Source organism: Aegilops tauschii, chromosome 5 (assembly GCF_002575655.3).
Source record: "Aegilops tauschii subsp. strangulata cultivar AL8/78 chromosome 5, Aet v6.0, whole genome shotgun sequence".
NCBI lineage: Eukaryota > Viridiplantae > Streptophyta > Magnoliopsida > Poales > Poaceae > Aegilops > Aegilops tauschii.
In genome coordinates, this window is record NC_053039.3 from 62,147,833 (window position 1) to 62,219,921 (window position 72,089).

The 72,089-nt window shown below is 44.7% G+C and overlaps 3 protein-coding genes across 4 annotated transcripts; all 3 read left to right on the forward strand.

The window, feature by feature from the left end:
- Positions 1 to 38,677: 38,677 nt before the first annotated feature.
- LOC109738790 (uncharacterized) lies at positions 38,678 to 42,197 on the forward strand. The gene is made up of 2 exons (XM_020297896.4): positions 38,678 to 40,615; positions 42,028 to 42,197. Exon 1 carries the CDS (start codon positions 38,712 to 38,714, stop codon positions 40,344 to 40,346), a length of 1,635 nt encoding a protein of 544 aa, XP_020153485.1. The 5' UTR covers positions 38,678 to 38,711; the 3' UTR covers positions 40,347 to 40,615; positions 42,028 to 42,197.
- A 261-nt stretch (positions 42,198 to 42,458) lies between these two features.
- Positions 42,459 to 45,156, forward strand: LOC109738776 (L-type lectin-domain containing receptor kinase IX.1). Of its 2 annotated transcripts, XM_020297877.4 has the most exons (3): positions 42,459 to 42,757; positions 42,887 to 43,683; positions 43,772 to 45,156. In XM_020297877.4, exons 1-3 carry the CDS (start codon positions 42,729 to 42,731, stop codon positions 45,067 to 45,069), a joined length of 2,124 nt encoding a protein of 707 aa, XP_020153466.1. In that variant the 5' UTR covers positions 42,459 to 42,728; the 3' UTR covers positions 45,070 to 45,156. The 2 variants fall into 2 exon arrangements, with proteins under 2 accessions (XP_020153466.1, XP_073355934.1); XM_073499833.1 differs by lacking the exon at positions 42,459 to 42,757 and having other exon boundaries at positions 42,876 to 43,683.
- On the forward strand, positions 44,858 to 49,185 carry LOC109738766 (glutathione S-transferase zeta class). Its single transcript, XM_020297867.4, has 9 exons — positions 44,858 to 46,897; positions 46,993 to 47,049; positions 47,156 to 47,241; positions 47,342 to 47,413; positions 47,833 to 47,886; positions 48,097 to 48,172; positions 48,418 to 48,479; positions 48,760 to 48,819; positions 48,908 to 49,185. Exons 1-9 carry the CDS (start codon positions 46,801 to 46,803, stop codon positions 49,010 to 49,012), a joined length of 669 nt encoding a protein of 222 aa, XP_020153456.1. The 5' UTR covers positions 44,858 to 46,800; the 3' UTR covers positions 49,013 to 49,185.
- Positions 49,186 to 72,089: the final 22,904 nt, after the last annotated feature.

Here is a 72,089-nt window from a genome sequence, read left to right on the forward strand (position 1 = left end):
TGGGCTGCCGTCAGACCAAACACACTGAACCCATCCGTGCTGATGCCGACTCGAGGATGCCTCGGATCTGCCGCTTTGTCAGCATGTAATTCATCAAACTTTTTTCACGCAACACCATCTGATGTGTGTACGATCATCAGATTCCCATTTGCATCTAGTTCGGTTCTTTTGCCCGTTTTGTGCCATGTCATCTGTCTGGCTGTCTCTTCGACCATGAAAAGACGTTGAAGTCTTGGTACGATTGGCATATACCGAAGAACACTAACGGGGATTTTGGTCTGTATCTTCTCACCCATACCGTTGTCTACCACAACATACCTGGAAGACTTGCAAATGGGACAATAGTTCAAGTCCGCATAGTCAAGCCTAAATAAGACACATCCTTTCTCACAGGCATGTATCTTCTCATAGGGCATCTTCAGTGCACGGAGGATTTTGTCCGACTGGTACAGGTTTGCAGGCATTACACGGCCTTTGGGTAGAAAGCGTCCAAATACTGTCATCATTGCGTCGTAGCATTCTCTGCCCAAGTTGAACTGAGCCTTCAGAGCCATTACTTGTGAGATGGCATCCAACTGACAAAGCTCAGTGTGCTCGTGGAGCGGACGTTTTGAAGACTCCAACATTTCATTGAAGGCCTTTGCAGATTCCTCCATCTCCTCGTCCGAATCCCGAGCATCATCGAAGTCTTGCACCATGTTTTCCATCCTGGTACCATGCTCGTCGGTGCAACGACGATCCACCTCAGCTCGGTCACGTTGGGCAGACTCACCATGATATGTCCACACCGCATAATCGGGCGTAAAACCACTCTTCTGCAGGTGTTTGCCCATTTCAGCCTCTGTCCTCTTTTCCCAATTACCGCACCGTAAACAGGGGCACCAGGTTTTCCTCTGGCCATTTGCAAATGCGGCTTGCACTAACCCCTTGGTTTTTTTGAACCATTCAGTGCTCCATTTGTTCTGACCAGTGTGACCGGTGTACATCCATGCACGATCACTCATCTTGACTTTCAGAGCTACTGGACACACAACAAACACACACACACACACACATATATATATATATATATATAATTCACCATGTATATATTCATCAGTTGATCTACTTTGTCAATTTTATTACGTCCATGCAACCTACACTCTAATAGGTAATGATAGGTCCTAATCCCACCCGAGTATGTGTAGATTGGGTTCATTTTCCCATGCTATGCTCCGGATCCGACGCAAAATTTTGGCAGCACCTCCCCGCTGTTCTCCTGATACACGTCTCTGCAATAAACAGAGAGGATGTGTACCTAGAGAACAACAGGGGAGGCACTGACGAAATTTATGCGTCGGATCCGGAGCAAAGCATATGGGAAAACGAACCCAATCTACACATACTCGGGCTGTCCATGGATAGCGTTGGACAATTCAAAAGAATCACGGTTACAAATATGCAAATGCATGCATATTTATAACTATAACGCTTTCAAACGGGAGACACATATTGGTTACGCATACTGATGATTCAAGACAGATATATAGCTAGCTATCAAGTTTCATCGGCACGAACACGGGAACAGAGCAAATAATTAAGGGGGGAGGAGGACATGTCATTTGTGCTCACCCATGAACGAAGGGGCAGAGCTCGTCAAACGCACGGGGAGGTCGTCGAACACCAAACCTCGCAGCGATGAAACAACTGCACATTTAAATCTACCCGATCAACACAATTATATATGATGTTTTTCATAACAAAATCGTAAAATATATGACCTAACTCATAATTCACAAATATATGACCCCGTCGGCCTCTGGTGTCGTGGGTGTCGTGTCGGGGTCGGGGTGCCGTGTCGGGGTCGGGGTGCTGTTTCGGGGTCGGGGTGTCGGGGTGGTCGGGGTCGGGGTCGGGGTGTGGTGTCAGGGTGTCGAGGGTCGGGGGTCGGGGTGTCGTGCCGGGGTGTCGGGGTGGCGTGTCGGGTTCGGGGTGTCGGGGTCGGGGTCGGGGTGTGGGTCCGGGTGTGGTGTCAGGCTGTCGGGGTGTCGGGGTCGGGGTGTCAGGGTGTCGGGGTCGGGGTGTCGGGGTGTCAGGGTATCTTTTTCTTCTTCTTCTTCTTCTTTTTTCCTGTTTTTTCCTTTTCTTCTTCTCTTCTTCTTCTTCTTTTCTTCTTCTTCTTCTTTTCTTCTTCTTCTTCTTTTCTTCTTCTTCTTCTTCTTCTTCTTCCTCTTCTCCTTTTTCCTCTTCTTCTTCTTTTCTTCTCCTTTTCTTCTTCTTCTTCTTCTCCTCCTCTTCCTCCCTCCTCCTCTTCCTCTTCCTCTTCTTTCTTCCTCTTCCTCTTCTTCTTCTTCTTCTTCTTCTTCATCATCTTCTTCTTCTTCTTTCTTCTTCTTCTTTTCTTTCTTCTTCTCCCTCCACCTCTTCCTCCCTCCTCCTCCTCCTTCTACTCTTCTTATTCTTCTAAACTAAAACTAAAACTAATCTAAAATAAACTAAACTAAAACTAAATTGAAACTAAAACTAAAGTAAAACTATAACTAAAACAGAAACTAAATTAACTAAAAGTAACTAAAAGAAACTAAACTAAAACAAACTAAACTAAAAAAAGGGGGAAGATCACTCACCTGCAGGGGATCGCCGGTGGAGGGGGAGGCGGCGGCCCGGTGGAGGGGGAGGCCGCGGCAGGTGGGGGCGGCGGCGGCCCGGTGGAGGGGAGTCCGCGGTGGGTGGGGGCAGCGGCGGCCTGGTGGAGGGGGAGGTCGTGGCGGGTGGGGGCGGTGGCGGCCCGGTGGAGGGGGAGGCCGCGGCGGGATGGGGCGGGGACGGCAACGCAGGGGAGGGGAGGGGGCGGCTGGCCGGCCGCGGCGTGGAAGGGGCGCCGCAGGGGAGGGGTGCGGGGCGACGGGGCGAGGGGGCGGTGGGTGGTCGGGGCGACAGGCGGTGGGTGAGCGGGTGGCGGCGGCGGGTGGCTAGTGGCGGGGGCGGCGGCGGGTGGCGGTGGTCTCGTCGGTGTGGGGAGGACAGAAAGAGAGAGAGAGAGAGAGAGAGAGAGAGAGAGAGAGAGAGAGAGGGAGCGGGGTGGGGACCCTGTCGTTAGTTAGGTTATCTCTTTGTCGTCCGCCCCCCTTTGCCGTCCGCTTTTTTGCTCTTTGTTGTCTGCTAGCAAACGGCAACGAGGGGGGCCGTTAGGTTTTTTCTAAGCAGCTCGTTAGTGGGGCCCACCTCTCTCTTTGCCGTCCGCCAGCTGCCGGCAAAGATTCTTTGCCGTCCGCTAGCAGACGGCAAAGAAATGGCTGATGGCAAAGACATTCTTTGCCATCAGCCATTTCTTTGCCGTCCGTTTTTTTCAAGCTGACGGCAAAGACCTTCTTTGCCGTCCGCCAGCAGACGGCAAAGAATAGGCAGACGTCAAATAAGCAAATTCCAGTAGTGTGGATTGATACCTTGGTTTTCAAAAACTGAGGGAAATACTTACACTACTTTACTGCATCACCCTTTCCTCTTCAAGGGAAAACCAACGCAGTGCTCAAGAGGTAGCAGTGGGTAGAGGCAGAGCCGGTCAGTAAGTGTGATGCAGCAACGGCGGTTCAATTCATGAAGAAGGTGATATTCCGTTTTGGCTTTCCACATAGCATTATAACAGACAATGGCACTAATCTCTCCAATGGTGCTATGAAAGAATTTTGTCAACGTGAGCATATCCGGCTTGATGTGTCGTCAGTGACTCACCCCCAATCTAATGGTCAAGCTGAGAGAGCTAATCAAGAGATCCTGAGAGGCATCAAGCCCCGGCTTATGGTTCCTTTACAGAGGACGCCGGGTTGTTGGGTGGAGGAGTTACCTTCCGTGTTATGGAGCATTAATACCACCCCCAACAGGTCTACGGGTTACACGCCTTACTTCATGGTTTACGGAGTAGAGGCAGTTCTCCCTAGTGACATCCGTCATGACTCACCTCGGGTGGCGGCTTATGTTGAAGCGGACAACGAACAAGTGCTACCTCTTGAGCACTGCGTTGGTTTTCCCTTGAAGATGAAATGGTGATGCAGCAAAGTAGCGTAAGTATTTCCCTCAGTTTTTGAGAACCAAGGTATCAATCCAGTAGGAGGCTATGCGCGAGTCCCTCGCACCTACACAAACAAATAAATCCTCGCAACCAACGCGATAAGGGGTTGTCAATCCCTACACAGTCACTTACGAGAGTGAGATCTGATAGATATGATAGGATAGTATTTTTGGTATTTTTATGATAAAGATGCAAAGTAAAATAAAAGCAACGGAAATAACTAAGTGTTGGAAGATTAATATGATGGAAAATAGACCCGGGGGCCATAGGTTTCACTAGTGGCTTCTCTCAAGAGCATAAGTATTTTACGGTGGGTGAACAAATTACTGTTGAGCAATTGACAGAATTGGGCATAGTTATGAGAATATCTAGGTATGATCATGTATATAGGCATCACGTCCGAGACAAGTAGACCGACTCCTGCCTGCATCTACTACCATTACTCCACACATCGACCGCTATCCAGCATGCATCTAGAGTATTAAGTTCATAAGAACAGAGTAACGCTTTAAGCAAGATGACATGATGTAGAGGGATAAATTCATGCAATATGATAAAAAAACATCTTGTTATCCTCGATGGCAACAATACAATACGTGCCTTGCTGCCCCTACTGTCACTGGGAAAGGACACCGCAAGATTGAACCCAAAGCTAAGCACTTCTCCCATTGCAAGAAAGACCAATCTAGTAGGCCAAACCAAACCGATAATTCGAAGAGACTTGCAAAGATAACCAATCATACATAAAAGAATTCAGAAGATTCAAATATTGTTCATAGATAAACTTGATCATAAACCCACAATTCATCGATCTCAACAAACACACCGCAAAATAAGATTACATCGAATAGATCTCCACAAGAGAGGGGGAGAACATTGTATTGAGATCCAAAAAGAGAGAGGAAGCCATCTAGCTAATAACTATGGACCCGAAGGTCTGAGGTAAACTACTCACACTTCATCGGAGAGGCTATGGTGTTGATGTAGAAGCCCTCCGTGATCGATGCCCCCTCCGGCGGAGCTCCGGAACAGGCCCCAAGATGGGATCTCGTGGGTACAGAAGGTTGCGGTGGTGTAATTAGGTTTTTGGCTCCGTATCTGATGGTTTAGTCATGCTCTATTTTCGTCACACAAGAATGCTCTCATCATGCACAACCCCGATGACAAGCCAAGCAATTGTTTCATACTTTAGTAATCTCAAACTTTTTCAACCTTCACGCAATACATGAGCGTGAGCCATGGACATAGCACTATGGGTGGAATAGAATATGATGATGGGGGTTATGTGGAGAAAACAAAAAAAGGAGAAAGTCTCACATCAACGAGGCTAATCAATGAGCTATGGAGATGCCCATCGATCGATGTTAATGCAAGGAGCAGGGATTGCCATGCAACGGATGCACTAGAGCTATAAATATATGAAAGCTCAACAAAAGAAACTAAGTGGGTGTGCATCCAACTTGCTTGCTCACGAAGACCTAGGGCACTTGAGGAGGCCCATTTTTGGAATATACAAGCCAAGTTCTATAATGAAAAATTCCCACTAGTATATGAAAGTGACATAACAAGAGACTCTCTATTATGAAGATTGTTGGGGAACGTAGCAATAATTCAAAATTTTCCTACGTGTCACCAAGATCAATCTAGGAGATGCTAGCAACGAGAGAGAGGGAGTGCATCTTCATACCCTTGAAGATCGCTAAGCGGAAGCGTTACAAGAATGCGGTTGATGGAGTCGTACTCACGGTGATTCAAATCGCGGAAGATCCGATCTAGCGCCGAACGGACAGCGCCTCCGCGTTCAACACACGTACAGCCCGGGGACGTCTCCTCCTTCTTGATCCAGCAAGGGGAGAGGAGAAGTTGAGGGAGAACTCCAGCAGCACGACGGCGTGGTGGCAATGGAGCTCGTGGTTCTCCGGCAGAGCTTCGCTAAGCACTACGGAGGAGGAGGTGTATGAGGAGGGAGGGCTGCGCCAGGGAAGAGGTGCGGCTGCCCTCCCACCCCTCCACTATATATAGGGGCAAGGGGAGAGGGGGAGGCGCCCTAGGGTTTCCCCTAGGGGGCAGCGGCCAAGAAGATTGGATCTCCCTAGGGAAACTCCTAGGGAGACTTGCCCCCCACGCCAAGCAGGTGGAGGCTTGCCTCCCAAGCCAGGTGGAGGCGCCCCACCTCCCCAAGTAACGTGGGAAAGGGTGTGGGGGGAGCACCACCCCTTAGTGGGCTGGTTTGCACCTTCCCCTTTGGCCCATGAGGCCCTCCAACACTTGCCGGGGCTCCCAAAACACCTTTCGGTCATGCTGGCCATAGCCTGGTATCCCCAGAACACTTCCGGACTCCAATACCCTTCGTCCAATATATCGATCTTCACCGCCGGACCATTCCGGAACTCCTTGTGATGTCCGGTATCTCATCGGGGATTCCGAACAACCTTCGGTAACCACATACTATTTCCCATAACAACTCTACCGTCACCGAACCTTAAGTGTGTAGACCCTATGGGTTCGGGTACCATGCAGACATGACCAGGACACCTCTCCGGCCAATAACCAATAGCGGGATCTGGATACCCATATTGGCTCCCACATGTTGCACGATGATCTCATCGGATGAACCACGATGTCGGGGATTCAATCAATCCCGTATACAATTCCCTTTGTCAATCGGTATGTTACTTGCCCGAGATTCGATCGTCGGTATCCCAATACCTCGTTCAATCTCGTTACCGGCAAGTCTCTTTACTCGTTCTGTAACGCATGATCCCGTGGCTAACTCATTAGTCACGTTGAGCTCATTATGATGATGCATTACCGAGTGGGCCCAGAGATACCTCTCCGTCATACGGAGTGACAAATCCCAGTCTCGATTCGTGCCAACCCAACAGACACTTTCAGAGATACCTGTAGTGCACCTTTATAGCCACCCAGTTACGTTGTGACGTTTGATACACCCAAAGCATTCCTACGGTATCTGGGAGTTGCACAATCTCATGGTCTAAGGAAATGATACTTGACATTAGAAAAGCTCTAGCAAACGAACTACACGATCTTGTGCTATGCTTAGGATTGGGTCTTGTCCATCACATCATTCTCCTAATGATGTGATCCCGTTATCAATGACATCCAATGTCCATAGTCAGGAAACCATGACTATCTGTTGATCAACGAGCTAGTCAACTAGAGGCTCACTAGGGACATGTTGTGGTCTATGTATTCACACATGTATTACGGTTTCCAGTTAATACAATTATAGCATGAACAACAGACAATTATCATGAACAAGGAAATACAATAATAACCATTTTATTATTGCCTCTAGGGCATATTTCCAACAGTCTCCCACTTGCACTAGAGTCAATAATCTAGTTCACATCGCCATGTGATTAACACTCAAAGTTCACATCGCCATGTGACTAATACCCAAGAGTTTACTAGAGTCAATAATCTAGTCCACATCACCATGTGATTAACACTCAATGAGTTCTAGGGTTTGATCATGTTATGCTTACAAGAGAGGTTTTAGTCAACGGGTCTGCAACATTCAGATCCGTGTGTGCTTTACAAATCTCTATGTCATCTTGTAGATGTAGCTACCACGCGCCACTTGGAACTATTCCAAATAACTGCTCTACTATACGAATCCGGTTTACTACTCAGAGTCATCCGGACTAGTGTCAAAGTTTGCATCGACGTAACCCCTTACGACGAACTCTTTTACCACCTCCATAATCGAGAAAATTCCTTAGTCCACTAGATACTAAGGATAAGTTTGACCGCTCTCATGTGATCCATTCCTGGATCACTCTTGTACCCCTTGACTGACTCATGGCAAGGTACACTTCAGGTGCGGTACACTGCATAGCATACTGTAGAGCCTACGTCTAAAGCATAGGGGACGACCTTCGTCCTTTCTCTCTCTTCTGCCGTGGTCAGGTCTTGAGTCTTACTCAATACTCACACCTTGTAACACAGCCAAGAACTCCTTCTTTGCTGATCTATTTTGAACTCCTTCAAAATCTTGTCACGGTATGTATTCATTTGAAAGTACTATTAAGCATTTTTGATCTATCCTTATAGATCTTGATGCTCAATGTTCAAGTAGCTTAATCTAGGTTTTCCATTGAAAAACACTTTTCAAATAACCTTGTATGCTTTCCAGAAATTCTACATCATTTCTGATCAACAATATGTTAACAACATATACTCAGCAAAAATTCTGTAGTGCTCCCACTCACTTCTTTGGAAATACAAGTTTCTCATAAACCCAAAATCTTTGATCATCTCATCAAAGCATACACTCCAACTCCGAGATGCTTACTCCAGTCCTTAGAAGGATTGCTGGATCTTTGCATACTTGTTAGCATCTTTCAGGATTGACAAAACCTTCTGGTTGTATCACATACAACCTTTCCTCAAGAAAATCGTCGAGGAAACAATGGTTTTTGACATCCTATCTGCAAGATTTCATAAATAATGCAGTAACTGCTAATATAATTCCAACAGACTCTTAGCATCGCTACGAGTGAGAAAATCTCATCGTAGTCAACTCCTTGAACTTGTCGGAAAACATCTTAACGACAAGTCGAGCTTTCTTAATGGTGACACTTACCATCATTGTCCGTCTTCCTTTTAAAATCCATCTGCACCCAACAGCCTTACGACCATCAAGTAGTTCTTCCAAAGTCTATACTACTTTGTTTTATACATGGATCCTCTCTCGGATTTTATGGCCTCGAGCCATTCGTCGGAATCTGGGCCCACCATCATTTCTCCATAGCTCATAGGTTCATTGTTGTCTAGCAACATGACTTCCAAGACAGGATTACGTACCACTCTGAAGTAGTACGCATCCTTGTCGTCCTACGAGGTTTGGTAGTGACTTGATCCGAAGTTTCATGATCAATATCATAAGCTTCCACTTCAATTGGTGTAGGTGCCATAGGAACAACTTCTTGTGCCCTGCTACACACTAGTTGAAGTGACGTTGCAATAACCTCATCAAGTCTCCACCATCCTCCCACTCAATTCTTTCGAGAGAAACTTTTTCTCGAGAAAGGACCCGTTTCTAGAAACAATCACTTTTGCTTCCAGATCTGAAATAGGAGGTATACCCAACTGTTTTGGGTATTCTATGAAGATGCATTTATCCGCTTTGGGTTCGAGCTTATCAGCCTGAAACTTTTTCACATAAGCGTCGCAGCCCCAAACTTTTAAGAAACGACAGCTTAGGTTTCTCTAAACCATAGTTCATACGGTGTCGTCTCAACGGAATTGCGTGGTGCCCTATTCAAAGTGAATGCGGTTGTCTCTAATGCCTAACCCATAAACGATAGTGTAATTCGATAAGAGACATCATGGTATGCACTATATCCAATGGGGTGCAGTTATGATGTTCGGACACACCATCACACTATAGTGTTCCAGGCGGTATTAGTCGTGAAACAATTTCCACAATTTCTTAATTGTGTGCCAAACTCGTAACTCAGATATTCATCTCTGTGATCATATCACAGACATTTTATCCTCTTGTCACGACGATCTTCAACTTCACTCTGAAATTACTTGAACCTTTCAATAATTCAGACTTGTGTTTCATCAAGTAAATATACTCAACATCTACTCAAATCATCTGTGAAGTAAGAACATAACGATATCCACTGCATGCCTCAGCACTCATTGGACTGCGCACATCAAAATGTATTACTTCCAACAAGTTGCTTTCTTGTTCCATCTTACTGAAAACGAGGCCTTTCAGTCATCTTGCCCATGTGGTATGATTTGCATGTCTCAAGTGATTCAAAATCAAGTGAGTCCAAACGATCCATCTGTATGGACTTTCTTCATGCATATATACTAATAGACATGGTTCGCATGTCTCAATCTTTTCAAAAACGAGTGAGTCCAAAGATCCATCAACATGGAGCTTCTTCATGCGTTTTATACCAATATGACTCAAGTGGCAGTGCCACAAGTATGTGGTACTATCATTACTATCTTATATCTTTTGGCATGAACATGTGTATCACTACGATCGAGATTCAATAAACCATTCATTTTAGGTGCAAGACCATTGAAGGTATTATTCAAATAGACAGAGTAACCATTATTCTCCTTAAATGAATAACCGTATTGCAATAAACATAATCCAATCATGTCTATGCTCAACGCAAACACCAAATAACAATTATTTAGGTTTAACACCAATCTCGATGGTAGAGGGAGCATGCGATGCTTGATCACATCAACCTTGGAAACACTTCCAACACATATAGTCATCTCACCTTTAGCTAGTCTCAGTTTATTCCATAGCCTTTTATTTCGAGTTACCAACACTTAGCAACCGAATCGGTATCTAATACCCTGGTGCTACTAGGAGTACTAGTAAAGTACACATTAATATAATGTATATCCAATATACTTCTGTCGACCTTGCCTATCTTCTCATCTACCAAGTATCTAGGGTAGTTCTGCTTCAGTGACCGTTCCCCTCATTACAGAAGCACTTAGTCTCGGGTTTGGGTTCAACCTTGGGTTTCTTCACTAGAGCAGCAACTGATTTGCCGTTTCATGAAGTATCCCTTCTTTCCCTTGCCCTTCTTGAAACTAGTGGTTTTACTAACCATCAACAATTGATGCTCCTACTTGATTTCTACTTTCGCGGTGTCAAACATCGCGAGTTGCTCAAGGATCATCATGTCTATCCCTGATATGTTATAGTTCATCACGAAGCTCTAATAGCTTGGTGGCAGTGACTATGGAGAACCATCACTATCTCATCTGGAAGATTAACTCCCACTCGATTCAAGTGATTGCAGTACTCAGACAATCTGAGCACATGCTCAACGATTGAGCTTTTCTCCCTTAGTTTGCAGGCTTAAGAAACTTGCCAGAGGTCTCATACCTCTTGACGTGGGCACTAGTCTGAAATCCCAATTTCAGTCTTTGGAACATCTCATATGTTCTGCGATGTTTCAAAACCGTCTTTGGTGCCACAATTTTAAACCGTTAGCATCACACACTGAACTATCACGTAGTCATCAAAACGTGTATGTCAGATGTTTCATAACATCTACAGACGATGCTCGAGGTTCAGCACACCGAGCGGTGCATTAAGGACATAAGCCTTCTGTGCAGCAATGAGGACAATCCTCAGTTTACGGACCCAGTCCGCATAATTGCTACTATCAACTTTCAACTAAATTTTCTCTAGGAACATATCTTAGTAGAACTAAAGCGTAAGCTACGACATTATTTGCAAAGACCTTTTGACTATGTTCATGATAATTAAGTTCATCTAATCAAATTATTTAATGAACTCCCACTCAGATAGACATCCCTCTAGTCATCTAAGTGATACATGATCCGAGTCAACTAGGCCGTGTCCGATCATCACGTGAGACGGACTATCATCATCGGTGAACATCTCCATGTTGATCGTATCTACTATACGACTCATGTTCGACCTTTCGGTCTCTTGTGTTCCGAGGCCATGTCTGTACATGCTAGGCTCGTCAAGTCAACCTAAGTGTTTCGCATGTGTAAATCTGGCTTACACCCATTGTATGCGAACGTTAGAATCTATCACACCCGATCATCACGTGGTGCTTCAAAACAACGAACCTTCGCAACGGTGCACAGTTAGGGGGAACACATCTCTTGAAATTTTAGTGAGGGATCATCTTATTTATGCTACCGTCATTCTAAGCAAATAAGATGTAAACATGACAAACATCACATGCAAATCATAAAGTGACATGATATGGCCAATATCATCTTGCGCCTTTTGATCTCCATCTTCGAGGCGCGGCATGATCACCTTCGTCACCGGCATGACACCATGATCTCCATCATCATGATCTCCATCATCATGATCTCCATCATCGTGTCTTCATGAAGTTGTCTCGCCAACTATTACTTCTACTACCATGGCTAACGGTTAGCAATAAAGTAAAGTAATTACATGGCGTTTTTCATTGACACGCAGGTCATACAATAAATTAAGACAACTCCTATGGCTCCTGCCGGTTGTCATAATCATCGACATGCAAGTCGTGATTCCTATTACAAGAACATGATCAATCTCATATATCACATATATATAATTCATCACATCCTTTTGGCCATATCACATCACATAGCATACCCTGCAAAAAACAAGTTAGACGTCCTCTAATTGTTGTTGCATGTTTTACGTGGCTGCTATGGGTTTCTAGCAAGAACGTTTCTTACCTACGCAAAAGCCACAACGGTGATATGTCAATTGCTATTTACCCTTCATAAGGACCCTTTTCATCGAATCTGATTCAACTAAAGTGGGAGAGACAGACACCCGCTAGCCACCTTATGCATCAAGTGCATGTCAGTCGGTGGAACCTGTCTCACGTAAGAGTATGTGTAAGGTCGGTCCGGGCCGCTTCATCCCACAATGCCGCCGAATCAAGATAAGACTAGTAACGGCAAGAAAATTGAACAAATCATCGCCCACAACTACTTTGTGTTCTACTCGTGCATAGAATCTACGCATAGACCTGGCTCTGATGCCACTGTTGGGAACGTAGCAATAATTCAAAATTTTCCTACATGTCACCAAGATCAATCTAGGAGATGCTAGCAACGAGAGAGAGGGAGTGCATCTTCATACCCTTGAAGATCGCTAAGCGGAAGCGTTACAAGAACACGGTTGATGGAGTCGTACTCACGGCGATTCAAATCGCGGAAGATCCGATCTAGCGCCGAACGGACGGCGCCTCCGCGTTCAACACACGTACAGCCCGGGGACGTCTCCTCCTTCTTGATCCAGCAAGGGGAGAGGAGAAGTTGAGGGAGAACTCCAGCAGCACGACGGCGTGGTGGCAATGGAGCTCGTGGTTCTCCGGCAGAGCTTCGCTAAGCACTACGGAGGAGGAGGAGGTGTATGAGGAGGGAGGGTTGCGCCAGGGAAGAGGTGCGGCTGCCCTCCCACCCCTCCACTATATATAGGGGCAAGGGGAGAGGGGGAGGCGCCCTAGGGTTTCCCCTAGGGGGCGGCGGCCAAGCAGATTGGATCTCCCTAGGGAAACTCCTAGGGAGACTTGCCCCCCAAGCCAAGCAGGTGGAGGCTTGCCTCCCAAGCCAGGTGGAGGCGCCCCACCTCCCCAAGTAACGTGGGAAAGGGTGTGGGGGCGCACCACCCCTTAGTGGGCTGGTTTGCCCCTTCCCCTTTGGCCCATGAGGCCCTCCAACACTTGCTGGGGCTCCCGAAACACCTTTCGGTCATGCTGGCCATAGCCTGGTATCCCCGGAACACTTCCGGACTCCAATACCCTTCGTCCAATATATCGATCTTCACCGCCGGACCATTCCGGAACTCCTCGTGATGTCCGGGATCTCATCCGGGATTCCGAACAACCTTCGATAACCACATACTATTTCCCATAACAACTCTAGCATCACCGAACCTTAAGTGTGTAGACCCTACGGGTTCGGGAACCATGCAGACATGACCAGGACACCTCTCCGGCCAATAACCAATAGCGGGATCTGGATACCCATATTGGCTCCCACATGTTCCACGATGATCTCATCGGATGAACCACGATGTCGGGGATTCAATCAATCCCGTATACAATTCCCTTTGTCAATCGGTATGTTACTTTCCCGAGATTCGATCGTCGGTATCCCAATACCTCATTCAATCTCGTTACCGGCAAGTCTCTTTACTTGTTCTGTAACGCATGATCCCGTGGCTAACTCATTAGTCACATTGAGCTCATTATGATGATGCATTACCGAGTGGGCCCAGAGATACCTCTCCGTCATACGGAGTGACAAATCCCAGTCTCGATTCGTGCCAACTCAACAGACACTTTCAGAGATACCTGTAGTGCACCTTTATAGCCACCCAGTTACGTTGTGACGTTTGATACACCCAAAGCATTCCTACGGTATCTGGGAGTTGCACAATCTCATGGTCTAAGGAAATGATACTTGACATTAGAAAAGCTCTAGCAAACGAACTACACGATCTTGTGCTATGCTTAGGATTGGGTCTTGTCCATCACATCATTCTCCTAATGATGTGATCCCGTTATCAATGACATCCAATGTCCATAGTCAGGAAACCATGACTATCTGTTGATCAACGAGCTAGTCAACTAGAGGCTCACTAGGGACATGTTGTGGTCTATGTATTCACACATGTATTACGGTTTCCAGTTAATACAATTATAGCATGAACAACAGACAATTATCATGAACAAGCAAATACAATAATAACCATTTTATTATTGCCTCTAGGGCATATTTCCAACAAAGATCATGGTGCTACTTTGAAGCACAAGTGTGGTAAAAGGATAGTAACATTGTCCCTTCTCTCTTTTTCTCTCTTTTTTTGGGCCTTCTCTTTTTTTATGGCCTTTCTCTCTCTTTTTTTATTCCTCACTTGGGACAATGCTCTAGAAAATGATGATCATCATACTTCTATTTATTTACAACTCAATGATTACAACTCGATACTAGAACAAAGTATGACTCTATATGAATGCCTCCGGCGGTATACCGGGATATGCAATGGACCAAGAGTGACATGTATGAAAGAACTATGAACGGTGGCTTTGCCACAAATACTATGTCAACTACATGATCATGCAAAGCAATATGACAATGATGAACGTGTCATGATAAACGGAATGGTGGAAAGTTGCATGGCAATATATCTCGGAATGGCTATGGAAATGCCATAATAGGTAGGTATGGTGTCTGTTTTGAGGAAGATATAAGGAGGTTTATGTGTGAAAGAGCGTATCATATCATATCACGGGGTTTGGATGCACCAGCGAAGTTTGCACCAACCCTCAATGTGAGAAAGGGCAATGCACGGTACCGAAGAGGCTAGCAATGATGGAAAGGTGAGAGTGCGTATAATCCATGGACTCAACATTAGTCATAAAGAACTCACATACTTATTGCAAAAATCTACCAGTCATCAAAAACCAAGCACTACGCGCATGCTCTGATACGTCTCCAACGTATCTATAATTTTTGATTGCTCCATGCTATATTATCTTCTGTTTTGGACATTATTGGGCTTTATTATTCACTTCTATATTATTTTTGGGACTAACCTATTAACCGGAGGCCAAGCCCAGAATTTCTGTTTTTGCCTATTTCAGAGTTTCACAGAAAAAGAATATCAAACGGAGTCCAAACAGAATGAAACCTTCGGGAACGTGATTTTCGGAACGAACATGATCCAGAGGACTTGGACCCTACATCAAGAAAGCTAACAGGAAGCCACGAGGTAGGGGTTGCTAGAAACCTTTGGCGCCTACCCCCCCCCCCAGGCATGCCCTCCACCCTCATGGGCCCCATGTTGCTCCACCGACGTACCCCTTCCTCCTATATATACCTACGTACCCCCAAACGATCAGATACGGAGCCAAAAACCTAATTCCACAGCCGCAACCTTCTATACCCACGAGATCCCATCTTGGGGCCTGTTCCGGAGCTCCGCCGGAAGGGGCATCGATCACGGAGGGCTTCTACATCAACACCATAGCCTCTCCGATGAAGTGTGAGTAGTTTACCTCAGACCTTCGGATCCATAGTTATTAGCTAGATGGCTTCTTCTCTCTTTTTGGGTCTCAATACAATGTTCTCCCCCTCTCTCGTGGAGATCTATTCGATGTAATCTTCTTTTGCGGTGTGTTTGTTGAGACCGATGAATTGTGGGTTTATGATCAAGTTTATCTATGAACAATATTTGATTCTTCTCTGAATTCTTTTATGTATGATTGGTTATCTTTGCAAGTCTCTTCGAATTATCAGTTTGGTTTGGCCTACTAGATTGATCTTTCTTGCAATGGGAGAAGTGCTTAGCTTTGGGTTCAATCTTGCGGTGTCCTTTCCCAGTGACAGTAGGGGCAGCAAGGCACGTATTGTATTGTTGCCATCGAGGATAACAAGATGGGTTTTTTATCATATTGCATGAATTTATCCCTCTACATCATGTCATCTTGCTTAAAGCGTTACTCTGTTCTTATGAACTTAATACTCTAGATGCATGCTGGATAGCGGTCGATGTGTGGAGTAATAGTAGTAGATGCAGGCAGGAGTCGGTCTACTTGTCTCGGACGTGATGCCTATATACATGATCATACCTAGATATTCTCATAACTATGCTCAATTCTATCAATTGCTCAACAGTAATTTGTTCACCCACCATAAAATACTTATGCTCTTGAGAGAAGCCACTAGTGAAACCTATGGCCCCCGGGTCTATTTTCCATCATATTAATCTTCCAACACTTAGTTATTTCCGTTGCTTTTATTTTACTTTGCATCTTTATCATAAAAATATCAAAAATATTATCTTATCATATCTATCAGATCTCACTCTCGTAAGTGACCGTGTAGGGATTGACAACCCCTTATCACGTTGGTTGCAAGGATTTATTTGTTTGTGTAGGTGCGAGGGACTCGCGCGTCGCCTCCTACTGGATTGATACCTTGGTTCTCAAAAACTGAGGGAAATACTTACGCCACTTTGCTGCATCACCCTTTCCTCTTCAAGGGAAAACCAACGCAGTGCTCAAGAGATAGCAAGAAGGATTTCTGGCGCCGTTGCCGGGGAGGTCTACGCAAAAGTCAACATACCAAGTACCCATCACAAACCCTTATCTCCCGCATTACATTATTTGCCATTGCCTCTCGTTTTCCTCTCCCCCACTTCACCCTTGCCTTTTTATTTGCCCTCTCTTTTTTGTTCGTCCTTTTGTTTGCTCGTGTTGCCATGTGCCTTCTATATGCTTGCATCTTCGCTTGCTGAAAATCTATTGATATGGATCCACTTAAAGTGTTCTACTTGGATCATCTTCGATCCTTATGCGCTCGTGCTGAAACCCCAACTAGCCTAGTTGATGGGAAATCTTTAGATGAGCATGCTCATTTTGTGCGTCATCGTTTGTCTGAAAAAGGGAAGCTCTTATGGTATCATATAAATAGTTTGCTATGCTATGCTTGGAATCTTTGTGAAATGTGTGATTTTACTTGTTGCTCTAAGAACCCTAAAAAACACCTTCCCTACCTATGTGAGTTCAATGATAATGAAATCTTATCTTCTTATGCAAAGGGTGTTTATAGTTACTATGATATCAAACAAATTGAAGAATTTGTCATTTTTAAGGGTGCTCATGAAGTTGCTTCTTTGATTGAAAAGTATGATTTTGCTCTCAACAAATCTGAAAATACCGTCATACTTAAATATTGCAATGAAAACTTTGCGCATAATGTCTATGTCCAAGAATTTATTGAAAGAATGACTGTTGCTTTGGAAGAAAATAATGATATGCATGAATCTATAGATAATGATGACTCTGATGATTTGGTTGAAATATCCCTTGATGAACATGATGCTTGCTATTCTTGTGGCCATGATGCCAATATTTATGAAGACGAATTTGCTATAGTTCCGTATGTTAAAAATGAGATCGTTGCTATTGCACCCATGCTTGATAGTTCCCTCAATGAAAAGCATGATTTCAATGATTTTACTATAAATTCTCTTGATGTCAATTGTGCTAATAATATGCAAAACCCTAAGCTTGGGGATGCTAGTTTTGCTATGTCTACTACTTGTTGCAATGATCATGATTGGGGTGATTCTTCTTATGATCTTGAAAATTTATTTAATCCCCATGATGAATATGAGATTGATAATAGTGTTTGCAATATTATTGAAAGTGGGTTTGGAAGAGTGTCAACTTTAGATCCCACATATTTGGAGAATGTTCAATCTTATGGTATTTTTGATAAAAGTGGGTTTGGAGAGGTCATGACTTTAGTTAATGATAATCCCACTAATTTGGAAGAGTGTCAACTTCGCATGCATGTGGATCGTGTTGATATTATGTTATGTGATAGCTATTTTATTGAATTTATCTATGATCCTACATGTAATTATTATGAGAGAGGAAAATATGGTTGTAGAAATTTTCATCTTACTAAATTACCTCTCGTTATGTTGAGATTGCTATTGTTTCTTTCCGCTTCCTTGCATATGCTAGTTTTTGCTTGCTATGATAATTTGTTTGCCTATAAGATGCCTATGCATAGGAAGTATTTTAGACTTAGATGTGTTTGTTGCGTGTTTCATGATGCTCTCTTTGCGCTTCAATTCTTGTCTTTGATGTGAGCATCGTTAAAATTATCAATGCCTAGCTAAAAGGCTTTAAAGAAAAGCGCTTGTTGGGAGACAACCCAATATTTATCCTTGCTGTTTAGCAACAAATATTTTATCTAGCCTCTGGTTAGATGTGTTTTTATGTTTTAATTAGTGTTTGTGCCAAGTTAAACCTATAGGATCTTCTTGGATGGTAGTTATTTGATCTTGCAGAAAATTCCAGAAACTTTCTGTTCACGAAAACAATTGTTACAAATCACCACAACGTGATAAAATATTGATTCAAATTGCTGCTGATCAATAAACAAATTTTCTAGGTCGTCCTATTTTGGCTAATTTTTTGGAGTTCCAGAAGTTTGCGTTAGTTACAGATTACTACAGACTGTTCTGTTTTTGACAGATTCTGTTTTTCGTGTGTCGTTTGCTTATTTTGATGAATCTATGGCTAGTAAAATAGTTTATAAACCATAGAGAAGTTGGAATACAGTAGGTTTAACACCAATATAAATAAAGAATGAGTTCATTACTGTACCTTGAAGTGGTCTTTTGTTTTCTTTCGCTAACGGAGCTCACGAGATTTTATGCTAAGTTTTGTGTTGTGAAGTTTTCAAGTTCTGGGTAAAAGATTTGATGGATTATGGAACAAGGAGTGGCAAGAGCCTAAGCTTGGGGATGCCCATGGCACCCCCAATATAATCTAAGGACACCATAAAGCCAAAGCTTGGGGATGCCCCGGAAGACATCCCCTCTTTCGTCTACTTCCATCGGTAACTTTACTTGGAGCTATATTTTTATTCACCACATGATATGTGTTTTTCTTAGAGCGTCTTGTATGATTTGAGTCTTTATTTGTTAGTTTACCACAATCATACTTGCTGTACACACCTTTTGAGAGAGATACACATGATTTGGAATTTATTAGAATACTCTATGTGCTTCACTTATATCTTTTGAGCTATATAGTTTTGCTCTAGTGCTTCACTTATATCTTTTAGAGCATGGTGGTGGATTTGTTTTATAGAAATTATTGATCTCTCATGCTTCACTTATATTATTTTGAGAGTCTTAAAATAGCATGGCAATTTGCTTTAATTAATATCATGAGAAATTTGATGCTTGATAATTGTTTTGAGATATAAAGGTGGTAATATCATAGTTGTGCTAGTTGAGTAATTGTGGAATTGAAAAATACATGTGTTGGAGTTTATGATTCCCGTAGCATGCACATATGGTGAACCGTTATGTAACGAAGTCGGAGCATGAAGTATTTGTTGATTGTCTTCCTTTGTGTGGCGGTCGGGATCACGCGATGGTTAACTCCTACCAACCCTTCCACTAGGAGCATGCGTAGTAGTACTTTGCTTCGAGGGCTAATAAATTTTTGCAATAAGTATATGAGTTCTTTATGACTAATGTGAGTCCATGGATTATACGCACACTTACCTTTCCGCAATTTTCTAGCCTCTTCGGTACCGCGCATTGCCCTTTCTCACCTTGAGAGTTGGTGCAAACTTCGCCGGTGCATCCAGACCCCGTGATATGATACGCTCTATCACACATAAACCTCCTTATATCTTCCTCAAAACAGCCACCATGCCTACCTATCATGGCATTTCCATAGACATTCCGAGATATATTTGAAGGAAATATGCCCTAGAGGCAATAATAAAGTTATTATTTATTTCCTTATATCATGATAAATGTTTATTATTCATGCTAGAATTGTATTAACCGGAAACATAATACATGTGTGAATACATAGACAAACAGAGTGTCACTAGTATGCCTCTACTTGACTAGCTCGTTAATCAAAGATGGTTATGTTTCCTAGCCATAGACATAAGTTGTTATTTGATTAACGAGATCACCTCATTAGGAGAATGACGTGATTGACTTGACCCATTCCGTTAGCTTAGCACCCGATCGTTTAGTATGTTGCTATTGCTTTCTTCATGACTTATACATGTTCCTCTAACTATGAGATTATGCAACTCCCGTTTACCGGAGGAACACTTTGTGTGCTACCAAACGTCACAACGTAAATGGGTGATTATAAAGGTGCTCTATAGGTGTCTCCAAAGGTACTTGTTGGGTTGGCGTATTTCGAGATTAGGATTTGTCACTCCGATTGTCGGAGAGGTATCTCTGGGCCCACTCGGTAATGCACATCACTATAAGCCTTGCAAGCATTGTGACTAATAAGTTAGTTGCGGGATGATGTGTTACGGAACGAGTAAAGAGACTTGCCGGTAACGAGATTGAACTAGGTATCGAGATACCGACGATCGAATCTCGGGCAAGTAACATACTGATGACAAAGGGAACAACGTATGTTGTTATGCGGTCTGACCGATAAAGATCTTCGTAGTACATGTGGCAGCCAATATGGGCATCCAGGTCCCGCTATTGGTTATTGACCGGAGACGTGTCTCGGTCATGTCTACATAGTTCTCGAACCCGTAGGGTCCGCACGCTTAAAGTTACGATGACAGTTTTATTATGAGTTTATGTATGTTGATGTACCGAAGGAGTTCGGAGTCCCGGATGAGATCGGGGACATGACGAGGAGTCTCGAAATGGTCGAGACGTAAAGATCGATATATTGGACGACTATATTCGGGCTTCGGAAAGGTTCCGAGTGATTCGGATATTTTTCGGAGTACCGGAGAGTTACGGGAATACGTATTGGGCCTTATTGGGCCATACGGGAAAGAAGAAAAAGGGTCTCAAGGGTGGCCGCACCCCTCCCCTTGGTCTGGTCCGAATTGGACTAGGGAAGGGGGGGCGCCCCCTTCCTTCCTTCTCTTTTTCCCTTCCTCTTTTTCTATTCCATATGGGAGGTGGAATCCTACTAGGACTAGGGAGTCCTAGTAGGACTCGACACTTGGTGCGCCCCCTCCTAGGGCCGGCCTCCTCCTCCCTTGCTCCTTTATATACGGGGGCAGGGGGGCACCCCAGAGACACAACAATTGATCCTTGAGATCTTTTAGCCGTGTGCGGTGCCCCCTCCACCAAATTACACCTCGATAATATCATTGCGGAGCTTAGGCGAAGCCCTGCGTCGGTAGAACATCATCATCGTCACCACGCCGTCGTGCTGACGAAACTCTCCCTCAACACTCGGCTGGATCGGAGTTCGAGGGACGTCATCGAGCTGAACGTGTGTAGAACTCCTGAGGTGTCGTGCGTTCGGTACTTGATCGGTCGGATCGTGAAGACGTACGACTACATCAACCGTGTTGTGATAACGCTTCCGCTGTCGGTCTACGAGGGTACGTGGACAACACTCTCCCCTCTCGTTGCTATGCATCACCATGATCTTGCGTGTGCGTAGGAATTTTTTTGAAATTACTACGTTCCCCAACAGTGGTATCAGAGCCTGGTTTTATGCGTTGATGCTATGCACGAGTAGAACACAAGTGAGTTGTGGGCGATATAAGTCATACTGCTTACCAGCATGTCATACTTTGGTTCAGCGGTATTGTGAGATGAAGCAGCCCGGACCGACATTACGCGTACGCTTACGCGAGACTGGTTTCACCGTTCGGAGCACTCGTTGCTTAAAGGTGACTGGCGGGTGTCTGTCTCTCTCACTTTAGTTGAACCGAGTGTGGCTACGCCCGGTCCTTGCGAAGGTTAAAACAGCACCAACTTGACAAACTATCGTTGTGGTTTTGATGCGTAGGTAAGAACGGTTCTTGCTAAGCCCGTAGCAGCCACGTAAAACTTGCAACAACAAAGTAGAGGACGTCTAACTTGTTTTTGCAGGGCATGTTGTGATGTGATATGGTCAAGACATGATGTGATATAATGTGTTGTATGAGATGATCATGTTTTGTAACCGAGTTATCGGCAACTGGCAGGAGCCATATGGTTGTCGCTTTATTGTATGAGATGCAATCACCATGTAATAGTTTTACTTTATCACTAAGCGGTAGCGATAGTCGTAAAAGCAATAAGTTGGCGAGACGACAACGATGCTACGATGGAGATCAAGGTGTCGCGCCGGTGACGATGGTGATCATGACGGTGCTTCGGAGATGGAGATCACAAGCACAAGATGATGATGGCCATATCATATCACTTATATTGATTGCATGTGATGTTAATCCTTTATGCATCTTATCTTGCTTTGATTGACGGTAGCATTATAAGATGATCTCTCACTAAAATTTCAAGATAAAAGTGTTCTCCCTGAGTATGCACCGTTGCAAAAGTTCTTCGTGCTGAGACACCACGTGTTAATCTGGTGTGATAGGCTCTACGTTCAAATACAACGGGTGCAAAACAGTTGCACACACGGAATACTCAGGTTAAACTTGACGAGCCTAGCATATACAGATATGGCCTCGGAACACAGAGACCGAAAGGTCGAGCGTGAATCATATAGTAGATATGATCAACATAGTGATGTTCACCATTGAAACTACTCCATCTCACGTGTTAATCGGACATGGTTTAGTTGCTTTGGATCACGTCATCACTTAGATGATTAGAGAGATGTCTATCTAAGTGGGAGTTCTTAAGTAATATGATTAATTGAACTTAAATTTATCATGAACTTAGTCCTGATAGTATTTTGCAAATTATGTTGTAGATCAATAGCTCGCGTTGTTGCTTCCCTGTGTTTATTTTTTGTTCCTAGAGAAAAATTATGTTGAAAGATGTTAGTAGCAAAGATGCGATTGGATCCGTGATCTGAGGATTATCCTCATTGCTGCACAAAAAAATTATGTCCTTGATGCACCGCTAGGTGACAGACCTATTGCAGGAGCAGATGCAGACGTTATGAACGTTTGGCTAGCTCAATATGATGACTACTTGATAGTTTAGTGCACCATGCTTAACGGCTTAGAATCGGGACTTCAAAGACGTTTTGAACGTCATGGACCATATGAGATGTTCTAGGAGTTGAAGTTAATATTTCAAGCAAATACCCGAGTTGAGAGATATGAAATCTCCAACAAGTTCTATAGCAAAAAGATGGAGGAGAATCGCTCAACTAGTGAGCATGTGCTCAGATTGTCTGGGTACTACAATCGCTTGAATCAAGTGGGAGTTTATCTTCCAGATAAAATAGTAATTGACAGAATTCTCTAGTCACCATCACCAAGTTAGTAGAACTTTGTGATGAACTATGGTATGCAAGGGATGACGAAAGTAATTCCCGAGCTCTTCGTGATGCTGAAATCGACGAAGGTAGAAATCAAGAAAAACATCAAGTGTTGATGGTTGACGAGACCACTTCAAGTGTTGATGGTTGATGAGACCGCTAGTTTCAAGAAAAGGGCAAAGGGAAAAGGGGAACTTCAAAAAGAACGGCAAGCAAGTTGCTGCTCAAGTGAAGAAGCCTAAGTCTGGTCCTAAGCCTGAGACTAAGTGCTTCTACTGCAAAGGGACTGGTCACTGGAAGCGGAACTACCCCAACTATTTGGTGGATAAGAAGGATGGTAAAGTGAACAAAGGTATATTTGATATACAGATTATTGATGTGTACTTTACTAGTGTTTATAGCAATCCCTCGGTAAGTGATACTGGTTCAGTTGCTAAGAGTAGTAACTCGAAACGGGAGTTGCAGAATAAACAGAGAGTAGTAAAAGTGAACAAAGGTATATTTGATATACAGATTATTGATGTGTACTTTACTAGTGTTTATAGCAACCCCTCGGTAATTGATACTGGTTCAGTTGCTAAAGAGTAGTAACTCGAAAACGGGAGTTGCAGAATAAACAGAGACTAGTAAAAGGCGAGGTGACGATGTGTGTTGGAAGTAGTTCCAAGATTGATATGATTATCATCGCACTCCCTGTACTTCCGGGATTAGTGTTGAAACTAAATAAGTGTTATTTAGTGTTTGCGTTGAGCATGAATATGATCTGATCATGTTTATTGCAATACGGTTATTCATTTAATTTAGAGAACAATTGTTGTTCTGTTTACATGAATAAAACCTTTATGGTCATACACACCAACGAAAATGGTTTGTTGGATCTCGATCGTAGTGATACACATATTCATAATATTGAAGCCAAAAGATGCAAAGTTAATAATGATAGTGCAACTTATTTGTGGTACTGCCGTTTAGGTCATATTGGTGTAAAGCGCATGAAGAAACTTCATACTGATGGGATTTTGGAATCACTTGATGCTTGCAAACCGTGCCTCACGGGCAAGATGACTAAAACGCCGTTCTCCGGAACTATGGAGAGAGCAACAGATTTGTTGGAAATCATACATACAGATGTATGTGGTCCGATGAATATTGAGGCTCGTAGCAGGTATCATTATTTTCTGACCTTCACAGATGATTTGAGCAGATATGGGTATATCTACTTGATGAAACACAAAGTCTGAAACATTTGAAAAGTTCAAAGAATTTCAGAGTGAAGTGGAGAATCATCGTAACAAGAAAATAAAAGTTTCTACGATATGATCGCAGGGGTAAAATATTTGAGTTACGAGTTTGGCCTTCAGTTAAAACAATGTGAAATAGTTTCACTACTCACGCCACCTGGAACACCACAGTGTAATGGTGTGTCCGAACGTCATAACCGTACTTTATTGGATATAGTTCAATCTATGATGTCTCTTACCAATTTACCACTATCGTTTTGGGTTATGCATTAGAGACAGCTACATTCACGTTAAATAGGGCACCATCAAAATCCGTTGAAACGACACCTTATGAACTGTGGTTTGGCAAGAAACCAAAGTTGTCGTTTCTTAAAATTTTGGGGTTGCGATGCTTATGTGAAAAAAAATTCATCCTGGTAAGCTCAAACCCAAATCGGAGAAATGTGTCTTCATAGGATACCCAAAGGAGACAGTTGGGTACACCTTCTATCACAGATCCGAAGGCAAGACATTCGTTGCTAAGTATGGATCCTTTCTAGAGAAGGAGTTTCTCTCGAAAGATGTGAGTGGGAGGAAAGTAGAACTTGATGAGGTAACTGTACCTGCTCCCTTATTGGATCACAGAAATCTGTTCCTGTGACTTCTACACCAATTAGTGAGGAAGTTAATGATGATGATCATGTAACTTCAGATCAAGTTACTACCAAACCTCGTAGGTAAACCAGAGTAAGATCCGCACCAGAGTGGTACGGTAATCCTGTTTTGGAGGTTATGTTACTAGACCATGACGAACCTACGAACTATGAAGCGATGGTGAGCCCAGATTCCGCAAAATGGCTTGAGGCCATGAAATCTGAGATGAGATCCATGTATGAGAACAAAGTGTGGACTTTGGTTGACTTTCCCGATGATCGGCAAGCAATTGAGAATAAATGGATTGTCAAGAGGAAGACGGACGCTGATAGTAGTATCACTATCTACAAAGCTAGAATTGTCGCAAAAAGATTTTCGACAAGTTCAAGATGTTGACTACGATGAGAGTTTCTCACTCGTATATATGCTTAAGTCTGTCCGAATCATGTTAGCAATTGCCACATTTTATGAAATCTGGCAAAGGGATAAACAAAACTGCATTCCTTGATGGATTTATTAAAGAAGAGTTGTATATGATACAACCAGAAGGTTTTGTCAATCCTAAAGGTGCTAACAAAATATGCGAGCTCCAGCGATCCATCAATGGACTGGTGCAAGCATCTCAGAGTTGGAATATACGCTTTGATAAGTTGATCAAAGCATATAGTTGTATACAGACTTGCGGTGAAGCCTGTATTTACAAGAAAGTGAGTGGGAGCACTACATCATTTCTGATAAGTATATGTGAATGACATATTGTTGATCGAAAATAATGTAGAATTATTCTGCAAAGCATAAAGGAGTGTTTGAAAGGAGTTTTTCAAAGATAGACCTCGGTGAAGCTGCTTACATATTGAGCATCAAGATCTATAGAGATAGATGAAGACGCGTGATAAGTTTTTCAATGAGTACATACCTTAACAAGATTTTGAAGTAGTTCAAAATAGAACAGTCAAAGAAAAGAGTTCTTGCCTGTGTTACAAGGTGTGAAATTGAGTAAAGACTCAAAGCCCGACCACGGCAAAAGATAGAAAGAGAATGAAAGTCATTCCCTATGCCTTGGCCATAGGTTCTATAAAGTATGCCATGCTGTGTACCAGATCTATTGTATACCCTACACTGATTTTGGCAAGGGAGTACAATAGTGATCTAGGAGTAGATCACTGGACAGCGGTCAAAATTATCCTTACTGGAATAAGGATATGTTTCTCGATTATGGAAGTGACAAAAGGCTCGTCGTAAAAGGTTACGTCGATGCAAGTTTTGACACTAATCTAGATGACTCTAAGTCTCGGTCTAGATACATATTGAAAGTGGGAGCAATTAGCTAGAGTAGCTCCATGCAGAGCATTGTAGACATAGAAATTTGCAAAATACTTACGGATCTGAATGTGACAGACCCGTTGACTAAAATTATCTCACAAGCAAAACATGATCACACCTTAGTACTCTTTGGGTGTTAATCACATAGCGATGTGAACTAGATTACTGACTCTAGTAACCCTTTGGGTGATGGTCACATGACGATGTGAACCATGGGTGTTAATCACATGGTGATGTGAACTATTCATGTTAAATCACATGGCGATGTGAACTAGATTATTGACTCTAGTGCAAGTGGGAGACTGAAGGAAATATGCCCTAGAGGCAATAATAAAGTTATTATTTATTTCCTTATATCATGATAAATGTTTATTATTCATGCTAGAATTGTATTAACCGGAAACATAATACATGTGTGAATACATAAACAAACAGAGTGTCACTAGTATGCCTCTACTTGACTAGCTCGTTAATCAAAGATGGTTATGTTTCCTAGCCATAGACATAAGTTGTCATTTGATTAACGAGATCACCTCATTATAGGAGAATGACGTGATTGACTTGACCCATTCCGTTAGCTTAGCACCCGATCGTTTAGTATGTTGCTATTGCTTTCTTCATGACTTATACATGTTCCTCTAACTATGAGATTATGCAACTCCCGTTTACCGGAGGAACACTTTATGTGCTACCAAACGTCACAACGTAAATGGGTGATTATAAAGGTGCTCTACAGGTGTCTCCAAAGGTACTTGTTGGGTTGGCGTATTTCGAGATTAGGATTTGTCACTCCGATTGTCGGAGAGGTATCTCTGGGCCCACTCGGTAATGCACATCACTATAAGCCTTGCAAGCATTGTGACTAATAAGTTAGTTGCGGGATGATGTGTTACGGAACGAGTAAAGAGACTTGCCGGTAACGAGATTGAACTAGGTATCGAGATACCGACGATCGAATCTCGGGCAAGTAACATACTGATGACAAAGGGAACAACGTATGTTGTTATGCGGTCTGACCGATAAAGATCTTCGTAGAATATGTGGGAGCCAATATGGGCATCCAGGTCCCGCTATTGGTTATTGACCGGAGACGTGTCTCGGTCATGTCTACATAGTTCTCGAACCCGTAGGGTCCGCACGCTTAAAGTTACGATGACAGTTTTATTATGAGTTTATGTATGTTGATGTACCGAAGGAGTTCGGAGTCCCGGATGAGATCGGGGACATGACGAGGAGTCTCGAAATGGTCGAGACGTAAAGATCGATATATTGGACGACTATATTCGGGCTTCGGAAAGGTTCCGAGTGATTCAGATATTTTTCGGAGTACCGGAGAGTTACGGGAATACGTATTGGGCCTTATTGGGCCATACGGGAAAGAAGAAAAAGGGCCTCAAGGGTGGCCGCACCCCTCCCCTTGGTCTGGTCCGAATTGGACTAGGGAAGGGGGGCGCCCCCTTCCTTCCTTCTCTTTTTCCCTTCCTCTTTTTCTATTCCATATGGGAGGTGGAATCCTACTAGGACTAGGGAGTCCTAATAGGACTCCACACTTGGTGCGCCCCCTCCTAGGGCCGGCCTCCTCCTCCCTTGCTCCTTTATATACGGGGGCAGGGGGCACCCCAGAGACACAACAATTAATCCTTGAGATCTTTTAGCCGTGTGCGGTGCCCCCCTCCACCAAATTACACCTCGATAATATCATTGCGGAGCTTAGGCGAAGCCCTGCGTCGGTAGAACATCATCATCGTCACCACGCCGTCGTGCTGACGAAACTCTCCCTCAACACTCGGCTGGATCGGAGTTCGAGGGACGTCATCGAGCTGAACGTGTGTAGAACTCGGAGGTGCCGTGCAATCGGTACTTGATCGGTCGGATCGTGAAGACGTACGACTACATCAACCGCGTTGTGATAACGCTTCCGCTGTCGGTCTACGAGGGTACGTGGACAACACTCTCCCCTCTCGTTGCTATGCATCACCATGATCTTGCGTGTGCATAGGAATTTTTTTGAAATTACTACGTTCCCCAACAATATTGCCATGCAACTTTCCATCGTTTCATTTATCATGACATACTCCATCATTGTCATATTGCTTTGCATGATCATGTAGTTGACATTGTATTTGTGGCAAAGCCACCGTTCATAATTCTTTCATACATGTCGCTCTTGATTCATTGCATATCCCGGTACACCGCCGGAGGCATTCATATAAAGTCATACTTTGTTCTAAGTATTGAGTTGTAATTCATGAGTTGTAAGTAAATAAAAGTGTGATGATCATCATTATTAGAGCATTGTCCCAAGTGAGGAAAGGATGATGGAGACTATGATTCCCCCATAAGTCGGGATGAGACTCCGGACTAAAAAAAGGCCATAAAAAAAGAGAAAAGGCCCAAATAAAAAAATGATGAGAGAAAAAGAGAGAAGGGACAATGTTACTATCCTTTTACCACACTTGTGCTTCAAAGTAGCACCGTGATCTTCATAATAGAGAGTCTCTCATTTTGTCACTTTCATATACTAGTGGGAAATTTCATTATAGAACTTGGCTTGTATATTCCAGTGATGGGCTTCCTCAAATGCCCGAGGTCTTCGTGAGCAAGCAAGTTGGATGCACACCCACTTAGTTTCTTTTTGAGCTTTCATACACTTATAGCTCTAGTGCATCCGTTGCATGGCAATCCCTACTCCTCGCATTAACATCAATTGATGGGCATCTCCATAGCCCGTTGATTAGCCTCGTTGATGTGAGACTTTCTCCTTTTTTGTCTTCCCACATAACCCCTACCATTATACCTTATTCCACCATAGTGCTATATCCATGGCTTGCGCTCATGTATTGCGTAAGAGTTGAAAAGGCTGAAGCGCGTTAAAAGTATGAACCAATTGCTTGGCTAAAACTGGGGTCGTACATGATATGAATATTTTGTGTGGGGAAGATGGAGCATAGCCAGACTATATGATTTTGTAGGGATAACTTGCTTTGGCTATGTTATTTTGATAAGACATAATTGCTTAGTTAGTATGCTTGAAGTATTATTATTTTTATGTCAACATTAAACTTTTATTTTGAATCATATCAAATCTGAACATTCATACCACAATAAGAAGAATTATATTAAAATTATGCCAAGTAGCATTCCAAATCAAAAATTCTATTTTTATCATTTACCTACTCGAGGACGAGCAGGAATTAAGCTTGGGGATGCTTGATACGTCTCCAACGTATCTATAATTTTTGATTGTTCCATGATATATTATATTCTGTTTTGGACATTATTGGGCTTTATTATACACTTTTATATTATTTTTGGGACTAACCTATTAACCGGAGGCCCAACCCAGAATTGCTGTTTTTTTGCCTATTTAAGAGTTTCGCAGAAAAAGAATATCAAACGGAGTCCAAACGGAATGAAACCTTCGGGAACGTGATTTTTGGAACGAACGTGATCCAGAGGACTTGGACCCTACGTCAAGAAAGCAATCAGGAAGCCACGAGGTAGGGGGCGCGCCCTCCACCCTCGTGTGGCCCACGTTGCTCCACCGACGTACTTCTTCCTCCTATATATACCTACGTACCCCCAAACTACCAGATACGGAGCCAAAAACCTAATTCCACCGCCGCAACCTTCTGTACCCGTGAGATCCCATCTTGGGGCCTGTTCCGGAGCTCCGCCGGAGGGGGCATCGAGCATGGAGGGCTTCTACATCAACACCATAGCCTCTCCGATGATGTGTGAGTAGTTTACTTCAGACCTTCGGGTCCATAGTTATTAGCTAGATGGCTTCTTCTCTCTTTTTGGATCTCAATACAATGTTCTCCCCCTCTCTCGTGGAGATCTATTTGATGTAATCTTCTTTTGCGGTGTGTTTGTTGAGACCGATGAATTGTGGGTTTATGATCAAGTTTATCTATGAACAATATTTGATTCTTCTCTGAATTCTTTTATGTATGATTGGTTATCTTTACAAGTCTCTTCGAATTATCAGTTTGGTTTGGCCTACTAGATTGATCTTTCTTGCAATGGGAGAAATGCTTAGCTTTGGGTTCAATCTTGCGGTGTCCTTTCCCAGTGATAGTAGGGGCAGCAAGGCACGTATTGTATTGTTGCCATCGAGGATAACAAGATGGGGTTTATATCATATTGCATGAGTTTATCCCTCTACATCATGTCATCTTGCTTAAAGCGTTACTCTGTTCTTATGAGCTTAATACTCTAGATGCATGCTGGATAGCGGTAGATGTGTGGAGTAATAGTAGTAGATGCAGGCAGGAGTCGGTCTACTTGTCTCAGACGTGATGCCTATATACATGATCATACCTAGACATTCTCATAACTATGCTCAATTCTGTCAATTGCTCAACAGTAATTTGTTCACCCACCGTAATACTTATGCTCTTGAGTGAAGCCACTAGTGAAACCTATGGCCCCGGGTCTATTTTCCATCATATTAATCTTCCAACACTTAGTTATTTTTATTGCCTTTTATTTTACTTTGCATCTTTATCATAAAAATACCAAAAATATTATCTTATCATATCTATCAGATCTCACTCTCGTAAGTGACCGTGAAGGGATTGACAACCCCTTTATTGCGTTGGTTGCGAGGATTTATTTGTTTGTGTAGGTGCGAGGGACTCGTGCGTGGCCTCCTACTAGATTGATACCTTGGTTCTCAAAAACTGAGGGAAATACTTACGCTACTTTGTTGCATCACCCTTTCCTCTTCAAGGGAAAACCAACGCAGTGCTCAAGAGGTAGCAAAGCTCAGTATGCAAGAGACATGCAATTTATGAGTTGACAGTGCATATTCAAATCCCAAGCACATAACAAGTAATATACTTGGCACTTGGGGGCTAATGTCTATTGCTTCTTATCAAAAAATTTACAAGTCCCAAGCTCAATACAAGTATTATTCTTGGCACTTGGGGGCTAATGCATATTTGCTCCAGTTAAAACTATGGATTGTTCTTCCGCTATCAGCTCGGTGATCAACCGGTTTACAAAGGTCCTAAAACAAGCATTTTGAGGCTTACAGTGTCATTAGTCCCAACTTAACATATTTGTTAAGTCGACCCTTGGGGGCTACACAGGCAAAATTAAAAGGTTGACATTTTAAAGTCCCGGTTCATCTTGAAAGGATAAACCGGCCCTTAGGGGCTACACAAGCAAAATTGAAGAGGTGTTGTTTTACAAGTCCCGGTTCATACTGATATTATAAACCGACCCTTGGGGGCTACTGGAGTTGATCTATAAGGTTCTTGCAAGTTTGCAGAACATTCTATTCTTTTATGTCTAGTAAACTTGGCGGCTAAGGGACGAATATTCATGTAGAGTTAACAACATTTACCTCATATCGCTCCTTCATCATGTTCAGTAAACCGGCTTCATAGTCACGTCTTGTCTATAAACGGTTTAAAAACCCAGAATGGATATCTTGGGCTCTGAGGTGGGCATATCTGTCCAAGTCTGCTTTCCACTTGCCTTTGCCAACAGCAGAGAATTCTTCTTTGGCACTATGTTTTGACAAGACAGTGGGGTTGCCTGGGGCAGTATAACTAACACTAGTGACCATAACGTCGTCAGTGTTGTCATTGGCAACTTTGGTTGGGCTTGGCGGTTTATTGATGTCTACTACGCAACTTCTTCTTGTAGACGTTGTTGGGCCTCCAAGTGCAGAGGTTTGTAGGACAGTAGCAAATTTCTCTCAAGTGGATGACCTAAGGTTTATCAATCCGTGGGAGGCGTAGGATGAAGATGGTCTCTCTCAAACAACCCTGCAACCAAATAACAAAGAGTCTCTTGTGTCCCCAACACACCCAATACAATGGTAAATTGTATAGGTGCACTAGTTCGGGGAAGAGATGGTGATACAAGTGCAATATGGATGATAGATATAGGTATTTGTAATCTGAAAATATAAAAACAGCAAGGTAACTAATGATAAAAGTGAGCGTAAACGGTATTGCAATGCTAGGAAACAAGGCCTAGGGTTCATACTTTCACTAGTGCAAGTTCTCTCAACAATAATAACATAATTGGATCATATAACTATCCCTCAACATGCAACAAAGAGTCACTCCAAAGTCACTAATAGCGGAGAACAAACGAAGAGATTATTGTAGGGTACGAAACCACCTCAAAGTTATCCTTTCTGATCGATTTATTCAAGAGTCCGTAGTAAAATAACACGAAGCTATTCTTTCCGTTCGATCTATCATAGAGTTCGTACTAGAATAACACCTTAAGATACAAATCAACTAAAACCCTAATGTCACCTAGATACTCCAATGTCACCTCAAGTATCCGTGGGTATGATTATATGATATGCATCACACAATCTCATATTCATCTATTCAAATAACCAACACAAAGTACTTCAAAGAGTGCCCCAAAGTTTCTACCGGAGAGTCAAGACGAAAACGTGTGCCAACCCCTATGCATAAGTTCACAAACGGAACCCGCAAGTTGATCACCAAAACATACATCAAGTAGATCACGTGATATCCCATTGTCACCACAGATAAGCACATGCAAGACATACATCAAGTGTTCTCAAATCCTTAAAGACTCAATCCGATAAGATAACTTCAAAGGGAAAACTCAATCCATTACAAGAGAGTAGAGGGGGAGAAATGTCATAAGATCCAACTATAATAGCAAAGCTCGCGATACATCAAGATTGTACCACCTCAAGAACACGAGAGAGAGAGAGAGATCAAACACATAGCTACTGGTACATACCCTCAGCCCCGAGGGTGAACTACTCCCTCCTCGTCATGGAGAGCACCGGGATGATGAAGATGGCCACCGGTGAGGGATCCCCCCTCCGGCAGGGTGCCGGAACAGGGTCCCGATTGGTTTTTGGTGGCTACAGAGGCTTGTGGCGGCGGAACTCCCGATCTATTCTGTTCCCCGATGTTTTTAGGGTATATGGACATATATAGGAAAAAGAAGTCGGTCAGGGGAGCCATGAGGGGCCCACGAGGGTGGGGGCGCGCCCAGGGGGGCAGGCGTGCCTCCCTGCCTCGTGGCCACCTCGTTGCTTCCCTGACGTACACTCCAAATCTCCTGGATTGCTTCCGTTCCGAAAATAACTCTCCCGAAGGTTTCATTCCGTTTGGACTCCGTTTGATATTCTTTTCTTCGAAACACTGAAACAAGGGAAAAAACAGGAACTGGCACTGGGCTCTGGGTTAATAGGTTAGTCCCAAAAATAATATAAAAGTGTAAAGTAAAGCCCATTAACATCCAAAACAGATAATATAATAGCATGGAACAATAAAAAATTATAGATACGTTGGAGACGTATCATTTATCAGCATTAATCATCGGATCGACTTCCATATGTTCAACTTCAATTTCATGATCTTGCGGTGGCGGATCATCAAGAATAGCTTCAGTATTTGGATTTGAAGGTTCCGGAGTCCTTTCGGTTCAGATGGATTGGAGTCATTAACCGGATTATTCGGTTTGGCCTTCTTGCTCGGTCTAGCCTTGGCTCTGAAAATAAGACGCAAGAAACAGGTTAGTATAATGATCAAGCATAAGGTATAAAGGGTCAATTAAATGTGCTCACCCAGGAACAGTTTTGAGGGTTGGAATTTGTGTTCCTGTTGACTCGCCAGAGGAAGAATGAGAAGTTTCCTGATAATTTGAATCAGACGGATTAAGAGGTTGTCGGAAATAACCCGCCTTGGGATAACATGTGTCAGAAGTGTAAGAGACCTCTGGGCGGCGTTTACGAACCGGAGTGTTCGATAAACCGGAAGAAGTTACCACATGGCCGCTATGCCGGGTTGTGCGGCGAGCTTCGTGATGCTGTTTCTTCAAAAGAAAGTTTGGATCCAAGTGAGCTAGGGGGTGAGAAAATCTTACTTTCCGGCTTGTTCGTCGGGTTTTCTGTGTGGCAGAGGTTCTGAACCGGATGGGAGAATAATTACCTCTGCGTCACTTGCGTGGCTAGCCTCCGCGTCGTCCTGATAACAATCATTGTCAATGAGATGCATGAAAAAAGAGCCAAGTGAATCAAGTTCTACCTCTGACTCCGGATTATCGTTGTCATCGTCAATATTCAACTCGGCGGTTCTTCTTGGCGGACTTCTTGTGGACCTTGGTCTTGGGGCGAGCTGTCTTGGTCGGTTTATCCTGCGGCTTCCTTTTCTAGAATGGATCATCACCCTGTTAAAAGTTGAAAAGATCATAAGGGAGTATTAAGAATATGGAGTAAGCAGGAGTTGAGCAGTTCTTACAGCTGGCGGTTTATTTGTAGCACAGAAAGGACTAAGTCCTGTTTTGCTGCACTCGGCCACCGGTATATCCAGCATTTTCTTGACAGCTTCAGTAACTTCAGTGTTAGTTAGCTGAATGTCAATGTGGCGTTGAGGATCTTTCAAGTCCCCTGTATATTCACACATTAAACCGGAGCGGCGGCTTAAAGGTAAAATACTCCAGGACACCCAGCAACGGACGAAATCAACACCTGTTAAATCGTTTACCACAAAGGTTCTGAGCTTTGAGAGCTGTGGCGCATATTTGGCTCGTTCCTTTGCACTGAGCCTTTGGGGGAGCGGATGCGTACTACTAAGCCGGTGAGCACGGTAACCCGGCAGAGGATTCTCACCAGCTGGAGATGTGTCTCGGCAATAGAACCAAGTTTGATTCTAGTCTTTGGGATGGCTATGATGGTTAGCATGAGGGAAGCTGACATCTTTCCTCTTTTGGATTGACACCCCGCCAAGTTCAGTATTGGGCCCGTCCACAAATTCTGTAGGGCGGTTTAAATAATAGAAATCTCTGAATAGTTCGACCGTGGGCTCCTCTTGCAAGTAAGCTTCACAGAACACTTGAAAATTGCAAATATTGGATACGGAGTTCGATCCAATATCTTGAGGGTGAAGTTGGAGGAAATGAAGCACATCACGAAATTTTTTTGATCCGGGAGGGCTAAATCCTCAACTCAGATGATCAGCAAAGACGACCACTTCCCCTTCCTTGGGTTCAGGGGGATTTCCGGACCAGGGAATCTCCAGTGGATGACTTCCTTTTTGGCTAAAGCGCTAGTGGCAACAAAACCGTTCAGCCTTTCTTCTAAAACCCAGGATTGAACCCAGTTGCAGGCATAAAAGGACTTGGCCATTTATTCGATAACCTGAAAGAAGGTTTGTGCCGGTTTAAGATTCATGATTAATCCGCTAAAGGTTAAAAGGCAGAAAGGTGCTGAAGCATGCAAAAGTGTTAAACCGGAGATTGGTGTTATCAAGTTGCAGAGATGAGCTATTGGCGGTTTAAGAGGGGACTAATGGTACCTAGCGGGTTATTATTTTCTGAGTTAAACCGCCTACACAGATATTGAAAGCATAGATCTGAAGTTGGAAAATGGCTAAGTGATGAAAAACAGCTTTCATAGATTGATATCACAATTTCGGATCTACCATGTGTCAGAAAATGACAATATATTCAGACCTAAATATTGGTGCTTGAACAGTTTATGAAGTTCCAGATTGGATTTTCTATCTAAAAAAGAGATGATCTGATGGGAAAAAAGGGCTACGGCCATTGCCACACAGGAAAATATCAAGTTTGAATCCGCTATTCATGCTACGGTGAAGAACAGCACTGAGCTTCTATGAGTTCGTTCGAACCCTAGTGAGATCTACGGAGGGGAGGAGGAAGAACTTACCGAGCCTGTTGAGCGGCGGAGGCGCGTGAGTAGAATCTGGTCCGAACAGGTTGATGCAGCGGCCGTTGATGAAGCAGAGGCGAGGGTTGACGACGGCGGCTGAGCTCGAGCGCTAGGGCGTCGCAAGGAAGAAGACGAGACAAAGAGGCATAGGGGGGAAGTGAAAGGGACCCCCGGTCCTATTTATAAGGTGAATGGATAAGTGGCAAGCGCGGGAATCGAGGAGGTCAAAAACGGATCTGTAAACGCGCAGACGCCTCGATTGTCGGAGACTCATTAAAGATAAAGGAGATACATTAAAAGATTTTGGCTCTATGTAAAATTAATGGCAGGTGATCTCACAGCGGGTTATCATGATTCCAGAAGATGATGTCATGGCGAGTTATAATCTTCGCGAAGGTAATGGAGAAGGAATTTTTCTAAGTGTTGAAGATTGACATGAACAAGTTCAAATCAACCTGGGGCCTAATGTTGGGGATATAACTATTGAGTATAAACCGCCCAGGAGGGGTCGGGTTATACTCATGATGATTTACCAGTATTGCAGCCCAGGAAGACATAGCAGATGGCGACTTACGAAGGAAACTTAATAAGAAGGCCCAAAGCCCAGAGACGGGTTAGGGCCCATAGATGTAAACCGCCATAAGTGTATGACTTGTATTGTAAGATAGGAAAGAGTAGATACCGAGCCGGACACGTTTATGAGCCGGCCGGGACTCTGTGAACCGCGGGGCGTCAACCTGTGTATATAAAGGGACGACCCGGCGGCGGTTTAGGGACAAGAAACAACAGATCGAGAGCCAGGTTAAGCGTATTCGCTCCCTAGTCATCGAAACCCTAGCAATACCACCTCAAACTGGATTAGGCCTTTACCTTCACCGGAAGGGGCCGAACCAGTATAAACTCCTCGTGTCCTTTGTCCTGATTAACCCCTTTAAGCTAATCTTGTTGCGATGGCTCCACGACTAAGTCCTCACACTAGGACATCTGCCGCGACAATTCCACGACACCATGCAAGGCCAAAGTTCAAGTTCCATGGAACTCGTGTTTCGTTGTGTGCTAGAGGAAGTAGTCGAGCTGTAACTCTAAGGTTGATCGAGATTATGTAATGTCAAGGGAAGCTTTAATTAAGGGAGGTGCTACAAATCATCCGGCTGACGTGGGCCAGTTGTAAACCTCCTCGTGAGCCGTTAGATGAGGCTTTGTGCATCCGTTCATTGTGCAAGCTAGGCCACGTGCACAACCCAACAGAAAATTGACTCCTCGTCTCTCCGGTTCACGCTCGCAGCTCCATGGTAGCACCCGCGCAGCACCGACGGTGTCCGGCGGCGCTCCATTGCAGCACCGACGACGCTCCAACGACCTCCCGCCACGCTCCAACGACCCCCCCACCGCGCTTCATTGCAGCTTAGGCGACGCTTCGTTGCAACTCCGGCGGTGCTTCATCAACTCCGGCGAAGCTTCAATGACCCCCCTCCCCCGCCGCGTTTCAATGCAGCTCCGGCGATGCTTCGTTGCAACTCTGGTGGTGCTTCATCAACTCCGGCGAAGCTTCAACGGACCCCCCGCCACGCTTCATTGTAGCTCCGGCGACTCTTTGTTGCAACTCCAGCGATGCTTCATCAACTCCGGCGAAGCTTCAACGGATCCCCCGCCGCGCTTCATTGCAGCTCCGACGACTCTTCGTTGCAATTCCAGCGATGCTTCATCAACTCCGGTGAAGCTTCAACGCCCCGCCCTCCCGCCAATAGCTTGACGCACCCGACCATCGCGCGGCCGTCGCCCCTCGCATCAGTGTCGTTGCAGCCCCTCCGCCGTTGTGTTTAGCACCACGCCCACCACCACTTGCTGCCCCGCAGCATGGCATCGCAGCGCCGGCGGCGCCACCTCACAGCGCTGGATCATGAGGTCTCGCGGCACCGGAAGCGGGAGAGAAGCAGCACGATGCAGGAGGCTTTCCGACGTGGTGCTCTTTGCATGTTACGGTGGTGGATTCGATGGGATCGAGAGGTGTGAGAGAGAGAGGAGAGGTGGGATCGAGAGAAGAGTCTACGGAGAAGAGCTCGGAGGAACGAGATGCGTCTACGGAGAAGAGCTCGGGGGAATGAGATACAGAGTAAGAGATAAGGTTGTGGACGGGTGCGTGGGTGGGCCCGTGGGGCACGTGGTGTGCTACGGAGGAGGTTTGCGTGACTGATTAATCAGCGAGTTGAAACAGAGAGTTTTCCTTTAATTAATCCATATGCCAGTTTTCTTTATGAAGTCAGCTCGTATGCACATAATATATGTACTCCTTCCGTTCTAAAATAGTTGACCTAACTTTATACTAACTTTGTACTAATCTTAATTATGATCTCTTTCGCTCAACAGGAAACAACTCGGAATGTTTTGAATTCAGAGCACCATCCTAACCGTACATGCTGTAATCGGACGGCTCCTGTAAAACGCAGTCGTGCCGGGGCAGGCCAAAGGAAAACCTCTCCCTTCCTCCTCAGACATCCGAAAACGAAATGCAGGCTAGGCCCGCCGCCGCCCCGCTCTCCGCTCCCGCCCCTCCCAAAGATTCCGCCGCCGCCGCCGCCGCCACCGTAGTCTCTATCCTCAGCGACGCGGAACCCGACGACCGCCTCCGCGCGTCCGGCATCAGCCCGGACCCCGCCCTGTTCCCGCACCTCCGCAAGTCGCTCACCGCCCTCCCGGAGTCCGCGTTCCCCGTGCTCGCCCGCTGGGCCGGCTCCGCCGCAGCCGTCTCCCTCCTCGCCTCCCGCGGCCTCTTCGCGGCCTCCTGGCGCCTCCTCCTCTTCCAGTCCCCTTCATCACCGCCCCCTCCCCTCGCCGCCTTCGCCCCGCTCGTCCGCCGCTACGCCCGCCTCGGCCGCGCCTCCGCGGCCCTCCGCGCCTTCCACTTCCTCCGCCACAACCCCGACCGCTACACGGTCGATGGTGACGGCTCCCCCGCCGCGACCTCCCTCCTGAACATGGCTGTCGGGGCGCTCTGCAAGGAGGACCACCCGCGCCCGGCCGCCAAACTCGTCGAGCGGTGCCTGCGTGAGGGGGAGCTGGCGCCCGACGAACGGACCTACAACATGCTCCTCGACGGCTGGTCCAGCGCCCGCCGGCTGGACAAGGTCGGGAAGCTCTGGGCAGAGATGCGCGTGGCCGGCGTGCGCCCGACGGTGGTCTCATACGGGACTCTCATCAAGGCGGTTTGTCGGATGCAGCAGCCGGACCAGGCACTGTCTCTCCTCGACGAGATGCGGAAGGAAGGGATCCACGCGAATGTGGTTACCTGCAACCCCATCGTGCATGCCCTCGCTCACGCCGGCCGATTTCGGGACGCATACAACCTGCTCGAGAAATTTCCTCTCTACGGGGTGGCGCCTAATATCTCGACATTCAACTCGCTCGTGTTGGCTTATTGCAAATATGGAGACCTTGCCGGGGCTAGCGGTGTGCTCAAGGCCATGATGGGGAGGGGCATCTTGCCAACGGCAAAAACATACAATTACTTCTTCGTGTTCTTCGCCAAGACCGGCAATGTTGAGCTGGGGATGAATCTTTATAACAAGATGGTCAACAATGGTTATGCGCCGGACCAAACCACTTACAACCTCCTGGTCAAGATGTTGTGCGAGGCTAATCGGATTGAATTAGTGGTGCAGATGATAAAGGAGATGAGAGCTAATGGCTTTGAGTCTGATCTGGCAACAAGCACCATGCTGATACATTTGCTTTGTCGAAGCCATCGGTTTGAGGAAGCATGTGCTGAGTTTGAGGACATGTTCCGTAGAGGCCACGTGCCCCAGTATATCACTTACAGGATGCTTATGAAAGAGCTCAAGCGGCTGGGTTTGGTTCAACTGGAAGAGAAGTTGACCGACCTAATGCGCTCAGTACCACATTCTACAAAGTTGCCTGGCAGCTACAGAGAAAAGGAAGGCGACAATGCTAAAGAAAAGAGAAAGTTAATATTGGAGAAAGCTCAGGCTGTTTCCAATGTTCTGAAGGAGTGTAAAGATCCGAAGGAGTTGCACAAGCTGAAAGATGATGAAGAAACTGATGTCCAGGCCGCAGATAGGATAGTAGCCAACATTAGAAAAAGAGTATATGGGGGTGTCTCTAGGTTAGCCTCTCCACTTCCTTGAACATCGAGTTGGCAAGATCAAATCATGAAGATTTACTGGATGATCAGGGATTTTGAAGTTGATCACCTAAGCAATTTATATTTCACACGGTTGATTGCCCTTTGGGATGTTCAAGAAGCAAGAAGAGATTGTAACCTCTAATCCTGTTTGGTTCTTTTTGTGGATTGGATATCCTCCGTGAGAAATTCACAGAATAGAAGCAGTGGACATGCATGAATTAATTTAGTCCTTAAGATGTGGGATGGAACACACAAGCCTTCCCCATATATGTAAGTAATATTTACATCCTTTTGTTGTGCTTCATTGCCATGACTTCTTCGTGATGTCAGTGTTGAATAACCTGGGCCTGTTAGATCACCCAGCTAATCGAGTCTTAGATCGTGTGCTTAATTATGCATATGTGATGTACTTCTGATTCTTGCAGTTAAAGATTACTTTGTTCAGTTTTGGATTGATTTAATGATGCCAGTGATGGGCCTCTTTGATATAATGGACTTTCACATGAATTTTGGAGGATTGGGAATTTTAGGACAGTATCACATAGGATTTTTTTTCTGAAGGATTCCATTGCTTACTTTGGTAATTTTGGATGAGGTTGTGGTGCTAGCTAAGAACTCGTTGCTGCAAGGGATTTTTGTTCAAATTCTGGAGGATTAATCCTTGGGAATTTCACGTGGTAAATGCATTGAGCTCCTGATAATTTTAGTAATAAACTATTTTTTCGAACCAAGCAGGAGGACTGCCTGTGAATAAATAGATAGAAAGGGAAGGGGAAGAAACCCCATACAAAGTCTGAGCACAAAGGACCTCCATCCTCGAAACAACTCAAACAAAACAGTGCCCTGAAAATAACTACTACTACTAACAACAACCCAAGAAGAAGAGCAGCTGCATAGCAAGGCAGATGGAGAAATGGCAGACCACCAAAATGAACATGAAGAAAGATTGACTAGGAAGTTGGAGGGACAGCAGTCAACCGAAACCACCCTGAAGGAAGGTTGATTGGGACTGAAACAACATGGAGCTGGCTCCGCTGAATCAAGACCCACTATCCCACATCCACAGGCGCAAAGAATCTGTGACTGTAGGCGTCCACTCTGATTTGCTACAGAGCTCATTGCCGGCGGTGCCAGGCGGAATGCAGTCGCATCAACAAACTTTCTTTAGACTTTCCATTGTACATTCACATTGGGACACATAGATAAACTGCTTGCTGTCAATTGCAATTAAAGGTCTAAGAATTATTTTTTTATATGTATTTAATAAAATAACTGAAATGTATAACTACATTGAGTCAGCAATTGCATGTTCTAACTGCATAGCCAGCCACTAAAGCACGTGTGAGACACCTATAGGATCAGTACAGAAGGATTGCTTATCAAGTTCAGGCACCACAATGATACAGATATAAGTAGTGCTTTCATTGACCTGCATTTTTTGTTCAGGCTCCTGAAGTAGTGACAAGTTCATCTTATCTTCGATAAAAGAAACTGTGCCTCCTTATCTTCCGTTCTACTAACAGATGCGTTACTCTGTCCTGCAGTTTGTATTGTTTTTGCCCTGCTTTTGGTTTAGTTTGCCCAAGGTCGTTTTATTCTGTTCCACAATTAAATAAATGATGTAAGCATTTTTGTTTCTACTTCGATAGTTTTACTCATAATCTTTCTGGTTTGATATTTAGGTTTTTAGGTGGGTTATCAATATCTCGCGTTATATCTATTTTTGGGATCGTCCTTAACGAAGATGGAGAACTCTTAATTGAAAGAAGGATGTCTCTTTTATAGGATACCTCTACTAGGAACTTTACATATTGAGGTATAATATTCTGCAAATTTGTTTCGTGTACTATGACCCATGATTATATTTTTGCCATGCATTTGTTTCATTTATATGCAGAAGTATGTTTTTCATACAATATTCCAATATATTCCTAACAGCCCTTTTTCTTTCTTCACATGACACATGGTTTTAATCAATTTAGGAATAGATACATGTGGTTCTGGAGACATGTATATAGGAGAAGCATATATATGCACTTTTCCTAATATATGCTTTTATCAAGCAGCATGAGAAATGGAGAACTGATAAACAAGGTAAAGACCTTTGAACTGAAATTGCTAGTTCCCCAGACCCCAGAGTCTTCTGCCTAGTTTGGCATCACTAAAGGGATAGTGACTGGGGCAAAAACTAATATTTTTGACACTGACTGGGGCAAAAACTAATATTTTTGACACTGACTGGGGCAAATACTATACATGATGTAAGCCGAAAATAAGCCGGCTGAGGAACACCCCTCATATGACATTTGGCATTACCCAAGCTCCAAATTATGTATCTGCCTCGGACAGATTCTACTTCATCATCTCCAGCAAAATATAAAGTATGGCGTGCATAAGCTTAATCTTGGTCAGGTAGGTTCACAAGTACTATAATCTAATCACAGTTAGAAATGAGAGCAAGACAGAGAAGTTACCTTTGTTAGGATCCCAAGCACCAGCGCCTCCCATGCTGGCCGGCTGACCGTCGTCCATGGCTTCCAGGTTTGTCATCCTCGTCCTCGCCGTTGTTGCATCTCTCGGCGTCGGCGCCGCTGCCGCAGTTGGCAAGCAGGACAAGTTCCTGGCTCCAGTGCATCCTTCCTGCTCGACCAGTGGCAACTACACCGATGGCAGCCAGTTCAAGAAGAACCTCGACGAGCTCCTTGCCGCCCTCCCCGCGGCCGCCAGCAGGAACGACGGGTTCTACATCGGCACTGTGGGGGACTCGGGATCTCCCGACCAGGTCTTCACCCTCATCATGTGCTATGCCGACCACGACGCGGCGGAGTGCCTGGAATGCCTCACCGGAGCGCCGGCGGGGATCATGGCCTTGTGCCCTGGCAGCCGGGACGTGCGCGCGGCATACGATGCGTGCATACTCCGGTACTCCCCGGTGTCGCCCTTTGCATCCACGGCCGACCTCGAGATCCCTTTCTACGTGAAGTACACCGCTCCCATCCTAGTTGATCCGGTGGCCATGGCCAGGGCGTGGCTTCCGCTGATGGCCGACCTCACGGGACAGGCCGCTGGGTCGCTGGCGCGGGCAGCGAGTGGGAGCACACCGTACGATGCTTCGTGGCGGGTGTTCGGGCTGGCGCAGTGCACGAGGAACCTCAACGCGAGCGAGTGCAGCCGGTGCCTCTCCTCCTTGGTCGGCAAACTGCCGGAGCTGTTCCAGAACGAGACCGGTGGCGCCGTCAAGGCATACAGCTGCTACGTGCACTACCAGATCGGCCCCTTTGAGATAACCCTTCCACCTGCATCAGAACCACCGCCGCAGTCGTCTCCAAAGCCCGGAGGTCAGTCTTTGCAGGTTTGGGGTAGCCTTCTTTCACATATATATCCAATGAGATATTAATCTCTATTGTTCTTGGAATTCTGTGACAGAAGCATCGTCTTCTTCAAGAACAAGGCTCCTGATCGGCAGCTCCATTGGTACCGTGTCGTTCTTGATCATTCTGGTTGGTGTCTTGGTCTGTCTCCTTGTCCGACGACGGCAAAAGCACCCAATCACTGCCAATAAGCAGGCAAAGGGGCAAGAGCCGGAAGATGGCAAATTCTCCGACGGCGACGACCCAGCCATGGAAGACGACTTCGAGAAAGGGACTGGGCCCAAGAGATTTCGCTACGTTGAGCTGGCCATCGCAACCGACAACTTCTCTGACGAGAAGAAGCTCGGGGAAGGAGGTTTCGGCTCCGTGTACAGAGGGTACCTCAAGGAGTCGAACCTTGAGGTGGCCATCAAGAGAGTATCCAAAGGTTCCAAGCAAGGGAAGAAAGAGTATGCTTCCGAGGTGACAATTATAAGCAGACTCCGGCACCGAAACCTGGTGCAGCTCATCGGCTGGTGCCACGGCGGTGGCGAGCTGCTCCTTGTCTACGAGCTGATGCCCAAGGGCAGCCTTGACACGCACCTCTACGGCGGCAAGAACGCAGCCGTGCTGCCATGGCCGGTCAGGCATGAGATCGTGCTTGGACTGGGCTCTGCCCTCCTGTATCTAAACCAAGAGTGGGAGCAGTGCGTCCTGCACAGAGACATCAAACCAAGCAACATCATGCTGGACGCCTCCTTTGCTGCCAAGCTCGGCGACTTCGGGCTTGCCAGGCTCGTTGACCATGGCCGAGGCTCGCACACCACGGTGCTCGCCGGCACGATGGGATACATGGACCCGGAATGCATGACCACCGGCCGGACCAGCGCCGAGTCGGACGTGTACAGCTTCGGTGTCGTGCTCCTCGAGATTGCCTGCGGCAGGCGGCCTCTGGCAGTGGCAGAAGAGGAGCAGATGGCCCACCTGGCTCAGCGGGTCTGGGCATCATACGGCGTGGGAAGGGTTCTTGATGCCGCTGACGCGCGGCTGGAGGGGGAGTTTGACGCCGAGGAGGTGGAGCGTGTGATGGTCGTCGGGCTCTGGTGCGCGCACCCTGACCGGAGCCTCAGGCCGTCCATCAGGCAGGCCGTCGGTGTGCTGCGGCGCGAGCAGCCTCTGCCGACCCTACCGGAGAGGATGCCGGTGGCAACTTTCTTGTACGTGCCCCTACTGGTTGATGGTTCAAGTTCCACGTTGTCTACTGGTGTCACCGGCGCTGGCGGCAGTGGCAGCAGCGGAACTGACACGACGGCGGAGAAGTCGATGTCGATGCGAAGCAACACGGTAGTGGATGGACAAATCACTGGACGCTAAATGTTGTAAAGGGACAAATTGATACGCTCAGTTTGCTAACACGAAGTAATTTGTTAATTATCCTAATTTCTGATTATTCCATTAAAATTGAGCTATTGTGATAGTAAAAAACTGTCTCATTAAATTCAGTTAATCATCAGAACGGCTTATACTTTCTTTGCAGTTTCTTTCATTCTCTACCCGCAAATGGGGTGCATACCAGTGGAGTCAAAGCTTTGTAGATTTGGCTTTGACTCAGCTCGTTTTCAAAACAAATGAGCTCAATTTGATTTGAGCTTGTGGTCGAGCTGCAGAGTCTGACTCGTACTTGGTTTCTACTTACATCAAGCCTCTAAAATATCTTATATTTGTTTACAGAGGAAGTACTAACGATGTTGATGCTGTTTCGAGCCATTTTCAAGCTAGATGAAAAAAAACATGATCCTCTTGTCATAATATAAATCTTGTTAGCATAAAATAATTTAAGAAGTTCATAGCATAAGCAATGTTGGTCAACATTGGGTGTTCAGAATTCTTAGCACCAATTCAAACTGGTGATAACCATTGGAAGATGTAGGAGCGACTCAAAGTTGATTAAGTACAGGGCGTAAAATGTGAATGTGTGTAGTCATATATTCTTATTTTTACCCATCGTGCCTTTTTTATTTTTTACATGTGTACCCCAGTTTAACACTTGTTTTGTACTTAAACTTTAATAAATACTAGAAAGGCTGGGCGCGCTTTGCCGCGCCGTTAGTGTTGTTGGGTTTCTTAAAAACATGACCCACTTTGTTCCAAATATAAGGTGTATTGCATTTTTTGAAAGTCAAATCTTTTTAAGTTGGATCAAATTTGTAGAGAAATATATCAAAATCCATAATACAAATCGATATAATTAGATTCATCATGAAATGAATTTCCATATTTTTGTTTAATATTATGGATGTTGACATTTTTGTCTCTGAACTTGGTCAAAGTTCAAGGAATTTGACTTTTCAAAAAACTAATACCCCTTATATTTTGGAATTGATGTAATATTTAGTTTGGCGGGGCAGAGAGATGATGGCGTGTGTTTTATCTTTTTATTATTTGATGATTTGGTGGGTCTTTTTCGATGTGATTTTGTGTTATCTGCTAAGAAACTCATATTTATGTGGGGAAATTTCTACGTCTGTAGCTGCATGTACTATATTGGTGCTATAGTATCACCTGCTGGCATTTTCTTTTTCTGGATGGTGGAGGGTGCACTATGTTTTTAAAGGCCGGTTTTTGCTGATTGATTTGAAAAATAATTGGCCGATCAAAATCGTAAACCAAATCCATAATTGAATACCTCAATCGAATTTGAGGAGTTTCAAAATTAGGGAAGAATAGTGAATTAAAATAAATGAATGGGAGAGCTTCTTAAGAAATTGTCGACCCCGTCAAAATCGAGTGACTCAATTTTAAATTGAAGAGTTCGATTAAAAATTAGAAAGCATAGTGTATAGTATAAAAGAATTGAATAAAAAAGTTTTGAGAAAGTGTTGACCCGGTCAAAATCAGGTAATTCTATTTTAATTGGAGACCTCAATTGAGTCCTCTAAAATTAGGGAGCCTAGTGCGACCCGGACATGGGCCCTGCGTGTTCGGTGAACGAACCCACTTGAGTTGCCTTTTCATTATTTCCGTGTCCCACTTCGCTCCCCGACCGAGCGCTGCCGTGGTCCACTTCTTCACTGGCTGCCGGCTACGAACCAGAGCGAGCTGCGTATGGCTTCGGCGGAGGCGCCGGCGGCAAGGCCGATTCTGTACTCGTACTGGCGCAGCTCCTGCTCCCACCGCGTCCGCATCGCACTCAACCTCAAAGGTGCGTGCTGCTCGCTCTTCCCCCCTATCTGGTCTCACTCCGCCCTCGTCGTTTCTCTGATTTCGTTGGGTAAACTGGATTATGATTTCCTGCAGGTATCGATTATGAGTACAGGGCGGTGAACCTCCTCAAGGGCGAGCAGTCTGATCCCGGTACAGCACCGTCTGCTTTCTACCTGTCCTCTGCAGTTGCGTCAGTTGTTTGGTAAAAATATACCTACTATTCACTAGGTAATTCATGTTACTTTGTGGGTGACAGAGTTCATGAAGCTTAATCCTATGAAGTTCGTCCCTGCCTTGGTCGACGGCGACGCAGTAATCGGCGACTCTTACGCAATAGCATTGGCAAGTCACTCTTGCCCAGGGTCTACAAATTATGTGTTCCTCCTACGCAGTACCATTCGATTATCAGTTATCAACCACTTGCTTTGTTGTGGCTGTACAGTATTTGGAGGACAAGTACCCCCAACGTCCTCTTTTGCCTCAAGACCTTAAAAAGAAGGCCCTGAATATCCAGGTAATTGATGATAACCTTTTACTCACCATGGTCAGCACAAGTATTTCATGCTTTGCTCTCAGTCTCAGTAGTACTTTGTGTGTGGAGTCAATCGTGTAATTGTTATTCTTTGATCTGGTTTTTCAAATCATTATACAGTTTGCTTACAGGTTAGTTAGTACTATTCTATTTTACCTGACCCGCCAAAAAATCCATCCTCGAATTCATATTATCAAAGCATAGCACAAAGTACACAGTAAATAAAAAGCAAGACAGTTTCTGAATCTATTTTATCTGACCTGCTCTGAGCAAACGAAACATATATATAACCAGGTCCAAGTATAATCTACAAAATACTTTTACTGTATATGTTCAACTTTTTCTTCGGTTACCAATTCATAATACTAATGTGGATGTTCCTCTACTAACTTTTATCGCAGATAGCAAGCATTGTGTGTTCTGGTATTCAACCTCTTCACAATCTCACCTTGGTGGTAAGTACCGACTATGCATTACTAAGCATATGACGACCACTGTGTGTTCTATGTCTAAAATCTGATTGCCAGTGCACCTGAGGCCCATAGAGGGACGGGTACCCATGTGTGCTGTGCAATACTAGTTGATTCTATATTTAGACAGCTTATGCTTATAAATTGCACAGATACTTAACTTGCTGTTGTGTTTTATTGCTCATTTGTCTACAGAGATTTATCGAGCAAAAGGTTGGAACAGGGGAGAGCATCCCGTGGGTCCAACAACAGATTGATAGAGGTTTCACAGGTTGTCTTCACAGACATGTCCCTTCTTTCTTGGTTATAACTGCTATATTTGCAGCATTACTTCCATCCAGAAAATTTGTTCTGGAAATACTGCTCACCAAGTAATTCAGTGATCTTGCATGTTTTGAGAAACTCACATTATTTCCTTTAGAACTTCCTTTCCTGCATTTACACTTGGTATTTCGCTGCCTCTGTCTGCTTTCTCATTATGCAACCATGTGCTCACTTTCACCCCCAACGGTTCAGCTGTTGAGAACATGATCAAAGGCTGTGCTGGGAAGTTTGCTATGGGAGATGAAGTCCAACTGGTTCGTATGCTACCCTACTATTTCTTGTCTCTTTATTTTCTTCTGTTGAACACCAAAGAACATCATTATTTGGAATGAATTTTCTCTGCTGTAGATTCATCTATTGTTGTATTAATAGGTGTCCCTTTTCCCTTGAAAGTAACTGTAGTCTAGTCCCTCCCCTGAAATGAAATAGAATTCATATTTCAACAATCATCGTGCAACAACTATCACTGCAAGTGTAAACTACCCCGAGCCGACTCAGCTAAGTAGTTAACTGCCGCATCCTCTTTACATGCAGGCAGATGTATTCCTTGCACCCCAGATTTTTGCTGCGGTGACTCGTTATCAAACGGACATGGTACTGCATTTTCACTTACTATCAAGTCCACAACTATACTTGTCACTATCTTTGATGAACTAACGGAACATGATTGCGCTTGCCGCAGTCGAACTATCCCACCCTCGCGAGGCTCCATGGTCAGTATATGACACACCCTGCATTTGAAGCTGCGCTCCCTGACCGGCAGCCGGATGCCCCTTCCTCTGGCTAAGACATAGGCCAGGGGAGAATCAGTAGTTCTCACTCCTTTGTTTCTACCTGTGTCCTGTCCCGTTACTTCAAACTCTGTAACAATAAGCACAGAACTTTCTGCACGAAGTGTAAAGTAGCTACTGTAGCCTGTACCAAAACAATGAAATAATTGTGATCACTAGTCTTTGCATATCTTGAATTCTGGATTTACGTGAAGTAGCAACAAGATGAAACATCGGTGGCTTACGTTTCAATTGTCACTTCTTAAGAAAAAAGGACAATTCCATTTCTATCCCTAACTCGAACCCACTACTCATATTTACCCCTAATTTTTAGACCTACTCAGTTTTGCCCAGATTCCGTTGTGTGGTGTTATAGAAATACCCCTGAGCGATGTTTCCTTCAGATCTTCTCTACATTATAAACTCTATGCCATAAGCTTCTCGACATTCCTCTGTAGCTGCAGTGCTTTCCATTCTTTTGTAGCATGCTCGAGCATCTGCATGGATGGTGGTTCCTATTTTTTGGTGTTTACGTTTTTAGAGAGAATAGAGGGTTCCGCTTGAATCCGTACGTGGTCCTTACTCATTCCTGCGGACTCCAGGAAGTCTTTGGTTACTGGGTGCAACCAATGGGAGATGGTAGCACGGGGTATATTCAACCGGTTCGGATGGCGGTCGCATAACAGGATTGGAGTCTAGGGAGCTTATCCTCTTTTTTGACTTACCGGTTGTATTTCTGAGCATGTACTTTTATTTTCTTTGTTTTTGCTCCGCTTGCGAGCTATAATACCTTCATGACTTTGGGATTCTTCGAGACTTCTTAATAAGATGGCTGCATGCATCATTATGATGCAGAGGCCGGGGGCACGCCTCCATTTCCAAAAAAAAAGAGAATAGAGGGTTGTGACAAAAGAACGGAAAATACTGGCAGCTACATAGGAACGTCATGAAGCTTAGAAAGCAAACAAGACCTGACAAAAACGTCGCTTAGGGTATTCTATACCTAAGAAGTTCATCCCAACTCGAAAATCCTTTTTGGAGGCTGAGCTCTATGGAGGCCGGTTTAAAAAAAATCATCAAAATTCATAGTTTTACATTTCAAAAAATTCTAAAAAATATATAGATATACGTGGAGGCATAATGCATAAGTGTGTAAATTTTTAGGTCATGGGCTTTTTAATGCATGATACTACTCATTCTCACAGGCCATGAATTTGTCTTTTTTACAGATCGCATTTCAAGATATTTCGTCCTGAAATTTTACACACGCATAACATCCTTGTTTATTTGTACAATTTTTTCCAATTTTTTTAAAATTGAAAAGTTTAAATTTTGATTTTTTTTCTTTCAAAAAATATGAGGCCTAGAGCCAAAACGCCTCACTCGTTCCCACTATTTTATTTCTCTTAACATTAATCCTATCCACCTCATCACATATGTCCCACATGTGCCGGCTCTCATTTAAAGCATCTACAGCCGGACATGGCAAATTCGCCCCCCCCCCCAAATGCCCGCGGACGTGCCCGGGCGCGTCCGCGGGCATTCGGGCACCCCTCATATTTCCTGAAGGAAATATGCCCTAGAGGCAATAATAAAGTTATTATTTATTTCCTTATATCATGATAAATGTTTATTATTCATGCTAGAATTGTATTAACTGGAAACTTGATACATGTGTGAATACATAGACAAACAGACTGTCACTAGTATGCCTTTACTTGACTAGCTCGTTGATCAAAGATGGTTATGTTTCCTATCCACCTCATCACATATGTCCCACATGTGCCGGCTCTCATTTAAAGCATCTACAGCCGGACTTGGCAAATTCGCCCCCCCCCCAAATGCCCGCGGACGTGCCCGGGCGCGTCCGCGGGCATTCGGGCACCCCTCATATTTCCTGAAGGAAATATGCCCTAGAGGCAATAATAAAGTTATTATTTATTTCCTTATATCATGATAAATGTTTATTATTCATGCTAGAATTGTATTAACTGGAAACTTGATACATGTGTGAATACATAGACAAACAGAGTGTCACTAGTATGCCTTTACTTGACTAGCTCGTTGATCAAAGATGGTTATGTTTCCTAGCCATAGACATGAGTTGTCATTTGATTAACGGGATCACATCATTAGGAGAATGATGTGATTGACTTGACCCATTCCGTTAGCTTAGCACTCGATCGTTTAGTATGTTGCTATTGCTTTCTTCATGACTTATACATGTTCCTATGACTATGAGATTATGCAACTCCCGTTTACCGGAGGAACACTTTGTGTGCTACCAAACGTCACAACGTAATTGCGTGATTATAAAGGTGCTCTACAGGTGCTTCCAAAGGTACTTGTTGGGTTGGCGTATTTCGAGATTAGGATTTGTCACTCCGATTGTCGGAGAGGTATCTCTGGGCCCACTCAGTAATGCACATCACTATAAGCCTTGCAATCATTGTAACTAATGAGTTAGTTGCGGGATGATGTATTACGGAACGAGTAAAGAGACTTGCCAGTAACGAGATTGAACTAGGTATTAAGATACCGACGATCGAATCTCGGGCAAGTAACATACCGATGACAAAGGGAACAACGTATGTTGTTATGTGGTCTGACCGATAAAGATCTTCGTAGAATATGTGGGAGCCAATATGAGCATCCAGGTTCCGCTATTGGTTATTGACCGGAGACGTGTCTCGGTCATGTCTACATAGTTCTCGAACCCGTAGGGTCCGCACGCTTAAAGTTAGATGACGGTTATATTATGAGTTTATGTGTTTTGATGTACCAAGGAGTTCGGAGTCCCGGATGAGATCAGAGACTTGACGAGGAGTCTCGAAATGGTCGAGACGTAAAGATTGATATATTGGACGACTATATTCGGACATCGGAAAGGTTCCGAGTGATTCGGGTATTTTTCGGAGTACCGGAGAGTTACAGGAATTCGTATTGGGCCTTAATGGGCCATACGGGAAAGGAGAGAAAGGCCCCAAAGGTGGCCGCACCCCTCCCCATGGACTAGTCCGAATTGGACTAGGGAGGGGGGCGCCCCCTTCCTTCTTTCTCCTTCTCCCTTCCCTTTTCCTACTCCAACAAGGAAAGGAGGAGTCCTACTCCCGGTGGGACTAGGACTCCCCCCTTGGCGCGCCCTCCTCCTAGGCCGGCCGCCTCCCCCCTTGCTCCTTTATATACGGGGGCAGGGGGGCACCCCATAGACACAACAATTGATCATTGATCTCTTAACCGTGTGCGGTGCCCCCCTCCACCATATTACACCTCGATAATATCGTAGCGGTGCTTAGGCGAAGCCCTGCGTCGGTAGAACATCATCATCGTCACCACGCCGTCGTGCTGACGAAACTCTCCCTCAACACTCGGCTGGATCGGAGTTCGAGGGATGTCATCGAGCTGAACGTGTGCTGAACTCGGAGGTGCCGTGCGTTCGGTACTTGATCGGTCGAATCATGAAGATGTACGACTACATCAACCGCGTTGTGTTAACGCTTCCGCTTTCGGTCTACAAGGGTACGTGGCTCTCCCCTCTCGTTGCTATGCATCACCATGATCTTGCGTGTGCGTAGAATTTTTTTGAAATTACTACGTTCCCCAACAGTGGTATCCGAGCCTGATTTTATGCGTTGATGTTATATGCACGAGTAGAACACAAGTGAGTTGTGGGCGATATAAGTCATACTGCTTACCAGCATGTCATACTTTGGTTCGGCGGTATTGTGAGATGAAGCGGCCCGGACCGACATTACGCGTACGCTTACGCGAGACTGGTTTCACCGTTGCGAGCACTCGTTGCTTAAAGGTGACTGGCGGGTGTCTGTCTCTCTCACTTTAGTTGAACCGAGTGTGGCTACGCCCGGTCCTTGCGAAGGTTAAAACAGCACCAACTTGACAAACTATCGTTGTGGTTTTGATGCGTAGGTAAGAACGGTTCTTGCTAAGCCAGTAGCAGCCACGTAAAACTTGCAACAACAAAGTAGAGGACGTCTAACTTGTTTTTGCAGGGCATGTTGTGATGTGATATGGTCAAGACATGATGCTGAATTTTATTGTATGAGATGATCATGTTTTGTAAACCGAGTTATCGGCAACTGGCAGGAGCCATATGGTTGTCGCTTTATTGTATGCAATGCAATCGCCATGTAATTGTTTTACTTTATCACTAAGCGGTAGCGATAGTCGTAGAAGCAATAGTAGACGAGACGACAACGACGCTACGATGGAGATCAAGGTGTCGCGCCGGTGACGATGGTGATCACGACGGTGCTTCAGAGATGGAGATCACAAGCACAAGATGATGACGGCCATATCATATCACTTATATTTGATTGCATGTGATGTTTATCTTTTATGCATCTTATCTTGCTTTGATTGACGGTAGTATTATAAGATGATCTCTCACTAAATTTCAAGATAAAAGTGTTCTCCCTGAGTATGCACCGTTGCCAAAGTTCGTCGTGCCCAGACACCACGTGATGATCGGGTGTGATAAGCTCTACGTCCATCTACAACGGGTGCAAGCCAGTTTTGCACACGCAGAATACTCAGGTTAAACTTGACGAGCCTAGCATATGCCGATATGGCCTCGGAACACTGAGACCGAAAGGTCGAGCGTGAATCATATAGTAGATATGATCAACATAGTGATGTTCACCATTGAAAGCTACTCCATTTCACGTGATGATCGGTTATGGTTTAGTTGATATGGATCACGTGATCACTTAAGAGGATTAGAGGGATGTCTATCTAAGTGGGAGTTCTTACTAATATGATTAATTGAACTTAAATTTATCATGAACTTAGTCCTGATAGTATTTTGCAAATTATGTTGTAGATCAATAGCTCGCGTTGTTGCTTCCCTGTGTTTATTTTTGATATGTTCCTAGAGAAAAATTATGTTGAAAGATGTTAGTAGCAAAGATGCGGATTGGATCCGTGATCTGAGGAGTATCCTCATTGCTGCACAGAAGAATTATGTCCTTGATGCACCGCTAGGTGACAGACCTATTACAGGAGCAGATGCAGACGTTATGAACGTTTGGCTAGCTCAATATGATGACTACTTGATAGTTTAGTGCACCATGCTTAACGGCTTAGAATCAGGACTTCAAAGACGTTTTGAACATCATGGACCATATGAGATGTTCCAGGAGTTGAAGTTAATATTTCAAGAAAATACCCGAGTTGAGAGATATGAAGTCTCCAACAAGTTCTATAGCTAAAAGATGGAGGAGAATAGCTCAAGCAGTGAGCATGTGCTCAGATTGTCTGGGTACTACAATCGCTTGAATCAAGTGGGAGTTAATCTTCCAGATAAAATAGTGATTGACAGAGTTCTCTAGTCACCATCACCAAGTTAGTAGAACTTTGTGATGAACTATAGTATGCAAGGGATGACGAAAGTAATTCCCGAGCTCTTCGTGATGCTGAAATCGACGAAGGTAGAAATCAAGAAAAACATCAAGTGTTGATGGTTGACGAGACCACTAGTTTCAAGAAAAGGGCAAAGGGGAGAAGGGGAACTTCAAGAAGAACGACAAGCAAGTTGCTGCTCAAGTGAAGAAGCCTAAGTCTGGTCCTAAGCCTGAGACTAAGTGCTTCTACTGCAAAGGGACTGGTCACTGGAAGCGGAACTACCCCAACTATTTGGTGGATAAGAAGGATGGCAAAGTGAACAAAGGTATATTGGATATACATGTTATTGATGTGTACTTTACTAGTGTTTATAGCAACCCCTCGGTATTTGATACTGGTTCAGTTGCTAAGTGTAGTAACTCGAAACGGGAGTTGCAGAATAAACAGAGACTAGTAAAAGGCGAGGTGACGATGTGTGTTGGAAGTAGTTCCAAGATTGATATGATCATCATCGCACACTCCCTATACTTTCGGGATTAGTGTTGAAACTAAATAAGTGTTATTTGGTGTTTGCGTTGAGCATGAATATGATTTGATCATGTTTGTTGCAATACGGTTATTCATTTAAATTAGAGAATAATTGTTGTTCTGTTTACATGAATAAAACCTTCTATGGTCATACACCCAATAAAATGGTTTGTTGAATCTCGATCGTAGTGATACACATATTCATAATAATGAAGCCAAAAGATGCAAAGTTAATAATGATAGTGCAACTTATTTGTGGCACTGCTGTTTAGGTCATATTGGTGTAAAGCGCATGAAGAAACTCCATACTGATGGGATTTTGGAATCACTTGATGCTTGCGAACCGTGCCTCATGGGCAAGATGACTAAAACGCCGTTCTCCGGAACTATGGAGAGAGCAACAGATTTGTTGGAAATCATACATACAGATGTATGTGGTCCGATGAATATTGAGGCTCATAGCAGGTATCATTATTTTCCGACCTTCACAGATGATTTGAGCAGATATGGGTATATCTACTTAATGAAACAGAAGTCTGAAACATTTGAAAAGTTCATACAATTTCAGAGTGAAGCGGAAAATCATCGTAACAAGAAAATAAAGTTTCTACGATCTGATCGTGGAGAAGAGTATTTGAGTTACGAGTTTGGCCTTCAGTTAAAACAATGTGAAATAGTTTCACTACTCACGCCACCTGGAACACCATGGTGTAATGGTGTGTCCGAACATCGTAACCGTACTTTATTAGATATGGTGCGATATATGATGTCTCTTACCGATCTACCACTATTGTTTTGGGATTATGCATTAGAGACAGCTGCATTCACGTTAAATAGGGTACCATCTAAAACTGTTGAGACGACATCTTATGAACTGTGGTTTGGCAAGAAACCAAAGTTGTCGTTTCTTAAAGTTTGGGGTTGCGATGCTTATGTGAAAAGGTTTCATCCTGATAAGCTCAAACCCAAATCGGAGAAATGTGTCTTCATAGGATACCCAAAGGAGACAGTTGGGTACACCTTCTATCACAGATCCGAAGGCAAGACATTCGTTGCTAAGAATGGATCTTTTCTAGAGAAGGAGTTTCTCTCGAAAGAAGTGAGTGGGAGGAAAGTAGAACTTGATGAGGTAACTGTACCTCATCGCTTATTGGAAAGTAGTTCATCACAGAAACCGGTTCCTGTGACACCTACACCAATTAGTGAGGAAGTTAATGATGATGATCATGAAACTTCAGATCAAGTTGTTACTGAACCTCGTAGGTCAACCAGAGTAAGATCCGCACCAGAGTGGTACGGTGATCCTGTTCTGGAGGTTATGTTACTAGACCATAACGAACCTACGAACTATGAAGAAGCGATGGTGAGCCCAGATTCCGCAAAATGGCTTGAGGCCATGAAATCTGAGATGGGATCCATGTATGAGAACAAAGTATGGACTTTGATTAACTTGCCCAATGATCGGCGAGCCATAAAAAAATAAATGGATCTTCAAGAGGAAGACGGACGCTGATAGTAGTGTTACTATCTACAAAGCTAGACTTGTCGGAAAAAGGTTTTTGACAAAGTTCAAAGTGTTGAATACGATGAGATTTTCTCATTCGCAGCGATGCTTAAGTCTGTCCGAATCATGTTAGCAATTGCCACATTTTATGAAATCTGGCAAATGGATAAACAAAACTGCATTCCTTAATGGATTCATTAAAGAAGAGTTGTATATGATGCAACCAGAAGGTTTTGTCAATCCTAAAGGTGCTAAAAAAATATGCAAACTCCAGCGATCCATCTATGGACTGGTGCAAGCATCTCGGAGTTGGAATATACGCTTTGATAAGTTGATCAAAGCATATAGTTTTATACAGACATGCGGTGAAGCCTGTATTTACAAGAAAGTGAGTGGGAGCACTACAACATTTCTGATAAGTATATGTGAATGACATATTGTTGATCTAAAATAATGTAGAATTATTATGCAAAGCATAAAGGAGTGTTTGAAAGGAGTTTTTCAAAGAAAGACCTCGGTGAAGCTGCTTACATATTGAGCATCAAGATCTATAGAGATAGATCAAGACGCTTGATAAGTTTTTTCAATGAGTACATACCTTAATAAGATTTTGAAGTAGTTCAAAATGGAATAGTCAAAGAAATAGTTTCTTGCCTGTGTTACAAGGTGTGAAATTGAGTAAGACCAAAGCCCGACCACGACAGAAGATAGAAAAAGAATGAAAGTCATTCCCTATGCCTCGGCCATAGGTTCTATAAAGTATGCCATGCTGTGTACCAGATCTATTGTATACCCTACACTGATTTTGGAAAGGGAGTACAATAGTGATCTAGGAGTAGATCACTGGACAGCGGTCAAAATTATCCTTACTGGAATAAGGATATGTTTCTCGATTATGGAAGTGACAAAAGGTTCGTCGTAAAGGGTTACGTCGATGCAAGTTTTGACACTAATCTAGATGACTCTAAGTCTCGGTCTAGATACATATTGAAAGAGGGAGCAATTAGCTAGAGTAGCTCCGTGCAGAGCATTGTAGACATAGAAATTTGCAAAATACTTACGGATCTGAATGTGACAGACCCGTTGACTAAAATTATCTCACAAGCAAAACATGATCACACCTTAGTACTCTTTGGGTGTTAATCACATAAGCGATGTGAACTAGATTACTGACTCTAGTAAACCCTTTGGGTGTTGGTCACATGACGATGTGAACTATGGGTGTTAATCACATGGTGATGTGAACTATTGATGTTAAATAACATGGCGATGTGAACTAGATTATTGACTCTAGTGCAAGTGGGAGACTGAAGGAAATATGCCCTAGAGGCAATAATAAAGTTATTATTTATTTCCTTATATCATGATAAATGTTTATTATTCATGCTATAATTGTATTAACTGGAAACTTGATACATGTGTGAATACATAGACAAACAGAGTGTCACTAGTATGCCTCTACTTGACTAGCTCGTTGATCAAAGATGGTTATGTTTCCTAGCCATAGACATGAGTTGTCATTTGATTAACGGGATCACATCATTAGGAGAATGATGTGATTGACTTGACCCATTCCGTTAGCTTAGCACTCGATCGTTTAGTATGTTGCTATTGCTTTCTTCATGACTTATACATGTTCCTATGACTATGAGATTATGCAACTCCCGTTTACCGGAGGAACACTTTGTGTGCTACCAAACGTCACAACGTAATTGCGTGATTATAAAGGTGCTCTACAGGTGCTTCCAAAGGTACTTGTTGGGTTGGCGTATTTCGAGATTAGGATTTGTCACTCCGATTGTCGGAGAGGTATCTCTGGGCCCACTCAGTAATGCACATCACTATAAGCCTTGCAAGCATTGTAACTAATGTGTTATTTGCGGGATGATGTATTACGGAACGAGTAAAGAGACTTGCCGGTAACGAGATTGAACTAGGTATTAAGATACCGACGATCGAATCTCGGGCAAGTAACATACCGATGACAAAGGGAACAACGTATGTTGTTATGCGGTGTGACCGATAAAGATCTTCGTAGAATATGTGGGAGCCAATATGAGCATCCAGGTTCCGCTATTGGTTATTGACCGGAGACGTGTCTCGGTCATGTCTACATAGTTCTCGAACCCGTAGGGTCCGCACGCTTAAAGTTAGATGACGGTTATATTATAAGTTTATGTGTTTTGATGTACCGAAGGAGTTCGGAGTCCCGGATGAGATCAGGGACTTGACGAGGAGTCTCGAAATGGTCGAGACGTAAAGATCGATATATTGGACGACTATATTCGGACATCGGAAAGGTTCCGAGTGATTCGGGTATTTTTCGGAGTACCGGAGAGTTACGGGAATTCGTATTGGGCCTTAATGGGCCATACGGGAAAGGAGAGAAAGGCCCCAAAGGGTGGCCGCACCCCTCCCCATGGACTAGTCCGAATTGGACTAGGGAGGGGGGCGCCCCTTCCTTCTTTCTCCTTCTCCCTTCCCTTTTCCTACTCCAACAAGGAAAGGAGGAGTCCTACTCCCGGTGGGAGTAGGACTCCCCCCTTGGCGCGCCCTCCTCCTAGGCCGGCCGCCTCCCCCCTTGCTCCTTTATATACGGGGGCAGGGGGGCACCCCATAGACATAACAATTGATCATTGATCTCTTAACCGTGTGCGGTGCCCCCTCCACCATATTACACCTCGATAATATCGTAGCGGTGCTTAGGCGAAGCCCTGCGTCGGTAGAACATCATCATCGTCACCACGCCGTCGTGCTGACGAAACTCTCCCTCAACACTCGGCTGGATCGGAGTTCGAGGGACGTCATCGAGCTGAACGTGTGCTGAACTTGGAGGTGCCGTGCGTTCGGTACTTGATCGGTCGAATCGTGAAGACGTACGACTACATCAACCGCATTGTGTTAACGCTTCCGCTTTCGGTCTACAAGGGTACGTGGACAACACTCTCCCCTCTCGTTGCTATGCATCACCATGATCTTGCGTGTGCGTAGGAAATTTTTGAAATTACTACGTTCCCCAACATTTCCTTCTCCACATACAAGTCTCTCATACTTATCCCCTAAATTCATACAAAAGCATGCAGAATATATAGCTACGTACTACATTCTATACTAGTCAAATTTGGTCGCGGCGATTGTCGGAGCCGCCTGCGTCGGAGCCTGGGCCGCCTGCGCCGCCTCCATCTGTTGCCGACGGCGACGCCTGGCCTCCGCAACCGACTCCGAGCGGATTGAGTTCAGGATGGCGTGCTGCTTCGACTACATGCCCACGTCCTCCTCCCCCACATCCAGTGGCGGCGCCTCCTGCTCCTCCTCCGTCGGCTCCTTCTCCTCCTCCTCCGCCGGCTCCTGCTCCTCCTCCTCTTCCTCCTCCCCTGGCACCTCCTCCTCAACCTCCTCGAAATCCTTCTCCGGTTCCAGAGGTAGCCTCGCCTCCCTATGGATCCGGACCTACTCAAGGAGGAAGAGACGGCGCTGGATCATGTAGTGGCGGCGACGTGGGGGCATGGCTAGGCTCGAGTGGCGGCGGAAGGAGGAAAGAGGCGGATGTGCTAGGGCTGGGGGCGCTGACCCGCTTAAATAGCCGGCTACGGCCTCGGGCGGCGAGCCGGAGCGGCGCCGCGACGGTCGAGGCGCCTGTCGGACCATCAGGTTTCCCGACGAGTGTGTGTGGGGCCATGCCATCAGGCCAACGTGGCGGGCGTGCCCGGGCGCCCCTATATCCGCCCCATATTTAGGCTGGATATGGGGGGTGCCGGTCAGCCCGGGCATTTGAGGGCCGTTTGAGGGGCCCGTCTGGGTCAAAAAATCGTGACCGGGCAGTGACCGGGCGGCCCACCCGGACGTATGAGGCGGGTTTGAGAGGTCCGGTTGTAGATGCTCTTACATGCACATGCAAGCCATCCACATCATCAAGCACATGTAATCAATCAACTTTCCACTCACCACATGCACGCTCTCCACATCATCAAATGCTCATACAACTATTCAACTTTTTAATTTTCATTTTGTACCACATGCAAGTCCTCCACATCATCAAAGAACATGAAACTCTCCACATCATTAATTTTTATTTTGGCAATAAATAACTGAATTTGAATGTAACAAGGCAATTTAACATGCATCCACCGTCCATTTACCTCTAGGTTGAATGTGGTGCGATACTATTATCATATATTCTAATTTTATTTTGATAAGTTTATTGCTAAAAAAGAACCCGCAGCAATGAGCGGGGCGTTATCTAGTTTCTATAACACCGTACAACGAAATAGGGGCAAAACCGAGTAGGTCTGAAAATTAAGGGTAAATGTGAGTAGTGGGTTTAAGTTAAAGGTAGAAATGTAAATGCCCCTAAGAAAAGGCATGCAGGACATTTCAATTGGTTTTTTTACAGCTCGGGCACCCGCTTTCTAGGCAGCGGGTTTGGGACCGGCTTGATAACATGATGGATAAGATCATTGCAGCAGCATTGGGACCGGCTTGATAACATGATGGACAAGATCATTGCGGCAGCACGCCGCCTTACTCGCTTGCGTAGCCACTGATCTGTCGGCTACTTGGTGGCCTTTTTTTTACTTTCCAAGGCAGGTTTGTGGTGCTGCCCAGCAGGCTTAATACTTTCTTTAGGGCATGTACAATGGGGGGCAACACCTAGCTGCTGCCCCAGCCATTCACGTAAGAAAATGGTGTTCAAACCACCGCTTCAACTATGCACCACCCAACGCAAAACTGACTCTTCGTGATTCTTTACAGGCCCCACTTAATTCTTTTTCTATCCAACTTTCTCACCTTCATGACACTATCCTTTGCTTTTCACTGTGGACAGCGTGGTCCTCTTCCACTTTATCAGCGGAGAAGCCGACTCCTCTGCAGGAACTAGTATGCCCCTGCAAGCATCACCTTTAGTTGAGCTGGACTCTATCCACTTACGTGGCATGCTGGGGCAGCGGTCCAGCGTGGCCCGTTGGCCATGCCCTATACTTGCTCATAGACGTGGTGACTGCTTTTATCTATAAAGTAGAATGAAAACCTATTTGAAGAAGAAAAACTCACAGGAAACTTAGAAAAAAAATTTAAAAGCAGGACATGGCAAACGCTGGAGTATGGCATCTAGCTCGCACAAAAATTCCTTCGTGACACCTTACTCAAGCACGGTTATGTCATTCCTCCACATCAATAGCAAGCCACCACTTCGGCCGCGGCTCTCGTTAATGATCATGTTGGCAATCCAACTCCTTTTAATTTTTTCTACCTTAACTTTATCCAAATGCGTCCTATACAAAAAGAACACATTAGGTTGTAACCGCCTCTGGATTTCCAAAAGCGCACAAACTGCCCAACGTTACCCAACTTGCGATACATCCAGCTTAGGGTTTCATTGCCGACGGCTCATATTTGAGCTATTTTCAGAATCATCTGGATCTTGCTTCTTCTGCCTTTCCAGATCCTGAATTTCTTCGGGTTTTTTTTAGAAAACTCTTGTCTATTTTCTTACCGCATCCCATTTTACAGCAATTGAACTTTTTTAGTAACATATCCCGATGGTGACGTCAATAAGATCACTGCTCTACAGTGGCCCGCACCAGCCGCTTTGTGGCAACCCTTTTATTTCTTTCTAGCTCATCTACCTCATCCTTTGATGTACGTATCGGGCGTGTTTGGTTGCATGTATATGGCCCAGCCTGGCCCGTGCGGCAAGAACATGGCCCGTTTGGTTGCCTGCGTTTACTGTGCGGCCCGCATCGCACGGAACATAAAGCACGTCCAGGCCAGGCCCATGGGAAACGCCCGAATCGGCAGTAGCTCGCGAGCCTGGCTCGGGCGAGGCAGGGGAGGGCGACACGCTTCTCCACTCATGCGAGCAGGGAGATGGCGCGAGCTCGCCCGCGTCGCCGAAAAATCGGCGGGAGGATTTCGGCTCACCTCCCGACGAGTCCACCCCTATTTAGCCCCTCCCTCACCGCCACAACTCCCGCCACCATTCTCCCTTCGTTCGAGCTTTCCCGCCGACGCGCATCAACACCGACGAGCAGGTAAGCAGTGCATCTTCATCGGCCGGCGGTCCACGGCATCGGCGCTCCTTCACTGGCCGGCGTTGATCTTCCACGACCGCCCCCTCGTCCTCGAGCTGCAGCCATGGCCTCTGTGAGTTCAATCCCCCTTTTTCTTTGTTCCTTCTAGCTAGATCTGAGCTGCAGCTAGGGTTTGATCTGTTGGGGAATGTAGTAATTTCAAAAAAATTCCTATGCACACGCAAGATCATGGTGATGCATAGCAACGAGAGGGGAGAGTGTTGTCCACGTACCCTCGTAGACCGAAAGCGGAAGCGTTAGCACAACGTGGTTGATGTAGTCGTACGTCTTCACGATCCGACTGATCTAGTACCGAACGCACGGCACCTCCGAGTTCACCACACGTTCAGCCCGATGACGTCCCTCGAACTCCGATCCAGCCGAGTGTTGAGGGAGAGTTTCGTCAGCACGACGGCATGGTGACGATGATGATGTTCTACCGACGCAGGGCTTCGCGTAAGCACCACTACAGTATTATCGAGGTGGACTATGGTGGAGGGGGGCACCGCACACGGCTAAAAGATCAAACGATCAATTGTTGTGTCTATGGGGTGCCCCTGCCCCCGTATATAAAGGAGCAAGGGGAGGAGGTGGACGGCCAGGGAGAGGCGCGCCAAGCGGGAGTCCTACTCCCACTAGGAGTAGGACTCCTCCTATTCCTAGTAGGAGTAGGATAGGGGGAAGGAAAGGGAGAGGAGGAGAAGGAAAGAGGGGGCCGGCCCCCTTGCCCTAAACCAATTCGGTTTGGGCCTTGGGAGGGCGTGCCCCACACTCCCCTTGCTGCCCTCTATTTCCACTAAGGCCCATGTAGGCCCATTAAGCCCCCGGGGGGGGGGGGGGTTCCGGTAACCCCCGGTACTCCGGTAAAATCCCGATTTCACCCGGAACACTTCCGATATCCAAATATAGGCTTCCAATATATCAATCTTTATGTCTCGACCATTTCGAGACTCCTCGTCATGTCCGTGATCACATCCGGGACTCCGAACAACCTTCGGTGCATCAAAACATATAAACTCATAATATAACTGTCATCGAAACGTTAAGCGTGCGGACCCTACGGGTTCGAGAATTATGTAGACATGACCGAGACATGTCTCCGGTCAATAACCAATAGCGGAACCTGGATGCTCATATTGGATCCCACATATTCTACGAAGATATTTATCGGTCAGACCGCATAACAACATATGTTGTTCCCTTTTTCATCAGTATGTTTGTTGCCCGAGATTCGATCGTCGGTATCTCAATACCTAGTTCAATCTCGTTACCGGCAAGTCTCTTTACTCGTTTCGTAATACATCATCCCGCAACAAACTCATTAGTTGCAATGCTTGCAAGGCTTAAGTGATGTGCATTACCGAGAGGGCCCAGAGATACCTCTCCGACAATCGGAGTGACAAATCCTAATCTCGAAATACGTCAACCCAACAAGTACCTTCGGAGACACCTGTAGAGCACCTTTATAATCACCCAGTTACGTTGTGACATTTGGTAGCACACAAAGTGTTCCTCCGGTAAACGGGAGTTGCATAATCTCATAGTCATAGGAACATGTATAAGTCATGAAGAAAGCAATAGCAACATACTAAACGATCGAGTGCTAAGCTAACGAAATGGGTCAAGTCAATCACATCATTCTCCTATTGATGTGATCCCGTTAATCAAATGACAACTCATGTCTATGGCTAGGAAACATAACCATCTTTGATCAACGAGCTAGTCAAGTAGAGGCATACCAGTGACACTCTGTTTGTCTATGTATTCACACATGTATTATGTTTCCGGTTAATACAATTCTAGCATGAACAATAAACATTTATCATGATATAAGGAAATAAATAATAACTTTATTATTGCCTCTAGGGCATATTTCCTTCAGTCTCCCACTTGCACTAGAGTCAATAATCTAGATTACACAGTAATGATTCTAACACCCATGGAGCCTTGGTGCTGATCATGTTTTGCTCGTGGAAGAGGCTTAGTCAATGGGTGTGCAACATTCAGATCCGTATGTATCTTGCAAATTTCTATGTCTCCCACCTGGACTAAATCCCAGATGGAATTGAAGCGTCTCTTGATGTGCTTGGTTCTCTTGTGAAATCTGGATTCCTTCGCCAAGGCAATTGCACCAGTATTGTCACAAAAGATTTTCATTGGACCCGATGCACTAGGTATGACACCTAGATCGGATATGAACTCCTTCATCCAGACTCCTTCATTTGCTGCTTCCGAAGCATCTATGTATTCCGCTTCACACGTAGATCCCGCCACGGACGGTTTGTTTAGAACTGCACCAACTGACAGCTCCACCGTTCATTGTAAACACGTATCCGGTTTGCGATTTAGAATCGTCCGGATCAGTGTCAAAGCTTGCATCAACGTAACCATTTACGATGAGCTCTTTGTCACCTCCAGAAACGAGAAACATATCCTTAGTCCTTTTCAGGTATTTCAGGATGTTCTTGACCGCTGTCCAGTGTTCCACTCCTGGATTACTTTGGTACCTCCCTGCTAGACTTATAGCAAGGCACACATCAGGTCTGGTACACAGCATTGCATACATGATAGAGCCTATGGCTGAAGCATAGGGAACATCTTTCATCTTCTCTCTATCTTCTGCAGTGGTCGGGCATTGAGTCTTACTCAACTTCACACCTTGTAACACAGGCAAGAACCCTTTCTTTGCTTGATCCATTTTGAACTTATTCAAAACTTTGTCAAGGTATGTGCTTTGTGAAAGTCCAATTAAGCGTCTTGATCTATCTCTATAGATCTTGATGCCCAATATATACGCAGCTTCACCGAGGTCTTTCATTGAAAAACTCTTATTCAAGTATCCCTTTATGCTATCCAGAAATTCTATATCATTTCCAATCAGCAATATGTCATCCACATATAATATCATAAATGCTACAGAGCTCCCACTCTCTTTCTTGTAAATACATGCTTCTCCAAAAGTCTGTACAAAACCAAATGCTTTGATCACACTATCAAAGCGTTTATTCCAACTCCGAGAGGCTTGCACCAGTCCATAAATGGATTGCTGGAGCTTGCACACTTTGTTAGCTCCCGTTGGATCGACAAAACCTTCCGGTTGCATCATATACAACTCTTCTTCCAGAAATCCATACAGGAATGCAGTTTTGACATCCATTTGCCAAATTTCATAATCATAAAATGCGACAATTGCTAACATGATTCAGACAGACTTAAGCATCGCTACGGGTGAGAAGGTCTCATCGTAGTCAATCCCTTGAACTTGTCGAAAACCTTTTGCAACAAGTCGAGCTTTATAGACAGTAACATTACCATCAGCGTCAGTCTTCTTCTTGAAGATCCATTTATTCTCAATTGCTTGCCGATCATCGGGCAAGTCAACCAAAGTCCACACTTTGTTCTCATACATGGATCCCATCTCAGATTTCATGGCTTCAAGCCATTTTGCGGAATCTGGGCTCACCATCGCTTCTTCATAGTTCATAGGTTCATCATGGTCTAGTTACATAATGTCCAGAACAGGATTACCGTACCACTCTGGTGCGGATCTTACTCTGGTTGACCTACGAGGTTCAGTAATAACTTGATCTGAAGTTCCATGATCATCATCATTAACTTCCTCACTAATTGGTATAGGCGTCGCAGAAACTGGTTTCTGCGATGAACTACTTTCCAATAAGGGAGCAGGTACAATTACCTCATCAAGTTATACTTTCCTCCCACTCACTTCTTTCGAGAGAAACTCCTCCAGAAAAATTCTGAATTTAGCAACAAAATTCTTGCCTGCGTACCTGTGATAGAAGGTGTACCCAACAGTCTCCTTTGGGTATCCTATGAAGACACATTTCTCTGATTTGGGTTCGAGCTTATCAGGTTGAAGCTTTTTCACATAAGCATCGCAGCCCCAAACTTTAAGAAACGACAACTTTGGTTTCTTGCCAAACCACAGTTCATAAGGCGTCGTCTCAATGGATTTTGATGGTGCCCTATTTAACGTGAATGCGGCTGTCTCTAAAGCATAACCCCAAAACGATAGCGGTAAATAAGTAAGAGACGTCATAGATCGCACCATATCTAGTAAAGTACGATTACGACGTTCGGACACACCATTACGCTGTGGTGTTCCGGGTGGCGTGAGTTGCGAAACTATTCCGCATTGTTTCAAATGAAGACCAAACTCATAACTCAAATATTCTCCTCCACGATCAGATCGTAGAAACTTTATTTTCTTGTTACGATGATTTTCAACTTCACTCTGAAATTCTTTGAACTTTTCAAATGTTTCAGACTTATGTTTCATTAAGTAGATATACCCATATCTGCTTAAATCATCTGTGAAGGTGAGAAAATAACGATATCCGCCACGAGCCTCAACATTCATCGGACCACATACATCTGTATGTATGATTTCCAACAAATCTATTGCTCTCTCCATAGTTCCGGAGAACGGCGTTTTAGTCATCTTGCCCATGAGGCACGGTTCGCAAGTACCAAGTGATTCATAATCAAGTGGTTCCAAAAGTCCATCAGTATGGAGTTTCTTCATGCGCTTTACACCGATATGACCTAAACGGCAGTGCCACAAATAAGTTGCATTATCATTATCAACTCTGCATCTTTTGGCTTCAATACTATGAATATGTGTATCACCACTATCGAGATTCAACAAAAATAGACCATTCTTCAAGGGTGCACGACCATAAAAGATATTACTCGTATAAATAGAACAACCATTATTCTATGATTTAAATGAATAACCGTCTCGCATCAAACAAGATCCAGATATAATGTTCATGCTTAACGCTGGCACCAAATAACAATTATTTAGGTCTAAAACTAATCCCGAAGGTAGATGTAGAGGTAGCGTGCCGACCGCGATCACATCAACTTTGGAACCATTTCCCACGCGCATCGTCACCTCGTCCTTAGCCAATCTTCGCTTAATCCGTAGCCCCTGCTTCGAGTTGCAAATATTAGCAACAAAACCAGTATCAAATACCCAGGTGCTACTGCGAGCATTAGTAAGGTACACATCAATAACATGTATATCACATATACCTTTTTTCACCTTGCCATCCTTCTTATCCGCCAAATACTTGGGGCAGTTCCGCTTCCAGTGACCAGTCTGCTTGCAGTAGAAGCACTCAGTCTCAGACTTAGGTCCAGACTTGGGTTTCTTCTCCCGAACAGCAACTTGCTTGCTGTTCTTCTTGAAGTTCCCCTTCTTCTTCCCTTTGCCCTTTTTCTTGAAACTGGTGGTCTTATTGACCATCAACACTTGATGCTCCTTTTTGATTTCTACCTCCGCAGCTTTTAGCATTGCGAAGAGCTCGGGAATCGTCTTATCCATCCCTTGCATGTTATAGTTCATCACGAAGCTCTTGTAGCTTGGTGGCAGTGATTGAAGGATTCTGTCAATGACGCTATCATCCGGAAGATTAACTCCCAGTTGAATCAAGTGATTGCAGTACCCAGACATCTTGAGTATATGCTCACTGACAGAACTATTCTCTTCCATCTTGCAGCGGTAGAACTTATTGGAGACTTCATATCTCTCAATCCGGGCATTTGCTTGAAATATTAACTTCAACTCCTGGAACATCTCATATGCTCCATGACGTTCAAAACGTCGTTGAAGACCCGGTTCTAAGCCGTAAAGCATGGCACACTGAACTATCGAGTAGTCATCAGCTTTGCTCTGCCAGACGTTCATAACATCTGGTGTTGCTCCTGCAGCAGGTCTGGCACCCAACGGTGCATCCAGGACGTAATTCTTCTGTGCAGCAATGAGGATAATCCTCAAGTTATGGACCCAGTCCGTGTAATTGCTACCATCATCTTTCAACTTTGCTTTCTCAAGGAACGCATTAAAATTCAACGGAACAACAGGACGGGCCATCTATCTACAATCAACATAGACAAGCAAGATACTATCAGGTACTAAGTTCATGATAAATTTAAGTTCAATTAATCATATTACTTAAGAACTCCCACTTAGATAGACATCCCTCTAATCCTCTAAGTGATCATATGATCCATATCAACTAAACCATGTCCGATCATCACGCGAGATGGAGTAGTTTCAACGGTGAACATCACTATGTTGATCATATCCACTATGATTCGTGCTCGACCTTTCGGTCTCCGTGTTCCGAGGCCATATCTGTTATATGCTAGGCTCGTCAAGCTTAACCTGAGTATTCCGCGTGTGCAACTGTTTTGCACCCGTTGTATTTGAACGTAGAGCCTATCACACCCGATCATCACGTGGTGTCTCAGCACGAAGAACTTTCGCAACGGTGCATACTCAGGGAGAACACTTATACTTTGATAATTTAGTGAGGGAGCATCTTATAATGCTACCGTCAATCAAAGCAAGATAAGATGCATAAAAGATAAACATCACATGCAATCAATATAAGTGATATGATATGGCCATCATCATCTTGTGCTTGCGATCTCCATCTCCGAAGCACCGTCATGATCACCATCGTCACCGGCGCGACACCTTGATCTTCATCGTAGCATCGTTGTCGCCTCGCCAATCTTATGCTTCTACGACTATCGCTACCGCTTAGTGATAAAGTAAAGCATTACAGGGCGATTGCATTGCATACAATAAAGCGACAAACATATGGCTCCTGCCAGTTGCCGATAACTCGGTTACAAAAACATGATCATCTCATACAATAAAATTTAGCATCATGTCTTGACCATATCACATCACAACATGCCCTGCAAAAACAAGTTAGACGTCCTGTACTTTGTTGTTGCAAATTTTACGTGGCTGCTACGGGCTTAGCAAGAACCGTTCTTACCTACGCATCAAAACCACAATGATAGTTTGTCAAGTTGGTGCTGTTTTAACCTTCGCAAGGACCGGGCGTAGCCACACTCGGTTCAACTAAAGTTGGAGAAACTGACACCCGCCAGCCACCTCTGTGCAAAGCACGTCGGAAGAACCAGTCTCGCGTAAGCGTACGCGTAATGTCGGTCCGGGCCGCTTCATCCAACAATACCGCCGAACCAAAGTATGACATGCTCGTAAGCAGTATGACTTATATCACCCACAACTCACTTGTGTTCTACTCGTGCATAGAACATCAACGCATAAAACCTGGCTCTGATACCACTGTTGGGGAACGTAGTAATTTTAAAAAAATTCCTACGCACACGCAAGATCATGGTGATGCATAGCAACGAGAGGGGAGAGTGTTGTCCACGTACCCTCGTAGACCGAAAGCGGAAGCGTTAGCAAAACGCGGTTGATGTAGTCGTACGTCTTCACGATCCGACCGATCTAGTACCGAACGCACGACACCTCCGAGTTCAGCACACGTTCAGCCCGATGACGTCCCTCGAACTCCGATCCAGCCGAGTGTTGAGGGAGAGTTTCGTCAGCATGACGGCATGGTGACGATGATGATGTTCTACCGACGCAGGGCTTCGCCTAAGCACTGCTACAGTATTATTGAGGTGGACTATGGTGGAGGGGGGCACCGCACACGGCTAAAAGATCAAACGATCAATTGTTGTGTCTATGGGGTGCCCCTGCCCCCGTATATAAAGGAGCAAGGGGAGGAGGTGGCCGGCCAGGGAGAGGCGCGCCAAGGGGGAGTCCTACTCCCACTAGGAGTAGGACTCCTCCTATTAATAGTAGGAGTAGGAGAGGGGGAAGGAAAGGGAGAGGAGGAGAAGGAAAGAGGGGGCCGACCCCCCTTGCCCTAAACCAATTCGGTTTGGGCCTAGGGGGGGTGCGCCCCACACTCCCCTTGCTGCCCTCTATTTCCACTAAGGCCCATGTAGGCCCATTAAGGCCTCGGGGGGGGGGGGGTTCCGGTAACCCCCGGTACTCCGGTAAAATCCTGATTTCAACGGGAACAATTCCGATATCTAAATATAGGCTTCCAATATATCAATATTTATGTCTCGACCATTTCGAGACTCCTCGTCATGTCCGTGATCACATCCGGGACTCCGAACAACCTTCGGTACATCAAAACATATAAACTCATAATATAACTATCATCGAAACATTAAGCGTGCGGACCCTACGGGTTCGAGAATTATGTAGACATGACCGAGACACGTCTCCGGTCAATAACCAATAGCGGAACCTAGATGCTCATATTAGCTCCCGCATATTCTATGAAGATCTTTATCGGTCAGACCGCATAACAACATACGTTGTTCCCTTTGTCATCGGTATGTTACTTGCCCGAGATTCGATCGTCGGTATCTCAATACCTAGTTCAATCTCGTTACCGGCAAGTCTCTTTACTCGTTCCGTAATACATCATCCCGCAACAAACTCATTAGTTGCAATGCTTGCAAGGCTTAAGTGTTGTGCATTACCGAGAGGGCCCAGAGATACCTCTCCGACAATCAGAGTGACAAATCCTAATCTCGAAATACGCCAACCCAACAAGTACCTTCGGAGACACCTGTAGAGCACCTTTATAATCACCCAGTTACGTTGTGACGTTTGGTAGCACACAAAGTGTTCCCCCGATAAACGGGAGTTGCATAATCTCATAGTCATAGGAACATGTATAAGTCATGAAAAAAGCAATAGCAACATACTAAACGATCGAGTGCTAAGCTAACGGAATGGGTCAAGTCAATCACATCATTCTCCTAATGATGTGACCCCGTTAATCAAATGACAACTCATGTCTATGGCTAGGAAACATAACCATCTTTGATCAATGAGCTAGTCAAGTAGAGGCATACTAGTGACACTCTGTTTGTCTATGTATTTACACATGTATTATGTTTCCGGTTAATACAATTCTAGCATGAATAATAAATATTTATCATGATATAAGGAAATAAATAATAACTTTATTATTGCCTCTAGGGCATATTTCCTTCATGATCTAGATGCATGGTTGATTAGTGGTCTGATCCGTGAGCTCATATGGTTGATTGCTATGCTGCGGTTGCAATTTGTGGTAGGGCTAGATGTTCAAGCATGTGGTAGGCTAGATTAGTAGTAGAGTTTGAAGTTGAACCTTGTGCTTGTGTTGATTCGTGCTTAGATCTGTGATTTGTAGCTATTGGTGGTCCATTTGTAGCATGCTGTTTGTTGTAGATGTATGTTCATGCTCATAGATTGTCCGGTATGCTTAGTATGATAGCGATGAAGCATGTGCTTGCTATGATAGTGATGAACCATGTACATGTATGCTCCTGCTTTCATGGATTGTCCGGTATGTTGTGTGCTATGCTTACTGTCAATGCGTGCTACGATTGTAGGACATGACCACGCAAACGCAAGATCTTAGTCAGGCCCTTGTCCTGTCCCACAACCAGTTTGCTCCATCGTTTGTCGAGGACTCGCAGCCTATGTCCGAGATGGCACCTGATTCAGAGGTGTTCGCGTCTGATTCCCACTATGTGCCAGTAGTGCTCGTTGAGCCAACTCCTGCTGCTGCTGCTGCTGCCGGCACTCAAGGTAGCGGCAGCAAAGGCAAAGAAGGATGGTAGGTCGAACAACATGAAGTGGCAGCCGTTCATGTCCACGTTCATGCTGAACAAGATGTGTGAGCTCATCTCTAGTGGAGTTAGGACTGACAAGGGCTTCAAGGAGGTGCACTTGAACACCGTTGCAAAGCAGGTGTTCGAGTT

Excerpts from the sequence above, each read along its gene's own strand:
- LOC109738790 (XM_020297896.4), top strand. The coding sequence starts at position 38,712 with ATGCAGGCTAGGCCCGCCGCCGCCCCGCTCTCCGCTCCCGCCCCTCCC.
- LOC109738776 (XM_020297877.4), top strand. The coding sequence starts at position 42,729 with ATGGCGTGCATAAGCTTAATCTTGGTCAG. Across the intron at positions 42,758-42,886 it reads ATAAGCTTAATCTTGGTCAG|GTTTGTCATCCTCGTCCTCG; the intron begins GTAGGTTCACAA and ends CATGGCTTCCAG. Across the intron at positions 43,684-43,771 it reads GTCGTCTCCAAAGCCCGGAG|AAGCATCGTCTTCTTCAAGA; the intron begins GTCAGTCTTTGC and ends ATTCTGTGACAG.
- LOC109738766 (XM_020297867.4), top strand. The coding sequence starts at position 46,801 with ATGGCTTCGGCGGAGGCGCCGGCGGCAAGGCCGATTCTGTACTCGTAC. Across the intron at positions 47,050-47,155 it reads GGGCGAGCAGTCTGATCCCG|AGTTCATGAAGCTTAATCCT; the intron begins GTACAGCACCGT and ends TGTGGGTGACAG. Across the intron at positions 48,480-48,759 it reads TGGGAGATGAAGTCCAACTG|GCAGATGTATTCCTTGCACC; the intron begins GTTCGTATGCTA and ends CTTTACATGCAG.